Source organism: Taudactylus pleione, unplaced genomic scaffold (assembly GCF_031769625.1).
Source record: "Taudactylus pleione unplaced genomic scaffold, aTauple2 ptg000607l, whole genome shotgun sequence".
Lineage (NCBI taxonomy): Eukaryota > Metazoa > Chordata > Amphibia > Anura > Myobatrachidae > Taudactylus > Taudactylus pleione.
The window spans coordinates 966,477-1,038,565 of NW_028285009.1; the positions used below are offsets into that span (position 1 = coordinate 966,477).

The 72,089-nt window shown below is 46.0% G+C and overlaps 1 protein-coding gene across 4 annotated transcripts; it reads left to right on the forward strand.

Moving 5' to 3' along the window:
- Positions 1 to 8,239: 8,239 nt before the first annotated feature.
- On the forward strand, positions 8,240 to 45,433 carry QRICH1 (glutamine rich 1). 4 transcript variants are annotated; one of them, XM_088453993.1, is made up of 12 exons: positions 8,240 to 8,478; positions 13,460 to 13,781; positions 14,538 to 14,651; positions 17,718 to 18,692; positions 31,511 to 31,609; positions 37,142 to 37,313; positions 37,562 to 37,716; positions 38,681 to 38,810; positions 39,546 to 39,654; positions 41,382 to 41,536; positions 41,622 to 41,721; positions 44,547 to 45,433. In XM_088453993.1, the coding sequence occupies exons 2-12, from the start codon at positions 13,476 to 13,478 to the stop codon at positions 44,737 to 44,739; spliced, it is 2,508 nt and encodes an 835-aa protein (XP_088310119.1). In that variant the 5' UTR covers positions 8,240 to 8,478; positions 13,460 to 13,475; the 3' UTR covers positions 44,740 to 45,433. The 4 variants fall into 4 exon arrangements, with proteins under 4 accessions (XP_088310119.1, XP_088310120.1, XP_088310121.1 ...); XM_088453994.1 differs by having other exon boundaries at positions 13,460 to 13,775; XM_088453995.1 differs by lacking the exon at positions 31,511 to 31,609.
- Positions 45,434 to 72,089: the final 26,656 nt, after the last annotated feature.

The window sequence follows — 72,089 nt, forward strand, 5'->3', positions numbered from 1 at the left end:
GCCTGGAAACAGCCCTTCCCCGCCCTCTTGCCGGGAATTAATTAACAGAATCTGGTACGTTTCCAAAATGGAGCACATAACTAGTCTTCAGAATAACACAGTGGACAGGTTTTATGATGTTTGGACGCTTTGGTACCTCTTTCAAAATATTCCTCGCCCAGGTCTGACAATAGCAGCTAGCCCCATCCACCTGTTTTTTTTCTTTTTCTTTTCATATATACTTTTTGTTGCTCTCACCCGTCTCACCTCCAGACTTTGTCCTTTCCCCCTTCCCCATTTTTCCTGTCTCGAATCTCTTATATATGTGTCCATAAATATATATATACGTATTTGTATTTTTCATGCTTTATATTTGACTGATTTTGGTTGTCTACTTCAGCTTTTTTTTTTTCTACATGAGGCTGTTTTGTAGTTTTTGTTTCGGTCTTTTTGTATAACTTAATTTTCATAAAAAAATTTTGTGATGTAAAAAAAAAAAAAAAAAAAAGGCTGCCATGGAGTACTGGAGACAAAACGGTGCATTATAGATCAGAGTGATAACTCCTTTTCTTGGAAATCTTCCATGGTAGCCCAGGTTCCCGACTCATGCTGCTTAGAGGTTCTGTATTTGCAGAGACTGTTTGGGAGGTGGAAGAGAAGCTGCCATTACATACCATCCATGTGCATGGGTTTTTTTTTATGCACCAGTCTCCACCTAACTTAGGGCCTGATTCAGGTTGGATTGCAACTCCCATTAAGCACGCAATCGTCCGATTGTTGCGTTCTAAGCATGCAGAGCGCGTGCGTGAACTCTCCACTGCGATCGGGACTGTGATCACAGTGACTGCGCAGACCCATCACAGAGTGATTGACAGGAAGTACCTTTGGGGGGGTGGTCGGCAAAACGCAGGCGTGCCAGCGCGTTCGAACGCCATTACAGGGGCATACATAAATTGCCCATTGCGATGGCATACACAGCCTCAGCTCACACTGCGTACCGGAAGGTTAGCAATTTCTGATTAAGGTCAGACCTTGTGCAAGTGTTCGTGAGGCTCCGATTGTGCTCGAAGTTACCGATGTTTTCGCAGTCCTGCTAAGTATTATGGATGTGTTTAAGGTAAGGTGGGCGTAGTTATGTTGTGCTGCGACGGCATAGTGATTGCAGAGGATTAGCATACTATCGCAGTGAGACTGCATGCGTAATCGCTATAGCATTTGCAGTTGCGATCCGTAATGAATCGGGACCTTAGAAGGGAAGTTATGTACTGTAAGGGCTGCCATGGGCTATTTCCACTGCTGGTTTTGTAATTAAATGCAATGTTGACCTAATAGTGCCCCATGCACACAGGTTGTCCAAGCTCGGTTTAGTGTATGTTTGCAGGGAATATTATGGTGTGAACCCCTCTTATTGTATTTTAGATTTGCTTTTTTACACATCACATTAGGCAACTGTCACCAGAAGTAAAAATCATCTTCACAAAAAAATTCACAAAAATACATTCCCTATCTGTACAGTTCAAGAACAAGTTATGTCTTCACGCTTGTGGAGTTCTAGAACAGGTTGTCTTCAGGCTTGTGGAGTTCTGGAACAGGTTATGTCTTCACGCTTGTGGAGTTCTAGAACAGGTTATGTCTTCAGGCTGGAGTTCTAGAACAGGTTATGTCTTCACGCTTGTGGAGTTCTAGAACAGGTTATGTCTTCACGCTTGTGGAGTTCTAGAACAGGTTATGTCTTCATGCTTGTGGAGTTCTGGAACAGGTTATGTCTTCATGCTTGTAGAGTTCTGGAACAGGTTATGTCTTTACGCGTGTGGCGTTCTGGAACAGGCTACGTCTTCATGCATGTGGAGTTCTATAACAGGTTATGTCTTCAGGCTCATGCGGTTCTAGAACCGGTTATTCGTCAGGCCCATGCAAGTCTAGAGCAGGTTATGTCTTCAAGACCATGCAGTTCTAGAACAGGTTGTCTACAGGCTCATTCAGCTCCGTGTTATGTTGAGGACTGTGCCATTTTACCATATGGCTGAAGTTCCCAAACTCTGCCATTACACTCCAGGTTTTAAGGATATCCATGCTTGAGTCCAGATGGTTAAATCAAATGGACTGAGATACTAATTAAGTCACCTGTGCTCAAGCATGTATATACTTAAAACCTGGACTGTAATGGCGGAATTGGTTACCGAATGGCATTGTACTTGTTGGAGAATTGACACAAATGTCACTAGCTCTAGCCTGAGGGGGAGAGTACACTGGCCAGTGACACTTCTTAGCTGTACTCAGAACATGCATTACATTTCTGGGTGGCAGAGAGGGAAGATGAGGTGACACGAACACTGTAGGGATCAATGATCCCTAAGGAAACGGACAGCCATGGTCAGGAGTATATATAAATCAGGACCAAATGGGACGTTCTATATAACAAGTCAGTCCTCTGACTATATGTCAAGACTTCTGGCTGCTTGTCGCAGCTATAGAATATAGTCAACCAGGAAATGTCTTAGACATAAGTCCCCGGGGCAGCTGAGCGATGCTCAGTCTCCAGTGGCACTGGCCAGCTGCGCTAAGAGTAGTCTTAGGGCCTGATTCAGACCCACTCGCGAGCGGCTGTCCGCTCGCAAGTGGGTCGATGGTGTGCACTGCGCATGCGCATGACGGAGGGAGCTCCGCAGTGCGCATGCGCGAGACGCGACGAGCGAAGGACTTTCCTTCGCTCGTTGTGTCTGATCAAAGGGGGCGTGCTGTCGATGTTGACAGGGGAATGCCTACCGTCAGAAGCCGGCCCCACTGACATCACTAGTGATGTCAGTGGGAGTGATCTTGGCTCTGATAGAGCCAAAATCACTCCGGGCCTTGCGGTTGAGAAAGTCAACCGCAGGCTTCGGCTCGCAGTGGCGATGGTCAAGACCATCGCGACCATCAACCTGCATGCTCGTATATGCTGTGGGTGGTGACCCACAGCTATACGAGCGTCCAGGAGGATGCTCCATAATTATGGAGGTGGGCCCTGATTCAGAGCGAGCGCTCTGGTCAGAGCGTCCGGCTCTGAATCAGGGCCTTAGTTCGGCAGGTTAGGCAGTTATCAATCAGCGCATTTGTGTGAGTCTGCATTCTGGATCCTGCAAGCGCACTGGAACTGGAAGAACGGATTTGGGCCCTAATCCCCCTTCCCCGCTGCCTAAACCTAAGTCCCCTGGGGGCGTGCCTAACCCTAAATCTCCCCCGGGAGCCCTAAACCTAACTCTCCCACCCCGCGGCTGTCCGCTGCGGCGCCCGGCATCCGCTCGATCGGGATGCCGGGCTCCAGACGGCGGGCAAGTGACAGGCGTCTAGATTTAGACGCCTGTCTGTCGTTCGTCCCTAGTCGGGATAAAGCAGTCAGGAAGCCGGCAGTCGGCATTTAGACCGTCGGGTTCCAGATTACATCCCACTGTTTGGACCTGTCAATTTTCCTGTTTATTATCATCCTCACTTGTAGCTTTCTCTTTTATCCCCAGCATCTCCTGGCCTCCCCTATCTCTTCCCTGACCCTTCCCCATGAGCCCATGCCCCTTTTTCAGGTGCACTATCTTATGTTCCTATTTAAAAAATGGAGGGGGGGGTGCCAATGCTCCCTCTGGCACAGGGCACCAAAAAGTCTAGTTACGGCTCTGCCCATAACAACCAATCAGGTTCTGCTTAACATTTATCTAGCACCAGTGGGCAGGATGGGGAGATGTAATGGGGAATTTGCGGGTCCGCAATAAGAGGGCGGGGCTAAATGACGCAATTGCTTCACCAGCCCAGCCCCGCTCACGAACCAGCCTGCACGGGGAACTGTCCAGGCTGCTCCTGGAAAGCTTATCTACGAAGTAGGTAAGTATGATCTGCAGATAAATTGGCGCATCTGGCTGATCGCCCGTACACTTGCTGCAGGGACCGCCGGTGACTGACAGCTCAACTGGGCAGGCATCTGAATTCAAATGCCCGCCCAGTTGTGATGTCAGGGAACACACATTGAGCAGTCAATCGTTAAGTCTGTATAGCTAACCTAATCAGCCGATGTGTCGGATCCGTCGGCACAGTGTGTTACCCAGCTTTAGTCTGTACTTATGTTTCTTGTTGTCTGGATTATCCCCTTGTACGGTACTAGGAAAACCATGTGACTCCTTATAAAGAAAAGATAATAATAATAATAACATTTATGCTAGTTTAGCAGTGGCAAACGCAGGATTTCTAGAGGGGGGTTTCCAAATGCTTGATTTTAGAGTGTGTGTGGCCAGTCCATAAGTAGGGTAGAATTAGCACTTAACCAGCTTTAATATGCATCTTACAAAATATATTGTGTGTCATAATTCCAGCATAAAGAGGACCAGGAATCACAGTAAGCCATTAGATGTGCCAGTAGGCCATCCTGCCTGAGCTGAATGTTTTTATTTTAATGTGGGCACCATTCCAGAGTATTAGAGCAAGTCCGGGAGTCTGGGAGCAGCAGAATAACCTAGCACTGCCCTGGACATATATAGCAGCACATCCCTAACAGTGAATGTTTTCCAGATCTCCTAGTTGGTGCACAGGTTATTTATTACTGGCTGATACATGTTAAAAGATCCACAGGTGGTGCTAATTATTTCATATGTGATACTGAGAAGAACATGCAGCACTAGTAAAATTATATTATATTATTATTTCTATTGTTGTCATGGTGTGGGCTGGGGAGGGGGGTTTCCAGGCAGACGGAAACCCCCCATGCGTTTGCCTATGTTTAGTATAATTGTACTATCCGCAATTCTGCCATCGGTGAGTCAGCAAACCCCAGGTAACTTTCTGACGATGAATTACTATACAGGGGACCCAAAACGAGGTATAACCCCCTTCCATACAATTTCTAGGCTTCCTTCTCATGTAAATGCTGACGGGAATGTCACAAGCAAATACATCTTTATATAACCCAACGTCTGCAAAATACACTGCAAGCAAAACAATAGTTGCACTGCTTGGCATCCAGGACCATGCAATAAGCTTTACTGCACACACCAGTAAATAGAAATGCATGATAAGTAGATAGAAATAAATGATGGCAGTCGGCAGATGATTAAAAGGAGCGGAAGGATGACCCCAGACCCCTCTGGGGGTCCTCAGGCTGCGGGACAGGGTGACACTAATGAAATGCACAAACTCTAGGAAGTTCCCTATCAGTGAACCCTTTCATGTCCGTGTGAGTGTCAGTCCTCCCCCTCCCTGTGTGGCGGCCACCTGTGAAATGCTGGACGCTGTAGCTTTAAAGTTCAGCACATTTCCCCTTGTATACAAACACAGTAACTAATCACTGGCTCAGCAGCTACCCAATTCCTTGTTTAAGGTGGAGCGGATGGGATGCTGTACCTGCTACATGGAGCCTGCTGCATTGGTCTCTGCCAGGGGACATGCCAATCCCCAGGTGGCACACACCCCTTAGTTATGCAGTGATTTTCATGCCCAGATCCTGATTAAGGCAGGGAGCCTTCTGGCTCTGTGCAAACTGCTGGCAGAAGCGTCGTGCCACCTTAAGCTGGAGTGTTGCTGTGTAGAGTGGGAGGTTATATCGTAGCACATGGACATGTTAAAGCTGTCCTGTCCCTACAGGGATCCCTATGCCCAGGCATACTTCAGTGATCAGGGCAGCTCCTGTGAATGCCATACATATACTTAATGCTGCTGAGTGTGATTGTGCTTAAAGCTTTGGTTAATACAAACTCACACAACACACCCTAGGCCTAGATTCTGTCTGTGTCTATGGAGCTGTGATAACTATAAGAAAATGACATTCTGCAGCGTCTCTTTATTTTGTGGCATCAAAGGGGTTAACTGTGACCATATTTCTGTTAAAGGGCAATAAGCCTGGATTGGTAGACAATGGCTATCTCTGTGTTGTGAAACTATAATGGAGCATACACACGGTCAGATTTGTCAGATCTGTCAGATGAATGATTTGAACGATTTTTGACTGCATTAAAATGAATGGAATCGTCCAAGTCTGACTGCAAACACATCAGATGTCAGATATCGTTATCTGACCATCGGGAACGCGCATCGTTCAAATCGTTCATCTGACAGATATGTCAGATTTTCCTTCAGATATGAACAATTGAACGATATTTTAAATCTGACCGTGTATATGCACCATTAGTCAGAGGCTAGTGTGGCATGATGGGAGTTGTAGTTCCACAGCAGCAAATAATGATTCTTTGCGAAATTAAGCAGTGGCACAAAGTAATATGAGCTAATACAATTTAGATATTGATATGTAAATAGGTCTTATATAGAGCTCATTTTGAAAGACATTATATACATATATATATATATATATATATATATATATATATATATTACACTCATTACTCACAGTACCATATATCAGTTATTTTTCTATTCTATATCTGAAAAGCAATTTATAATGTAAATCATCTTTCAGAGAATAAGCTGTTTTATGCAATGAATAGCAAATGTCCAATTTGTAGTCAGTAAATCTATAGATGAGGTGTATTATATGCAAAGATCTGTGGCCTGGAATTTCTGTTCTGTGAAAGTCACTCCTTTTTGTCTGGCTTGTGAGTTCCTCATATGTGTTTGGTAAACTCTACATTTGTACATATAATTTATTGTTCCACAAATAAACATCTATTTTTTTTAACAAAACTAAGTTTTTATTACATTTGTACAGTATATGCAATGTGATTGTCTTTTGCACCATCACCAACTGTCCATTATTTAAGGGATGGTTCCGCCTTTTCAGATTCTTCCCCAAAAACTTTTACAGTAAAATATCTTTTTTTAATAATGACCTGTAAACTTTATTTTGGTGGCTGTAGCCAGCGCTTGCTCAATACCTGCGTGTTGTGTATCCAAAACATTTTTAAGAAAATGCTTAAAATTAAATCTAAGTGATAGCCCTGTATATAGATCTTGTCATGTTGGATAGGCGGTGAGATAAGACCAGCCTGGGAGTCCATTGCCAAGCAACTGAATCACATGGGGACTGTTATATAGCAAAACACAGGCAGAGCCGGATTTATGGCTATCCCAATGTGATTGAATTTTGGGGCTTATTGATCCAAAGCTACTCTCACAAAATATGGGACCTATAATGTGCCTATAACACTGCACGTGTGGTTAGCTTAATGACAGTTTGTACTCTCACTAATGGTGCATACACACGAAGCGATCAGCCAGCGATACGATATCGCTGGCTGATCGTCATGCACCCTCCCTGGTGTGCTGGATGATTGGTATCGATCACCCAGCACACCACATACTTACCGGCGACTATAGCGACCCGCGACCGTTACCTATATTAACTTGCTCGACATCGAGCAAGTTGACCGGCATGCGCATCCGATGGATGATATATAGCTATCGTCCATACGTGGCCGCGCATCGCTGGTCGATGGTAAGTTGGTAGGGTTCTTTTTAATTAGCGATTTGAACAATAACGATATCATTATCGTTCATTAAAATCGCTACGTGTGTAAGCACCATAAGGGGTCTATTTACTAAGCCTTGGATGGAGATAAAGTGAACGGTGATAAGGTACCAGCCAATCAGCTCCTAACTGCCATGTCCCAGGCTGCATTTGAAAAATTACAGCTAGGAGCTCGTTGGCTGGCACTTTATCTCCGTCCACTTTACCTCCATCCAAGGCTTAGTAAATAGGCCCCTAAGGAAAGTAGTAGATTATGACAGACGAACAGAGCACATACTTTACAACAAGTAAAACATTCACCCAATATTGCGTCTAGTCAATATTATTGCAACCAAAATTCACCAACTGGGGCAGTTATTAAAGGGACACGTGTAGTTCACAGGCGTCATGGATGCGTCATTTGTGGTGACCCTAAACCTGGAGCCCAACAGTGTGATCCTGATACTGACGGGGAGATGCCAAGCAGCTGGGGGTACCTGTGCACAGAGATGGGAGTGTGTATGCTGGCGGGTGATCCCATGCTTTTTATTAATTTTAGATATATTATATATACTCATCTGTGTGTGTGATACATATATATATATATATATATATATATATATAAAAAGGCATATATGTATGATTGATAAATTATGCATATACATATGGTATAAGTGACAGCATACCCTATATGTATGGCTATACTGTGACCACCCTATGTGTGTCAGGGGGGAGCTCCCTCACAGGAGCTGCTGCTGCTGCTGCGTGTCCCCTTTAAGTGGACCCAGGGGCCGCCCCCAGACCTCGCGAGAGTTGGCCCGCGAGATCTCGCGAGGCCGGGCGGCGGGGCCGCGATTGGCTCTCGCAGGCTCTGAATGTAAGATGGCGCCCAGGGAGCTGTGAGGCGAAAATAATCTATCCGAGAGGAATAAAGCATCGAGGCGGACGGAGGGCTCCAGCAGCAGCGGGGCCGAGGCCGCCGGGCGTGAGGTGGAGGACGGAGGTGGTGGCAGCGGCGGCTGCGGGGCAGGAGCCGGAGAGGGCTGCGTGCTGGGGACGGGCTGCCTCCAGACAGCGGGGCGGTGAGTGATACGGGCGGGACCAGGGGTGGGGGGGCCTCCTCAGCTGCACCGTCCGCGCCCCCATCACCCGGGCGGTATGGAGGAAACGGAGTACCCCCCCCCCCCATATCTCCAAATGGCATACAGTGCGCGCTCCCGACGCTCGCCTGTCACACTGTGGGCGCGCTCCCCCTTCTCTCTCTGTCGGCCTCCGCGCGCGCATCTGCCGGCGCGGGGGGCGCGCTTCTGTGTGAGCCAGCAGGGCGCGTTCCCGTGGGTGGTGCTGTCACGCTTTATTAGCCGGGATTCGTGGTGGTGGGGGGAGGGGACCTCACGTGACTGTTGGCCGCGGTCCCGGGGAGCAGCTCGGCGGCGCCCACCACGGCCGTCTCCTGTTCTGTGCGCGCCGCCGCGACCGAGGGCGGGGTCAGAGAGAAAGGAGTCGGTGCGCGGGAGCGCGCCCCGGAGGGAAGGTGATGACAGCTCTGTATGACACGGTCCCCTACACAGCGCTGTCACCCCGGGACACCTCACTGCCGCCTCCTCGGGTCACTGACACGTTCTGTATGCAGTCACGTCATGTATGTGACATGTGGCTGGGCCATCCCTGGGGACAACCTTAGCTAGTGCAGTTCTGGTGATATGCTGGGCCATCTGTTGAGGAACTACAAATCTCAGCACAACCCTCTAGCCAAAAATCTGTCCTACAGACTGCTAGTAAGGCTGTTACGGAACTACAACTCTCAGCCCAACCCTACAGCCAAAAGGCTGTCTAATACCCCTTTCACACACAAGGCGGTATTCAATTGTATTAGCGTGTATTATCTCGCGTCTAAAGTGTCGTGTTCGCGTTGATCGCAGCCAAAGAGGTCAGGTTTAGCCGCGTAAAACAGCTACTCCCGACCAAAGTGCCATTTGGGCGCCCAAACCGATCAATTTTCGCGTATTCCAGCTTGCACGAAATGCCGGCAAGGGCTGCTGATTGCGCCCGACAGGAGCAACAATTGATTAGTTCAGTCAGGCGCGAGGGGGGCTGGTTGAAAAAATTGCGTTCTGCCCATAGTGCAAAATCCCAGGTTTTTGCATATGAATGCACATTGTCCCCGGTTTTTGCTATGTGTGAAACGCAAATGACACAGATGGAAGTCCCAGGCCTGCGACCGGGCAAATTCACAGGTTGATAGACCCATGTATCTTTTGGGTCGTCGGTCTGAAAGGGTTATTATAGACTGCTACTAAGCTATTATGGAACTACAAATTGCAGAATGTCCTGACAGTCTGAGGTATTGGCAGAAGCTGCAGAGCACTATATGGGCAGAATTTCCGAAGCAGCGGCTTCAGTAAGCCGCTGCGTCCCGGTGGGCTGCTGGTGAATATTTTAAACGGCACTCAGTCAGTGTAAAGCACGTCGGGTTTTACACTGACTCCGGGTGCCGTTTTAAATATATATCTGCAACCCGTCAGGACGCAGCGGCTTCGTAAATTCTGCCCTCTGTCTCAAAGGCATGCTGAGTCTTGTGGTTCCACAGCAGCTTGCGAGCAAAGCGGTCATTAACTTTTGCACTCTGTCTATGGGTGTGTGTTGATCCTGCTGATTAACATGATTGGTTTTTTATTTAGTCTGTGCGAAGCTGCTTTTGGGTTGATGCTTAGCCAGGTATTGTACGATAAATAAAATGGCAACAGTACAGTATGTATTATAATGGTCTTCAGGTGCGTGCTAACACTAAAAACATATAATGGTACATGAACCCGGCATCTCTCAGTTCACCTTAGACCTCCCACCCTACCCAGTCCCATTGTTCTTGGACCTCTTACCTGGATGGTTGTCTGTCCTATCATCATGGCTGGGCCCTGCATGACGCGTACAGTGGGAGTGGAATGGGTATGAAATACCGCCGGCCGTGCGGCCGGTGTTTCGATTCCCGTCAGCAGCAGCTTGACAGGAGCAGAGTGCGACGCAGCGGAAGCCCGACAGCGCTGGAAATCCCGATAGTGGATATGTAAGTATCCACTAACCTAACCTCCCTAACCCTCCTTAGGGGTGCCTAACCCTAACTTCCCCCCCCCCAAGTGCCTAACCCTAATCCCCCCTCTAAGTGCCTAACCCTAACCAACCCCTTCCCCGCTACCCAAACCTGTCCCCCGGGGGGGTGCCTAACCCTAAGTCCCCCCCCCAGGGGTGCCTAACCCTCCCTCCCCCTAGCCTAACCCTCCCGGGGGGGTGCCTAACCCTAAGTCCCCCCCCCGCAGCTGTCCGCTCGCAGCGCCCGGCGTCTGGGAAATGCGGGCGTCTACATCTAGACACCCGGCATTTCACCCATGCCGGTATAAGACAGTCGGGAAGCCGGCTGCCGGTATATAGGCAGTCGGCTTCCCGATTGCTTCCCGTGGGAGTCGGGGGTGTGCCGTGTGCTTTGTGTGACATACATGTGCTGCATGTCATTATCATTAGCAAAGACTTTTATTATATTGATAAAAAAATAAAAGCAAACACCTAAAACTGAGGCAAAAGCACAAAATAGTAGTCACTGCTTATAGTGTCTCTGGGGATGGCAATGTGCATTGTTATATTATATAATGTGGCTGTATTAGACATTTGTTACACCGGAATGTCAAATGTGCCCTTAAATAAGGATGTGCTGTGCTGCGTCTTGTCCCATGTGCCTGTTACCCCTTGATTCCTCCCCTTTCCGATATAATAGTGCCTGTGTGCACGAGCCTCCATTGTAGTAGCGGAGTCCTGTATTACACGCAGGCTCGCTCCCTGCAGCACAGAGGAATTCCCTGACAGACAAGAAGGGCGGGAGAGCAGAACCCTGGGTTCAGCAGGAGGCCACTGTCTCCAGGTCACTCCTGGCTGTGACATTAACCCCCTGCTGCCTGCATAAGGGACCCCTGTGGAGACCTTAATTGTTGATGTTGCAATCAACTTGAATTTTTTTTCATATAGAATGAGGTCATTGATCGTTAGCTGATAACCTCTTAATATATAGAAGAGTTACACGTAGAAAACTGTTATAAAGCACGGTTGTAATTAGGATGCTATGGACATTTATATTAGGAGTTCCTAATATTAGTGTTTTGTATGCTGGCTTAGTCACATTAAAGGTGCATACACACGTAACGATTTTTTTGAACGATTTAACTATAATGATGTCGTTCAATCGTTCGAAATATCGTTCAGTTTCGGAGTTACAACAATGAACGATATTTCATGCGCGTTCCCATTTGTAGTTCATCATCCATTTCTGACTGACCAACTTAACGATTTTCATTAAAGGAAGGAACATTTTTCGTTCTTCGTTGAAAAAATTGTTCAAAAAATCGTTCACTTTTTCAAAGGAAAAAAGTGAACGGAAATCGTTCACTAACAAAATTGTTACGTGTGTATGCAGCTTAAGACATAAAATTTGGAATATTTACATTTTTATGTCAACTAAGGCTGGGTACACACCTAAACGACCAGCAATCGTGCCGATGTTCCGGGCGATTCGCCGTCACCCTGGACATTGCATGATTGCCCCTACACACTTAAAAGATTTAATGAATGACGGAACAATCATGGTTCCGTCCTTCATTAATATGTACAGCCTCACATGCGATATCGCGTTATTGACTGTGCAGCACGGCCAATCACACGATATTGCATGCGACCGCGGGAGCACAATAATTGGGCATACACACTGCACGATATGCCCGATTTGTCGTTCCGATTTAGCCAAATCGGGCCGATATCGTTCGAGGTGTGTACCCAGCCTAAGCGGGTAATTCAATTCAAAGAGAGATGCCGCAATGCCCGACTGCGCTCATATCGACCATTTACAGTAATGGAACGGCACATTGAATTCCGCCCTTAGTCATTTACTGTTCTTCTGTATCTTCCTTAATATGTTACAGCAGTTGAACGCTCTAGATCGGAACTAGGGTAACTGGCAAACCAAAAAGTTTAAGCGTGGGTTGTTTAATTTTTCTATTAATAGCTTAATGTGAAGGTTGAGAAATGAGAAGCCACATATATCTGGGATACGTTCAGCATCCTGTCAAAGGGGATTCTGGCGTTCAGAATCCCGGCGCCGGAATCCCGATGGTAAGTAGCGAGGTTAGGTACTAGGGGAAGGGTAAAGCCGCCCATACCCTGTGCGATATGCACCTTGCGACGCGACGGAGGATCCGATGGACGACATATCGGGCGGGCCCCACACACGGCGCGATCGGGTGACCGACTGCCCGATATGCCGGCACACCCCCCACCCCCACATAGCGCTGCATGGGATCGCACATCGCATCCCCAGATCAAATGAACCTGCAGAGAGATATGGGGGTGCGATGTAATACCCGACGGCAGCGCGCTCTGCTCGATATTATGCACATACACTGTACGATATAGCTGCTTTATCGCACTGTATATGGGCACCTTTACAGTTAAGCACTAAGAGGGGAGGGTTAGGGTGCGGGGAGGGGGTGGTTAGGTTTAGGCACTGGGGAGGAGGTTAGATTTAGGCACAGGGCAGGGTTTGGATACTGACTGACAGGTGTCTGTAGCCTAACCCTGTCAGGATGCCGGAGTCGGGATCCCGATCTCCAGAATCCCGTAATCAGCCCCATTTATTTATGTGGAAGCAGTATGTATTTCAGTATTAAATGAAAACCTGTTACAGCACATGGGGGATATTCTATTGTTCTTTATCGCTCCCCTAAGTAATGGGCGCCCGACAGGGCACTTTAATTGTTGCACCAATAGGACCCAAATGTACTGGGTTTAGCCGTGTCATGCGGCTAAACCTGTCTAAAGTCCTGGTTAGAGCGCCCAAACGACTGAGTTTTGATTCATGCTCGCCGCCTCTAGAGGGTGCGATCAGAAATCCGGGCACTCACTCCCAGCGCAGAAACAATTGAATTGCTCAGTCAGGCGCCAATTACAAACAAGAGTTTGAACTCCCCTCAATGACTTCATCTCCTCCTTTGGATGTTTATTAATTTTCTCTTTTTTTAATGTCAGGACTTCGGCGTGAGCTATGAATAATTCTTTGGAGAACACCATTTCATTCGAAGAGTATATCCGCATGAAGGCCCGGACGGTTCCGCAACACAGGATGAAAGAATTCCTGGATTCCTTGGCTGCAAAAGGGCCTGATGCCTTGCAAGAATTCCATCAGCCCCCTAGCAGCACCATGGTGTATCAGCAGGGAGCGAACTGTATTTACACAGATAGCACGGAAGTGGCCGGATCTCTCCTCGAGCTGGCTTGTCCTGTAACTACGAGCGTGCAGCAGCAGAGCCAACAAGAATCGCAAATCCAAGTTCAATCCCAGCAGGTGCAGGTGACTGACTGTCCTTTTTTTACATGTTCCCTCGTCTTAAAAAGTCTCTTTAACGCGGCTTATTTAAATGTGGCATTCTAGAAATATTGGGCCGAGAATCCAAATACCTTTCAAACAGAAATCTGTATATGTATGGCATTCCCGTTCATAAAACAATAGTGAGTTCTGTAGAAAATAAGTTTAAAAGTTTCCTGTTTTTACCCGTCTTTATTGTGGTTCATTTAATAACCTGGTGCGATGTGCTTAGGCTGCATATTGTACCATGTTATTACATTTTGAAATCATTTAGGGAAAATAACAGACATTGTTTTGCCACATTTAAATGATCTTGCACAGCATGACCTGTGCTTATGGTTCTTGGTTCAGTAGTTTATTATGAAGGTTTACTTTGTGCTTATTACACTACATGCCTTTGTCTTACATTAAGTGCATTGTAACAAATCTATAAAAGTGAACAGGACCTACTGGACTATAGATCTTACAGCATAGTGTTTTTGTTTTTATTCTAAAATACAGACCCACCCTACCCTCAACTTTTAATGATAACGCATAGTTTGATTTTGACAGAGTGTTTAGTTTGAGCCCCCATTTGTTTCCTTAGATCTTGCAAATCAGACACCTGTTTTATAATGGGGGAAGCCTGGCCTGTAAATGCTAGCAAGCAGATAAATATATGCCCAAAGATTTGCAGATGTCTGACGCTTTTAGCTCGCCTCCGAGAGATGTTAGTGGCTGAGTTTCCGTTGTTGATTTCAGATTCTTCCCGAAGCGCTCATCAGGCCTTGGATTCTCCATCCTGCCCCTCAGCTGAATCGAATCAACCTCTCCCCCGAGGGGTCGCAGGACTCCGGTATTTCAGAAGATTTGTTGGTCAGTTTCCCTAAGACAGTCTAGTAGTACATGCATTTCTGCAACCAAAAGTGGCTTCTGCCTCCAAAGTGAAATCTCCCAGAGCTGTTGCCATAAGGTGTCCTGGTCTGTAACTAATTCTCCAGATCAGTGCTGTCAGGATTGCTGCGGAACATGTGGCTTTGTGCCCATACCTATATGTATATGCTGCAGAATACTGGTGGGCTTTTTGGATTGATAGGAACAGCAAACTGAGTAATAAAGTTCACCCCTCTCCAATACAGAGTGGAGGCAGCTGTTTGTGGGCAGAGGCTATTTCCATGAGAATGCAACCTATCTATGCACGCGGTAACAGTGACGTGACCCACGCAACAAGTTCCTTTTGATAAATTGAACTCTCACAAATTTTGGCTGCATTTTTAAAGGCTTAACACATTTTTTTTATCTCTCCAGACTATAACCATATGTAGAGAATTGTGAGGTGGGTTGAGTTTGTCTCATTGGAAGATACCCAATTGATTAATGTCTTGGCTCTGTTAGTGGGGCTCTCCCACCTTGTATGTGTGTGAAAGCATCCAGGGAGGACAGCTACACAGCTAACACATTGGGCCCTATTTAATTAGCGGCGAAAACTGCCATTTTTTTCTCCAAAAAAGGCAAAATTTTTGCAAAAAAATCTGGAGAAAAGTTTTCTCCACCCCAGACTAGGAGAAAAAAAATGCTAAATCTCTATTTTTGGCTAAAAATATGGGGATTTCTTTCAGAACCCTTTGGACACCCCCCCCCTAATGATAAATCACCAGGAAAAAAAATCGTAAGTTGCGTACTTTGGTGAAAAACTGCGCAAATTTTGGGTGAAATAAAAAATTGTTAAAAAAAAGTTAGAAAGCTATTTTTTTTTTCCAGAAAATTACTGATCCATGTAAATTGGGGGTACGTTAAAATGGGTGCAAGTATATTTTTGTGTCATAAAAACGCAATTTTAAAAAAACGCCTGCTGCGACCGAGTGCAATGTTGAAAACACTTGGCACATCCATACCGCCCCCTGAAAAATCAGACCCAATACTTTAAAACCATTTTCAAATTTTTTATTTTTTATCCACCCAAAATTTGCGCGGTAGTTTTTTATCAAAGTACACAACTTACACTTTTTTTTCTCCCGGTAATTTATCATTCGGGAGTGTCCAAAAGATTCTGAAATCCCCACTTTTTTAGCCAGAAATAGGGATTTTGATTTTTTTTTTTTCTACTTGGTCTGGGATGGAGAAAATTTTCCTCCAGTTCTTATTTTTTTTTTTGCCTGGTTTTTTTTGTGAAGATAATTTTTTTTTTTTTTTACTACACAAAAAAGTCTGCTTTCACCACTAATTGAATACGGCCCATTGCAGCATTGTGCACGCTAGAAGTGGGGTTGTTAGTGACTGTTCTCTCCACAAATTGAGGTTTCTGAGGTAAGGCTTTTACTCTGACGGAGTTCACGAAGGTTACACTGCTGCAGGGAAAGCCTTTTTTATCTGGTTTTCGACGAGGGGGGATGTTTCCCTTTCCATTGTGTCTAGGTGTGCGGATAATTACACCAGCTTAAATTTCCATCAGTGTACCTAGTGATTTCTAAATAAGACTTTTAGGTCACTTTTCGATTCCAATGAATAGAGGGGGAGGGGTTTATGAGCATATTTGCAATGGCAGAGGACTTCAAATATCTTCCAGACTGGTTGAATGTAGCCCCATACTATAGTGTACAGTACTGGGACCCAGATGTACAGCGTAACATTCAGACTTTGTATGAAGGTTGTTTTGTTATCCCTAAATCTGGGAAAACTGAAATGTAAAATTTTATCAATTATTCCTGGTGAACCTTCAATCCACAACACAGAATAATTGGTTGGTAAGCGATGAAGAATACACTCTGGTTTTATTGCTATTAATACAATCTCAATGAGAAATTCGCGACCCTAATGAGTGTAATGAAGCCTTTGTCCTGGTTTTCTGGCTCGTTGCTTATTCTCTCTGTTCTCTCAGTCCTCAACACTTATCCAGTTCTTCATTTCTGTCTATGGTAATTGCAGCTGTGGCCACTGAAAATCAATATATTTTGACCACATAATTTCACACTAGTAATATGGATGGTTTATGGTGAATATTCGTCTTCATTAATTTCAGCTTTCCCAGGTATTTACAACATGAACCAATTACCAACTAAACCTTGTATTTGGGATGAGAGGGGCTTTTTTTGCATTGGGTTTCCATAGAATTGCATAATATTGAGTTGAATATACAAGCTAAACACCCCGGTATAACATATGTCACGCCAGTACATATAAATGCTAATTTCGTCATTGTGAGGAGTCTTAGGGGGCTGAGACCTTTAATGAATCTCCAGGTAATTTATTTCGGTGTGAATTTTTTTTAATTTTTTTTTTGATATTTATTAAATGCTGCTGACAATATAGAAGAGCTAAGATCCTAATATCTCCCTCAATGTGTTCCCGCTGCACAGTATTGTATAGAGATCACTACATCTTTATTAACTACTAAGGTCCGGTTATTGATTTTATGCCAGTTGCTTTATACAAATCCACTCTGTACTGCGCAGTGAGCAGTTCATCTTTCATATGTCGCTCATACTACAGTGCTGTGCCTAATATATTAGATTCCTTTCTGTAATTCTTCTGCAAAGTGGTCAGAATATTAATGTAATCGGCTGCAGAGCGGAGAAAAGCAACGTTTAATACTAAAGCAGAGCGTGGGTAACATTGTACTTATAATGGCGGCAGGCGCTTGTGGCCTAGGAGCCGAGACGTCAATATTGTGCAATTGTATCATCGCTCTTTTGTGTGATGGAATAATATCAACGCAACAATGTAATTTGATCCTTTTGCTGAAGTATTCATCACTTTGTGACATGGAATTATACTGACTTTATTAAGTTACTTTGTGTTTTCTGCTTTATAGAATATTCTTTTAATGTTTTGGCTGAGAAAGATCTTCCTAAATCTTTTGAGCTAAACGTTACGCTTTAACATGCGTTGTCAGTACACAGATTTGTATATATTACTATTAAGTGCTGTTCATTTGTTATACAGGTGCAGCAATCGCCCCAGCAGGTCACAGCCCAGCAACTTTCCCCGCAACTCAGTGTCCATCAGTCTAATGAACAGTCAATCCAAGTGCAAGTACAGATCCAGGGCTCGTCTCAAACACAGAGTGCACAGACGATACAGAGACAGTCCCTTCAAAGCCCCAGCCCTTCACAGCAACTTTCTAACTCCCAGTTACAGGTGTCCCAGATTCAGGTTCAGCACGTCCAGGCTGGCCAGCAGATGCAGCCTTCTGACATGCAGGATGATCACATACAGCACCAGCAGATGCAGCTGGTAGCAGGACAGTCGGTTGGCGGTATTCAGATACAGACAGTGGGAGCTCTCTCACCCCCATCCCAGCAGCAAGGTTCTCCCAGGGAGGGAGAGCGGCGATCTAGCACTTCAAGCGTCCTTCAACCTGTAAAGAAACGTAAGGTGGACATGCCCATCACATTGTCCTATGCCATTTCAGGGCAGCCGCTGGCAGCTGTTCTTGCAATCCCACAAGGCCAGCAGCAAAGTTACGTATCTCTGAGGCCAGACTTGCTGACAGTGGACAGTGCCCATCTGTATGGGGCCACGGGCACCATTACAAGCCCAACCGGAGAGACTTGGACCATCCCAGTTTACTCTGCCAACACTCGCAGTGACTTACAACAGCAGAACATAACCCACATTGCCATCCCTCAAGAGGCCTACAATACCGTCCATGTAACAGGCTCTCCAACCACTGTGACTGCAGTAAAGTTAGAGGATGACAAGGACAAAATGGGGAAAAATGCACACGAGGAAGTGGTTCAGACTCTGGCAAACTCCCTGTTCCCAGCTCAGTTTATGAATGGGAATATCCACATTCCAGTGGCCGTACAGGCAGTGACTGGGGCGTATCAGAACACAGCACAGACTGTCCACATATGGGACCCTCAGCAGCAGACCACGCTACATGAGCACGTTCAGCAGCAGCAGCATCCGCTACAGGTAACTTGTCCAGTTCGGAGAAGCTATATACTGTACTAAGACATTGCTTCCATAGTGTTTGGCAAGTTAGATGTGTTTTTAATTTTGAGATTTCTCTTTAAAACCCTGTTGACTACCTATGTCCACTATATAGTAATGCAGCTCTTTATTGCAATACTCCCTGTGATACATTGTAGTGACTCACCGCAAAACAGACAAAGAATCGGAATGGGATTGAAATACTGGCGGCTGTTTAGCCTACCCAGGGGGGTGCCTAGCCCTAATCTCTTTTTGGGGGTGCCTATTCCTAACCCTCCCCACTAGGGGTGCCTATCCCGAATCCTCCCCCACCCCCCACCCTCCCCAAAACCTAATCGCGCTAGACTCCCTAATCCGATGCCTGTCATAATCCAGACGTGGGCCCGAACGAGGTGAGTACGGGGCACCCATCCTGTTAGCTGCGGGAGGGGGGGGTTAGGGGAAGGGGTGTGTGGTTAGGGTTAGGCACCCCCCAGGAGGTTTAGGGTGCGGGGAGGGGGGGTTAGGTTTAGGCAGAAAATTTAGGGTTAGGCACTGGGGGGGAGGATAGGGTTAGGCACCCCTAAAGAGGGCTTGGGGAGGGGGGGGAGTGGGTTAGGGTACTTATCTTACGCTGGCGGGATTTTCTTCTGTCGGGCTCACAGTGTCGGGATTTGAACCGACTGCTTGACAGCCGCCAGCATTACAATCCATTCTCCTGCAAGAAACACTGCATTGGTGTAGCCATCACTGCATTGGTGTAGCCATCACTTGCATTGGTGTAGCCATCACTTGCATTGGTGTAGCCATCACTTGCATTGGTGTAGCCATCACTTGCATTGGTGTAGCCATCACTTGCATTGGTGTAGCCATCACTTGCATTGGTGTAGCCATCACTTGCATTGGTGTAGCCATCACTTGCATTGGTGTAGCCATCACTTGCATTGGTGTAGCCATCACTGCATGAGAGTCATTTATCAGAATAATTGAGGGGAAATAATTTTCCTTCTCCGGCTCATTCTGACCTGTTGGTTTTGAAAACTTATTACATTTCCATAGGGAATCACTGTACGGTATAATCTATCATGTCCTTACATCTGTGTAGTCTACAACTTGATGAGTCATAAGTGTTTTCCTAGTCACGAATTCATGAATGTTCATTGTCCATACGATATTAAGGTCTGGAGAGTTGCCATGCATTTCTTAGTGTCAGGGAGCAATAAAATTTTTTTCCGCTCCGGGTCTCTTATTTATAGTGACAGGAGATCGGGGTGCGATATACAATTGTTTTGGGTGCACATGGCTTTTCACGCATGTCGCTCCCAAGCAGACCTAGTCCTGGTTAGTGTGGAGTAATTCAGGACTATTCGAAGATTTCTACTCGCCGCCTCAGGAGGGTGCAAGCAGAAATCTGTGCGTCCGCAGCGTTCATGCCTGAACAAAGCAACAATTGAATTGCCCCGATGGGCGCCCATTAGTAGCAGCACTGTCTAAGGTTACAGTATCATCCTGCATCTAGGGGTTTTACGTCCTTCTATCCAATACCTGGTTTCGCTTTCTTATTGTGTTTTTATACAGTTCACGTTGACATCCCCTTGTTATATGATCGTCCTGCATGTGTTGGATGTTCGATATCGAACATCCAACACATGCATCAACCCCCCAACTACTATAACGACACTGCGATCAACAATCGCGGGTCCCTATAGTAAACGGACTAACCTGGTCGATATCAACCAGCTTGGCCTGCAGGCACGAGTGATGGTCGATATCGACTATCCGTGCCCACGCATAGATCATCGTTTGGTCGTTAGAGGGGTTGAAAAAAAGAACGATATAAACCAGAAACGTTATCGTTTATATCGTTCTTTTAAATTGGACTGTGTGTATGCGCCATTAGTTTTAAAATAATTTACTCAACCAGTCATTGTCTTGAAATGCGTTTTTTTTTTTTTTTTGTCTAATGTATATCAATCCATTTTATTTTGTTTTATATAATTATTATTATTATTATTATTATTGTTTTTATATTAGGAGGATGGAGTGCTCACGACAGTAGCAAGGAAAATATATATTGTGGAATTGCAGAATTGCACCCAACGGAGCAATTCAATTGTTGCTCCGTTTGGATGCCTAAAGCTGATGGGGGGCACATTTCTTTTTGCAGCCTCCTAAGGTGCGAGAAGAAATGTCTGCAAAGTCCGTTGTTTGGGTGCCCTAACCAATGGGTTTAGCCGCTTTACACAGCTAAACCCTAGTGCTTTTAGGCACGTTAAATACTAATGGATGCACGAACGGAGAAACAATCGATTTGCTCCGTCGGGCACTTATTCGTATAAACGCCCAGCAGGGGGCGAGCAAAAGAATTGAATCACCCCCTTTGTCTATATTCAGTGTCTGCAGGATGGTGAATGTGGTAGCATCTCCCATATCAGTCTATGTGCAGTGCTGCCTTACACTGACTGGTGCAGTGCCGCCAACACTGACTGGTGCAGTGCCTTCTCCTTTTGTGTTGTTAGCTCCTATCACACGTCTTTACACTTACAGGGCTGTGTTGGTCACATTTAGTTATTGTTGGCTATTCAGGGAGAGCATTATGGGAAGAATATAATAAGTGCCTACCTCTACATCCAAAGGGGATATTTTAGGACAAATATATTTACTAGACTGAAAACGCATATGGGCGAATGCAGCGAATAGCGGAACTGGCAAAAAGGTCCGTTTTTTTTTAGAGGGGGGGGTATCGGTCTGTACCCCCAATAAAGCCTAACTCACCCGGGGAATCAATATTGAAGTGTATTATTTATTAGCCATAATAAAAGTAATTAGGGATCTTATTTTAAGTCAAAGGGCTGTTATATGCATAAGTGTGAATAAATTATATTAAGCAATGTCTTTTAAGACAAATAAATGCTGTAGATAAATTGGGGGTACATGTAAATGGATACTAGTATATTTTGGGGTTTGTAAAGTGCAGAATAAAAAAAATGTTAAATACACCTGCTGTAGCCTCCTGCAATCCTAAAAACACCTGTCCCATCCACACAGCACCCCAAAATACCTGTCCCAGTACTTTAGCCCAATTTTCTAACACTTTTTGCACTTCTACCCCAAAAATGACATGGCTTTTTCAGGAGGTATTTAGAAAAATAATATATATTATTTTTTTTTGCCTAACTAGTCATTAGTAGGGAGGAAGTCCCCACTTTTTTTCCCCTCAAAAATAGGGATTTTGCACTTCTATTTTCCTGCCTTTTGATGTAAAAACTTTTTCGCCTGTTTTTGCCTATGGCGTTTTCACCTAGGAGAAAACGTCCTGGAATTGAATAGGGCGATACTTCGGAAACAGGTGAAAACCGTGCATCGGCGAAAACTTTTCGCCTCCTAATTTAATACGGGCCTTAATACTTAACATACTGTTACCTCTATGCTTGGAGATGTAGCAGTGTGTGTCAGATCTTTGTGACCGCTCTAGGTTTATGTCGGATTCTTCGCACCTGACCTAGTGACAGTGAGGGAGTTTGTGATTGGGCAATACATTTCCTATAGTGTTTTTAGATGTTAGACTCCACAATGTGTACAGTTTTCAGTGCAACATATACCTGCCATTGGGTGACTATTAGCATTGACGTCTGTACACTTTTATTATTCAGTATTTTATAATAAATTGCCATTTTCTGTGACCTAAGACATGCTATGGTAATTACATTGTACAACAAATTAATACTTTTAATTTGTTTCCTTTCTAAAAATAAGTCATACATTACTAATTTGAGGTCAAGAAAAACTAAAATGAATTCAGAATGTTTTTACTAGCTCTATTTTTGAGCGATACTACTTGCACTATACTGTATGTACATTACTAATATAGTCATAGTGAAAAGCTATTTTAAAATAATCTGATAGTTTCTTGATTGAATTAAAACTGTTATTTATTTTCTATCAAGCACAAATAAGAACACAAACTGAAACAAACATACAGCATAGGAAAGTACTATGTAATATAGTGGCCTATTCATGGGGGTGCTTTCTCTTTGCTTGTCGCTTGTACTCCTCTCCTGGGGCTTCTCTTGTCACTGTCCAGCAGTAGTGATCACCTACCCTGATATCTTTGTTCCATTGCTGAGATGTCTTGGTGGAATCGCTCCCTATGCTGTCACTCAGTGCACCACAGTTATCTTGTGTGGGTAATCCCATGAGTCACATATATTTTAATAGGGGAGGGGACAAATAACGGATTCATTTAATTTGGTCATTAGGCCCCGCCCCCTTTGCGCGGAACGCAGATTGCTGGTAAGATTCTCTCCATTCTGCCCACTTCACTAGGAATACCCCTACATCGCCATAAATGGGCTATATGTCGGAACTCAGAGCTAACTGAGAGTTTTACATGTCATATTCATTCTTTGCATGCTGAAATCAATTAGAAGTAGCTATTTTCACATCGGAAACATTGTCATTGTTGTGCGTTGTTATCCTTGCCCTAGTGAAAGGTAGTGCTAGCTGACCAAGCCTATGTTGGACGCAGTGCACTCTGGGGCGTGTTTCTCTTTTGTCAAGTGCTGATAAGAAGATAGTCATGTGCTAAATCAAATTGTGTTTAAGGCAAACTGGTTTGGGTCATAAGCTGGCCATACACAGTGCGATATGCACCGTGCGACGAGACTGGGGATCAGACGTATCGGGTGGTCCCCACACACAGTGCGATCGGGTGGCCGACAGCCCAATATGCCGGCTCCCCCCCCCCACCCACATAGCGATGCATGTGATCGCACATCACATCCCCCAGATCGACTGAACCTGCAGTAAGGTCTGGAGGTGCGATGTACGACCCCCACGGGTGCGCGCACTGTCCGATATCATGCCCATACATGGTACGATATAGCGGCCAAATCGTACAAATCCGTCAGATCGGCTGATATATCGCACCCTGTATGGGCACCTTTTAGATATATGAAAGGAGGAATGTAAGTTGTGTTTATATTTTGAGATGGTTTCCTGTACTAGTCTTATGGTGCGTAACCAGTAGCAGATAGAGGAACGACAGTACAATTTGAATTACAACATTGTAATCGTACAGTCGTTCCTCTTCCCCTGTAGTGCCTACACTGAATGATCAGTCGTTCAGTGTAGGCATCCTCCCTCATCCCCGAACATGGCCAATCTGTCATTATCGGCAGATTGACCGGCATGTTCAGGCGATGATTGTTGTCGAAAATGACCAGCGGGAGCGCGCATCGTTGGTCGTTTTCGACATTTTCATACCCAATTTGCGAACGATTAATGAGCGTTTGAACGATGTCGTTATCGTTCAGTCGCTCATTTTAATCGCCTAGTGGCTACACGGCTCAAGACGTTTACAACTACTTCTATTGTGTCCCCTTACTACAGTGATTTCAACTTGAGGCACACTACACAAAACTTTAAAATTGCCTTGGCACACTATCCAGCAATGCAGCGTGCATGACCAATGAAAAAAGGCACACATTGGCTCCCTTATTAAAAAATACACACACATTGACCTCCACAGGAATAAAACACACTACATTGTCCTCTTTAGGAATAAAACGCACTACAGTACAAGTGTGCTAAGATGACCGCCGCGGCACACTAGTGTCCCATGGCACAGTGGTTGAAAAACGCTGCCTTACTATATAAAGTGCTGATGTGGCTCTTGTAGCGTTTTCTCTGACAATCCAGAGAGGATTGTACTTCTGTAACCTATTGTATGCTGTGATTTGTACCAAGCACAATCAGCAATGAGCAGTAAACCTCTTTCCTTAAGACTCCTGCATCTGGTTGTATCCTGTCAGTACCAGAGGAGCACCAAACGCTACTCTGTTCTCCTCCTGTTCTGAGTTGAGCCCAAAGTGTCCGAAGCTGAAACCCTTTGCCAGTTACTCAGTTCAGACTGGTCCATAGTGAGGGACCAGTGAGAATTGGCTGACTCTACCCAGGAAGTGTTGCAGCAGTGTATCCACACATTGCCAGACGTAGGCTGTTCTAGGTGCTGGTTTTAGGAGCTTGGTGGTGGCAGCGAGTTACCCGTACACTACACAGTGGGAGGAGTCAGTAATAGGCGGTTACTGACTGTGGGAGGGTGAATTGAGCCCACGTAGGCTACTCAGGTTAATCGACCCTCTATTCTTGTAAAGTATGCAGATATTGGTATAAATCAATTTTGGCAAACCTTGGATTGTATGGATCTATGTCAGGATGGATGTTAATATAAATCCATTAAAGATACTGCACATATAGGCTTTCAGCTTACGGTGACGGGCGCTGCTATGTTATGATCTTTCTGAAAGTCTGAGGCTGGCAGTTATCTGGGCTCGTTGAAGCGGCAGTTGGTGGGTGTCAGTTCTGCACAGTACAATTGGTGCTGGCCCTGAATGGGATATGGTACTGCGGTGCTAACAATACTCAGCTTCTTCAGGTATTTTGTTTGTTATGATAATATATTATCAAAAGTAGAAATCTGTAACAAAGTGTCAAAGAAAGCACTAGGTCAGTGTGGTACCTTTTTGGCTTCTCTGACAAGCCCTAAAACTCATCTGAAATGCTTGTGTGGTAGTGATTGTCTTATGTTTTTTTCCCCCCTTGTATTATCACTGAAGATAAAGGTTAATATGCCATTGTGTTGGTGTTTTATTGCTTTTAATTTGTTGAATGTTGTAGACAGTCTATTACAAGTATAATCATTACTCTACCTTTTGTCTGTGTCTAGCCCTCACTGCCTGTTTATCGGTCCAGTATCTGTAATATGACCTGTGTAGTGTGAAGGCTATTTGTGCTATCTTTTCTACTGTAATCTGTGGGACAGTATTTAGCAATGTAATATATGCAGATTATTCCCTGATTAGGAGCAAATCCTGGTAGAGTTACTATTTGCACCTGGACAAAATATAGCCCATATTCAATTAGTTTCGCACCTGCGATACTCTTCCGCCTGCCGCACAGTTCGCCTACTTCGCGTGTATTGGCGGTAGAAACTTATCAGGTGCTCCTCCTCTATTCGCCGTATTCAATTCCAAAAACGCGTCCTGGCGATACTCACAGTCAAAATGCTCTGAGTGATGGGGAAGTCAGCCTAACACCCCCCAAACGATGCACTAACAATGGGGATCAGTATAGATGTCCCCGATTAGCCCCCCTGGAGCTATATGGGGTACTTAAGTGCTTTCAATTGACTATATAGTGTCTTTGCACAAGTGGTGAAGAATAGCATTAAGCTGTTTTTTTTTGCTGAAAATAAGTAGTCCTGTCAAATTAGGCGCCACACTCTGCCCTATTTTAAAAAGGCAAGATGCGCCCTGGCCTTTTAGTGGCTCTCCGCTAAAACAGCCTGCCCTGAGCCTTCCCCACCCATGTGCCCGCTGTGTCCCGCAGGTGGATAAAGTTGTGGTGTCCGATCACATCTGGGTGAATAAAAATCATGAGGGGGGAGGTTGGGGGAAGCCCAGCACCTTCATAAGTGCTGGGCACGCCTCCAAGTGTGACGAATTGCGGACGTGCCACAAGGACATGCCCCCTTTTCCAGGAACACACAGAAGATTCCTTGCTCGTGATTCTGCTGCCTGCCTTCTAGCGGGAACATTAAGGGCTAATACTTCTGGGTGACGTTTATAGACTGATTTTGTAACTACTCCAGTGTATGCAGCCTAAGTGGCACTTTTATACAGGTTTTACTGAGCCTTAGAAATGAGCAAAAAAAAAAAAAAACCCTACTGGATACCGGCAGCTGTAATACAGCGAGCACCAGGTCTTTATCGGCCATCAGCGTGTTTTGTACATACAGCAGAAGTACTTCAATCAGTATGCCAGTTTGACGAATGTCCACTTACATTTTTGTTGGCACCTGGATGTTGCCTGGCGTAATATAAAATGTCACCAAATGCCATGAGCTGCAGCCTCAGGGCTATACCTGCTTCAGTGACGGCATAAATAAGTACTGGTATTTGCACGCCAGGCTTTTATCCAGTTTGTCCATCTCCGTTGATGAGACTGTACATCCTGACCACAGCCTGTACCCTCCTTGTTACAGCCCTCGTAGGTCTCTTGGGTCCTCTCTTCCTTAAGCTTTAAAGCGCCAATGAGCATGACATCTTTAGTTACTACACTCTAACTTGTGTGCATTGGTCATTTTTCTCTTACTATTTGTACATCAAAAGGTGTCACTTTCTAAATAACGGATGCTGCGATTGCTAGTAGTAAAGCAGGTTTTGCATGTGCATTAGAGAGCATGGACCACTCCTTTTACCAGTAGCTCCCATACAGTTTGATAAATCTCATGTGGACTTGATCTGATAGGAATAGACAAGTAAGATCTTCTAGTGCTGACAGACTGGACCCTATCACACTGTAGCTGGGTATTCCCAAGTTATGTTGTCAACAAAATGCCTAACAGTGGAGTCATGCTCTTCAGTTAGAGCGCTGTGATCAGTGGAGGGAGATCCGGTCTGAATCCAGGCTTCCCGTGCCAAACCCTGGAAGGGTCTGTGATAGGTGACCAGGAAGCAATCGGGAATTACAAAGTAATGAAAGTATGTGAAACAGAAAATAAGTGTAAAATGACTGGATGTAATCTAGTGCTAGCTGCAGGCTCATGTCCGTGCAGTGCTTTAAGTAAAGTACACATGAGTTTACCATAAACCTGCTTTAGGAACATCCCAGCCATATTTAGAGTTTGGTCTCAACTTAAACGGCACATTCAATCAGGCTTATTACATGCTATGAAGACAGTACACAAGCTTTCAGAGGTAGGATCATAGGCACAGACCAGTAGGACACGCTACATTCATGTCTGTGTACCATTCACGTGTGTGAACGGTTACTTCATTTTTTTCATCTTTCCCTCTCCCATATTAATGAAATCACTGCCTCACATTCTGCTTTATTACAATACACTGGTGTCTGTTCCAAGCAAGATGCTTTTATGGTGCGTGATAGTTCATTACTATAATCTAATGTTTGTGTTTATTTAGTGTTACGTTTTGCTTTTATCTGGTGTTTTCTGTTTTTGGCTCTCAAATTTGTCAAACTCTCAGTAGGCTTTGTATCCAATGCACCTGACAACTTCCATAAACCCATAATACCACTAACCTTTCTGCATATAACATTTACTTACTACTCAGCATTTTACAATTAGGAACACAGTTAAATGTCTGGGTATTAACAAAGAGAGAGCGCTGGCTGCTCAGCCAATTACAAGATGCGCTCAGCGGCCACTTTGGGGGGGGTATGCAATCGGGAAGCCGACTGCCTAAATACCGGCAGCCGGCTTCCCGACTGTCATATCCTGGCAAGGGTGAAATGCCGGGCGTCTAGCATCGTCGTGATGCCGGGTGCCGCGAGCGGACAGCCGCAGGGGGAGGTTTAGGTCTCCCGGGGGGGGGACTTAGGGTTAGGCACCCCCCCGGGAGGGTTAGGGGGAGGGAGGGTTAGGGTTAGGCACCCCGGGGGGGGGGACTTAGGGTTAGGCACCCCCCCGGGGGACTTGGGTTTAGGCAGCGGGGAAGGGGGTGGTTAGGGTTAGGCACTTGGGGGGGAGGTTAGGGTTAGGCACCCCTAAGGAGGGTTAGGGGGGTTAGGTTAGAGAATACTTACCTATCCACGATCGGGATTTCCAGCGCTGTCGGGCTTCCGCTGCTCGGAACTCTGCTGATGTCAGGCTGCCGCTGCCAGGAATCGAACCGCCTGCCATGCGGCCGGCGGTATTTCATACCGATTCCTTGGGGGGAATTCAATTGAACGCAATGTGCCACATATTGGCCACTGTTTAACAATTGTCTGTCCCAGGCGCCTGGTTTGAGGATCAGAAACTGCTGATCTCTCGAGATTTTCAACACTGCAGTTTTTAGGGTTTACAGAGAATAGCGCCGAAAGGAAAAAGGAGTGTCAGTTCTGTGGGTAAAAATGGCTGGTTTATAAGAGTTCAGAGGAGAAAGGTCAGACAGGTTCAAGCTAATAGGAGAAGTGACCGTAACTCAAATAATCCTGTTATCAGTGGCGTGCAGGAGAGCACCTAGAACCTTGCAGTGGGGAGGGTTAGGTACCACTGGGGGGAGGTTAGTGTTGGGCACCACTAAGGGAGGGTTAGGGTCCTTACCTGCGCCTGTCGGGATTCTCACCATTCGACATTCCAGAGTCTGTATTCAGCCGACAGCATATCATAACTATTCCATTAAAAATATATATATATGCTGTTCTTTGTACCATGCTGATGATTTGAATACACTTTTTCTGGTTACATTATTGATTGGTGCTGCCTTGTTCTTTGTTTTGGGGAACTCAGGAGAGTGTATTTGCATTTAGGAAGGCACCCAGCTGATGTACATGTTGTGCGGAGTGCCAGACTATATTGGAATATATAAAATATAGTGTGTTTATATAAAAATATGCCTGGCCTCTTTTAATTGTACTTCTACAGACAAATGGTAGTGTCAGATTGTAGGATAAGCAGCAGAAATCTATGGATCCATCCAGCCTTATGTTATTGAATCAGGCAGGGGTGTAATGGTGTGCGGAATGTGTTCTTGGAATACATTAAGCCCCTTAATACCAACTGAGCAGTGTTTATATGTCACAGCCAATCTAAGGATGGTTAGTGACCGTGTGTTCCTTTGTGGGCAATTCAATTCTCTTTGCGGGGATGTATTTCCTGTGTTACGTGCCCTGAGCTATTCAATTGCCCACACTGTAAACCCGCGACTAGTGGATTTCTGCTCGCACCCTCCTGAGGTGTGGTTACAAATGTGCGCTAACTAGTGCCGCGGATCTAGTCGCCATGCTATCTCGTGCAGGGACATCATCGTGCCCTGCACTGAAGTCAGAAAATTCAGTTTACCGTGACTAAGCTGTGGGCATTAGTCGCTGTAAACTGCAGACAATTGAATAGCTCCGAGCTTTGTATACAGATATACAAGAGGCATTATCAATAGAATTCCCTACTGTACCTTTATTTTACACCGTACCCAAGGTGCACAAAAGCACTGTAAATCCAGTTTGTTGTAGACCGATAATTTCGGCTAGGAATTCATTATTTCATCTTGTTTCTATATATTTACAATCCTTTCTGAATCCTTGTGTGCAGAATATACCATCACATTTAATAGATACGACTGACCATTTGTTGAGACTAGAGGAAACACAAGCTTTGCCTGACCATGCCATGATGTGTACAGCGGACGTCGCCAGCCTCTATACCGGCAATCCCGCATGATGCCGGTATAGAGGCGGTGAAACAAATAGATTTCTGATAACCTAGTGTATAAGGGACCACCGATAGAAATTTTTTGTGAGATTACTAACATTGTTGTTAACTCGTAACTATTTTCTCTGTGATGGCAGGTACTACCTGCAGATCTCGGGTTGTGCCATGGGGTCCCCAGTGTCCCCGGCATATGTCAATATGTATATGTATTATATAGGACAAAAATTGTGTTAATGCTAATGAATAACATATCGGAGATTCATAGACTATTAATTCTGTGGACAGGCACAGAAGAGGAATTGACATCCTTATGGGAAACACCGAATAAATCAGGAGGAGGAGTAACATTTACATACAACATTAGTAGTTCTAACATCCAATATTTGGATGGAAACCTTTCCCTGCATAATCAGAAAATAGATACATCATTGTTTACGAAATCAACGGATAGGAACACTATTGCTGGCCATACACTGTGCGATGCACCGTGTAGTGCGACTGCCGATCCGTCACTGCCTGCATTCCTGCGGTCCCCGCAGTCCGCATGATATGCCGGCTCCCCCCTCCACCGTTTCAATGGGATCGTATGGGATCGTATATCGCATCCCAGGTCAGATGGTTTTGTAAGAAGACCTTTGGATGCGATGTACGACCCCCCGCAGCACGATATCAGGTACGATATCGTGCCCATACACGGCACGATATAGCACCTATATCGTGCCGATCCGTGTATGGCCACCTTATCTTTAAGGTATGATAGTTCTCATCCAACAGCTTTGCGTAAGGGGTTGCCCTACTCGCAATTATTGCGTGTCAAAAGGATCACTTCAGATCCAGAACAGGTAGACCAAGCTCTATCGCAGATGGTAGACAAATTTGTAGAACCGGGATATAACAGACATGAACTAGAAGCTCTTAAGACTAAAGTGATGAAGATACCACAAAAACAATTATTAACCCCCCAAAAAAAATCAACGGAGGGAGTTAGTTCAGAGCATACCATAGGTTAATAGGTGTAACCACACAGTTAAGCAACTACGAAACCGGTTAAACAGTGCTGGCCAATAGTAAACACTGATAGGGATTTACTAGTTTTGAATAACACCAATTTATTACCAAGCTTCCCTAGAGGAAGAAATATTAGAGATCAAGTAGTGAAATTGGACATTACGGGACTTAAGAAGCAACCAACACATAGGAGCGCTATCAGACAGGCATTAGTGATGGGTTCTTAGCGACCAACCAGTAGCGAGGCATTGTGTACTAGCGAGACATGGAATAGCTACTATTAGATCTATTATTGTAGACCACATACCACCTAATATGAGAGGATGTAATAGAATTAAATGCTTATTACAAAAGGAGAGTAGGTGGATACACACATTGGGTACTCTAGCGCCGAGAGGGTTAAATGAGACTCTTGGGCTACAATGCTTTCTATAACGACATGTAATATGCACAGTTATGGGTTGATCTGTCTGATCATTTTTATGTATACTCATAATGAAATATTGAGAGATACACAGTGATGATTATATATGTGTGCTTGTTTGACTAACATTATATATTTGATGATATGTTACTTAGTAACCATGCTTTTCTTTTTAAGTACTTACGGGCTGGGTGGGCGCCGCTGGATGACATCACCGCGGCCGCGACTCATGGTTTCAGAGCGTGGACGGGTGAGCCAGACAGCGGCGTCTCACAGGTGAGTCCTGATTTTTATATGGGGTGTGGTAATAGGGTATATATTGTTTGTACATGTATGTTTGTATCATCCTTGTGTCCTTGAAGATGGAGGGTAGTGTCAAATTGTAGGATAAACAGCAGAAATCTATGGATCCATCCAGCCTTATGTTGTTTAATCAGGCAGGGGTGTAATGGTGTGAGGAATATTTTCTTGGAATACATTAAGCCCCTTAATACCATCTGAGCAGTGTTTAAATGTCACAGCCAATCTAAGGATGATTAGTGACCGTGTGTTCCTCTTTGTGGGCAATTCAATTCTCTTTGCAGGGATATAGTTCCTGGGTTAAGTTCCCTGAGCTATTCAATTGCCCACACTGTAATCAGTCGACTAGTGGATTTCTGCTCGCACTGTCCTGAGGAGTGATCACAAATGTGCGCTAACTAGTACCTCAGGGCTAGTCACCGTGCTATCTCGTGGAGGGACATCATCGTGCCCTGCACTGAAGTCGGAAATTCAGTTTACTGTGACTAAGCTGTGGGCATTAGTCGCTGTAAATGGCATCTCCCCACTTAAGTGCCTTACGCGATGCAGACAATAGAATAGCTTCGAGCTTTTAACCCGGGAACTACACCCCACTTCTAATGGCTACTTCCAGCAGGATAGCACATCAGGTCACAAAGCACACATCCTCTCATCGCTGTGCTTCAATGGCCTCCACCATCTTCAGATCTCCGTACAATAGAGCACCTTTTGAATGTTATGGAATAGTAGATTCACAGCATAAATATGCAGCTGACAATTCTTCAGCAACCGCACGATGTTATCATGTCACCTTGGGCCAGAATGTTTCCAGCACCTAGTTGTAACCCGTGGTGCCAGTAATTCAGGGGGCGGAATTCAATTGTTTTCGCGGCCCGGATCTCCCGTCTAAAGTGACGGGAGATCCCGGGCCGCTATTCAATTGTTCCAGCTTTTCGCACTAATCGCGACCAAAGTGGTGGAGTTTAGCCGCGTAAATCGGCTAACCCCGACCAAAGTGCTGGGCGCGATCTCGAAAAGTGCCGTTTGGGCGCCCAAACAGGCCACTTTTCGTCGATTTCAGCTCGCACCCCTCTGGGGCTGCGAGCTGAAATGGAGCGCTGGCAGCTGATCGCGCCCGACAGGAGCAACAATTGAATAGCTCCGTCAGGCGCGATGGGAGCTGGAGCGTGGTTCTACCCAGTACTAGAGAGGTATATGTAATGGTGTGACATGGTTTCCTTTTTGTGTCTGTAACAAACCTAGATGAATCGCTGTGACCGCACTTTGCTCATAATTATGCTTGGTAGGGACCTTGAAGATGGCACATAGTAATTGTTGCTTTACTATCAACACACTTTTTCTGATGGTGTCTGTATTAACATATTTTCTTTTAAAAAAATGTTAATGTATTCTGAGAGAGTCAGTTTCTCTATAAGAGAACAGTACATTCTACAGCCTAAGACTTGGAAATACAGATTTCTCTTGTACATGCTGTAATAGAGAAAAAAAAATTCAATTAAATAAGCATTTTTCTGCCCTGCGCTTTGAGTTGCCTGCAGAGAGTGTTCATTGTTCCTTAGTGCTGTTAGTGAATGTGGTAATTCATACCATATGCTTCCACATAGATTAAGCTGAATTTTACACTCTGAGAACAGTTTTCACATTACACTTCCTCTTGCGTGCGCCAATTGTTCTTTTAAAGAGACACTGCCTGAATGTTCCTCTGCAGGGCGTGTGCACAAAACCTTCAGGTCCGGCCTGTCATTCGTCCCTGTCAAACCATATTTTTGCAGATTTCTTCACCGGTTGTTTATATCTGGGAAATCTATAAACTTAAAACCACAATTATGTAACCTGAATGGCCACAAACTGTTCAGTCATGTGATCACCACAGCGATCTGTGATTAGGGTTTTAAAGCCTGTATGGGGAAAACCCTGGCAATCGTGGCATACACAGAAACCTATCAAACTATGGGCCTGATTCAGAGCCGGACGCTATTTGCGCTCGCTCGTCCAGAAAAAGGGGCTGGCTATTTAAATTAACCGTTCGCTCTTTGCGTTCTATTCACGCCTCTATGTCTGAACGAGCGAACAAAACATGTGAACGTAATTTTGAAAAAAACGCCCCCTGGCCGCTCTCATCATACGTCATGTCCGCTATTTATTAGATTAATCGAGTACATCGGACGGCGTATGAACTGCTCGCTATTCTTCTGGTTGGTTTTTCCTACCACAATCATGCGAGCAGTTCTAACTATAAAACAACCAAGTGACGTGGTCGATGACGCTGCTTTAGTAATTATGCACACCCTTAAAATGCCCGTTTTGACCTTTTGGCACGCCTGCGTTCTGATCTCCACTCCCCGTTTTCAAGCACCTTCCCCTGTTACCACCTACAAACGCCTCATTCTGTCACTCAAAATAGCAGGCATTCGCTATTTAGCGAGCAGACGATTTTCGGCCGCACTGACTGGTTCGCGCATGCATATTAAAATCCGTACGCATGCGCAGTTGTGCGAACATCGGTCGGAATGAACGAGCGGCCGCTTACGAGCGGCTCTGAATCAGGCCCTATGTTCTTAGAGAAAAAAAAGATAGGAGGAAAAAAAATCATCCCTGAAGGATCGGAATTAAGTGCATGTAATTATCATCTGAATAATTTTGTTACTGTTTAATTGTAGGCTTACACACCCACACTGATGCCATGAGGTGTCTAACTGGCAGCATTCATGCCAGGTGTGCATGTAGACACTGAAGAATCAGCACACACAACAGGGCAAGGCAAAAAAGATAAACTTGATTAAGCTTACTCAGACATGCAGTTTTACAGCCTTTTTCCAGTTTTAAGTTGATTGTGTTGTGGTTGCAATGCTGATGAGAGGGAAGCACACACATGTTTTGTAGGTTCATGAATAGTTGATCTCTTGTCTATCTTTTGGCAGATCTACTCAGTGCCTCCCTGTGGCACGGTGTGCTATGCAGGCAATTTAATTCAGCGCTAAATCCTTTTCTCTGAGTCCACATTGGGCTACTGTGAGGCTGAGCTGGAGTTTGGGCACTTAGGGGGCAATTAAATTGTTTTAATGCCCCCTATCTCCCACCTAAAGTGACTGGGGGGGGGCGATATTCAATTGTGGAATACTGGGGTGCGAAATACCGTTGCCGAAATCCCGAACTTAGAATCTTGACCGCTGGCATCCCGAAGGTAGGTATCGGGTGTTAGGGGAGGGTTAGGTTTAGGCACTGGAGGGGGAGGTTTACGTTTAGGCAACTGGGATTGACGGGTAAGGGTTAGTCTTACCTATTTTCCTTATGGGTATCGGGATGCCGCTGTCTGTGTTCTGATTAGTGGCATCCCGACCGCCGGGATCTCATAACCAACCCGTCGCGTCCAAATAGACAAGGCATGTCATCTCTGTGACATGCCACCCAGGAAGCACTTACTGTTCTGATTAAATGTCCCCTAACATTTTTGGAACAGGCTGCCCTGCTTTAATGGAAGCCGATGAATTGCCAAAGTGATCCACCTAGCGGTGATCTGTTCGGTCAACCTCTCTGTGGGCATCATGGATGTTCATATGGTCACTGGTCCTGTGCACTTCATAGGTCTCATGAACATAGGTCTTCTTCAAAACTCTGACAACATCCAAAGAGGGAACTGAATCCACGTCTTCCGGAGACCTACCACAGTCTATGGCTGTAATTACAATAACCTGATTTAGATGGAATATTGCTACTACATTTTGACGGAGAAGAGGATGCAGCCAAAGAACAGTCCAGTCTTAATGAAAGAAGACTACAACATTTGAGGGGGCGATTACAATGGTTTGTGCAACGGCTGCGTCCTCGTGCCCAATTGCACGGGATTAGCAGCGTTAAGCGTGCCATGCATGCTGCAGTTAAGGCTCACACGCGCCCAGCCCCAAAGCCCTACTTTTTGCACATTTTTGGTCACCCTTCAGTAGGATGCAGCCTTGGGACTGGTTGTCTAAAACCATTGATTTAGCTCCTGACCACTTTAGAGTGGAGCTACGGGAGCACAAACAATTCAATCTCCCCCAAGGTGACCTAAAAGCTAAAACTCAGAAACTCTCCTTTCTGCTGAAATAGCTGAAGAAAAACTGCCGACCAAGAAGGGATATTTCATTCCACTAAATCTGATGGCTCGAATGGAAGATACGTTCAAATGGAGATCCCCAGGAGTTAGGATGGTGGCGCAGCTGAAGCCTGAGACTTCTATGCATTCTCAAACTGCCCTCTTTTCACATAAGGAAAAGTAGGTTTTCCATACACTCAGATTATTATTAGTGACCAAACCCATCTCATCCACATGGTCAAAGAATCTCTTCGTCTTAAGGAACCTTGTGGTTCAACCGATAGGCCATCATGTCCACATTTGGCTGAGCTCTTTTATTTTCAAAAATTTGCAAAACGTCCTGGTAAAGGGACCGTTCTCCAGAGAGTAGGGTACACCTCATTAGAGACCGTTTCCCGTTATATTTGCTGACTAGAGTCTACAGGACAACGATATATTGTGTGAGGGATCGTATAGTGTGTTCTCAACTTAACACTTAGATACCATTCCTCTTAAGTAGTGTAGACCCATGTGCACCACATTTTTTTTTTTTTTCTTTACTTTGAACTGTAGCTGACATACTGTAGACTTTTCCTGTATCTGCCTAAATCATTTTGGTTTGGTCTGATCCAGCCCCTCACCCACATACCCCATTCACCAACCATAGTAATGTCACCAATAAAGATATTCGATTATTGGGGTACTCTACTGGGGTCCTGTCCCGCTTCTGAATTATTATTTTTTTTCCTGTGCTCTATCCTTCCAATATCTTGTCCACTCAATCGCCGAGCATTCATTCATGTAACACTTGTGAATGCTGCAGGCCACGTTGTAATGGACATTTGTCAGTCAGCCTGTGTGTACATGGTCTTCAGAATGCATTGCAAGTTATTTAATCTACGATAATTGTGTACAGTGTAAATGATTTGCTTTTTTTAAAGTGAGCACGACCTACAGCGTTTTCTCTATGCTTTAACTAGTATTGATCGCGCCCATCTGTATGAGCTCTTAGACATCCTGAGGGACTAATTGCTTGCAGCGCGATTGGCCTGAGCTGTGTTTTTAATATCCGAATGGGTATGGTAGTTGCCCAAACCCAGGGTGAGCAATCAGATCCGCACACCCCAGGTTGGACAAGCTGTAATTGTGTTCAAACAGCTAATAACACAGGCTAACCCAGGAATAGCTGATCATACTGGTAAAAAGAGAACCCCCTTCCCATGAGATGTATAGACCTGCTTTCAATGCACTGTGCTGGCCAAGCGGTGTCATGTCCTCAATTGTAAAGCTTTACAGAGTATGCTGGCTTATATATACATAAAAGCTTGGTGAAGGGAGAGATTAGAGGCAAAAGGGCGGCTTGCTATATCACAATTACCCTGCACCTGCTTGCTATCCACAACATTGTATCCAAATGTAAACCATGTGTTTTTGTATGGATTTTGTTTCTTCAGACTCAATCCGTTCAAGTTGCAGAGGTTGAACCACCACCTCATCCCTCTCCCGAACTTATGTTACCAAACTCCCTGAAACCACACGAGGGGCTGGAAGTATGGAAGAGCTGGGCGCAGACAAAGAACGCGGAGCTGGAGAAGGAGTCTCAGAACAGACTGGCACCGATAGGAAGTACGTACAGCTCTCACGGGTAGACTGGTTCCATGTACTGGTACGCTAGATATAGATCACTATAAGGCATGCGCCTGTCAGCCAGACACCACAACAGCTGGAGAGACGCGTGATCCATTATCCTGCTTGTAGAGCTTTGAAACGTTTCCATTAATAGTTGCTGTAGACATAATAGTATGACCAGATAGGGTTTCTCTATTGTTTAAGTAAATTATCCTCTTCAATAAGTGTCCATAATGTTTTCCTAGGGCGCCAGCTGTTGCGGTTTCAGGAAGATCTCATATCCTCGGCAGTCGCGGAATTGAATTACGGGCTGTGTCTTATGACAAAAGAAGCGCGCAACGCAGAAGGGGAGCCCTACGATCCAGATATACTGTATTATATTTTCCTTTGCATTCAGAAGGTGAGTACGCCTTGTATAAAACTAGCGACCCGCCCCGGCTTCGCACGGGAGAAATTTAGAATTTATGGTGATAGTTTTTTTTTATTTTAACCAAGGTCTTATAAGATTGCCTTGTAAATTACATTAGTCATTTTCCCTCGTGACGTCAACACAAAAAGATTTAGTTTTGACATGACACGCCAAAGGGCCACGTAAAGTTGTCCATGAGAAAAAGTCTCCACTTACGTCACCTCCAGCCACGATAAGTGTCCCTGTGTTTTATTGTCATACCAAAGCAGACTCTTACCGGGGATTGGACTCGTTAGACATTAAAGAATCGTTTTTCACATAAATTAAATAGGACGGGTAAAAGCTGAAATGTTGTATCAGTAAACAGGGCTTACACCAATTTTTCTGGAGAAACCGGATAATACGCATCAATCTCTACATGGTATAAAATAAAGTCCATCGCGTGAGCCAAGAAAGAGCTCGGACGTTCGTTATTTTTCATTGATTTGCTTCACTATAATCAGCACTGCTCTGCTCCCTTGTGTCATACACCTAAACCTTCCCCGACAAATGCTCTATAGAATAGTGAAAACCGTATCAATAGCCATCCAGTGGATTAGCCCGAACAAACACAGACCGCCTGCCAGTGACTTTATTTTATACTATGTATAGATGTAAACTGTTTTAACCAGATGTGTTTCCTGTCCTTATGGACTTCCTACGGCACTTTGCACTTTACAGCCATTCGGCTGTCACTAGTTATAGTCTTACCTTTCGGTAAACATAGGCGCCCCCACCCCTGAGAAACTCCTATGTCATATGTCGTCAATGTTTCGGAATTATGGCATCAGACCCATTTGGGAGGGTTTTCCCACCATAAAAAGGGGGAGGGTCCCTTTTAAAACCCAATAGTCCGTTATAAGGCATTTCCAATGTGTGGTATTCTATCCTTACATAAGTAATATCTCTCTTCCAGTACCTGTGTGAGAATGGCCGAGTAGATGACATATTTTCAGATCTGTACTACATCAAATTCACAGAGTGGCTCCATGAGAGTCTGAGAACATTTCAGCCAAGAATCCATACAAACTCCATACAAACCCTTGGTAAGAGCATCTTGTTGTTTCTCATGCAGACGTATGCTGAACACCTAAGATTACTAGGTCTGGTAGAGACATCCGAAGCCCTTTCATTAGCCAAAGGGACTAAAATGCAAGTCTCATAGATGTATAGATAGAATTGTTGGTCTCTATTGTACTGGTAGGAGCAGCAGGCTAATAGCTACTTTAGTCTTGAGGGGTAGCTATATAGATGACCAAGTGCGTGTGTCTAGTAACGCCACATAACTGTTCTATATACCTCCCAAAGTCTGGTACCATATCACTGAACAGATAACTAGGTGTAAGTATCAGGAGACGGGAAGGTAGTTTATGCAGGCGGTACAGGGCGATACTTGGATTAGCCACTGAGTAACGGTGCAGAGATTACCGTAGTACACAGTAGGGTGTGAGACTGTTGCACACTGATACTCAGACATTTACCAGGATTATATGTTGATGGACACACAGGATATTTACACGTTGGACTTCCTTTTCCCTCCTTATACAGCAGTTGGGCATCTATAGTGCAGTCTGTGCTGTGGAGCGCAGAGCATACAATTTGTAATGGGATTTTAGGGAGGACACCTGCTGCACATAGGAAAATAAACCACGATAGCTGTGTTATACAAATATATTCCTTCATGATGAGCTCCTGATATGTTCAGATATATTAAGTGATTTTAGTATGTTTTTTTATTTTTTTTATTTTGTACCACTAACACTGTTGTCTTTTTGTTACAGGATTTGTAATCCCCAGCCACGTGACGGAAGAGATGCTCTGGGAGTGCAAGCAGCTGGGGGCCCATTCCCCGGCCACACTACTCACCACACTTATGTTCTTTAATACAAAGTAAGGAATTTACCAGCCGCATTACGGAATGTAGTCATCTGGGCCTCTCGCACTGAACTGCATCAGATCTTTGCTAACTGCTCCTCAAAGCGTAGTGTAATGGGCTGTATGCACAGGGTGTAAAGAGGCTTCCGGACTATAGATAGTTTAAAAAGTCGACGGGAACAAAAGGTCAATATACTAAGGGTCGACATAGTCAAAAGGTTGACACACAAATGGTCAACACACCTTAATTTTTTAAACGACTTTAAGTTAGGATTAGGCATCATGGGGAGGGTTAGGGTGAAGATTAGGGTTAGAAGGGGGGTATCCTATGAACATTGATAGTTTGTGATGAGCAACTGCAACATTTTGTTAGGCCATTGGGTTGTTCAGAGATATAGTGAAGGGAAAGCTAGTGCCGTATACCCTTCTGTACATTTTATCAGGAAAAGTCTGGGTATTGGTCGGTCTTACAGGTTTTAACTGATCCTTCGACTGATAAATTATAACAAACACATATTATGCCCTCGCCTTGTGTCAGAAGTGGCCTATCTGTAATAGATAAGTCTGTACACGGACTTTCAGAGGTTTTGTAAGTCTCTGTTACGGATATTGGAACTGTTAGTAAAAATTCCTGACAGGGCTGGTAGGACAATTATAGGTGCTGACTTCTCCTTCATCCAGTGTGGTGGTGGTGGGGGCGGGGGACACTGGGGTATCGCCGTGGCGAATGACCCCCAATAGTGTGTTGTCCATCCCTCCCCTTACTTTCTTATCCATACGGGACTTTACCGGGCAGAGCTGCTCCCTTCCTCCTCCTGTCATAGGTGCAGCCAGCCCAATGGGGGGTTCTGGCACTTGATTTTAGTTTTCCCAGTCTTTGGCCCTGATTCAGAGCCGGACGCTCTGACCAGAGCGCTCGCTCTGAATCAGGGCCCTCCTCCATTAAAATGGAGCGTCCTCCTGGACGCTCGTATAGCTGTGGGTCACCACCCACAGCATATACGAGCGTTCAAGGAGATGGTAGCGATGGTCTTGACCATCGCGACCATAGGACTTGTGACTGAAACCCTGCGGTAGGGTTTCCTAGCCACAAGCCCTGGAGTGATTTTGGCTCTATCAGAGCCAAAATCACTCCCACTGACCTCACTAGTGATGTCAGTGGGGCCGGCTTCAGACGGTAGGCGTTCCCATGGGAACGCCTCCGTCTGGCAGGCACGCCCATCAAAGGGGGTGTGCTGTCAGTCACCATCGACAGCACGCCCCCTTTGGTGCGAGACCCGGAGCGACAGCTTGGCTGTTGCAGTCCGGGTCTCGCGCATGCGCACGACGGAGCTCCCTCCGTCGTGCGAATGCGCAGTGGGGACCATCGACCCACTTGCGAGCGTACTGCCGCTTGCGAGTGGGTCTGAATGACCCCCTTTGTCAGGTTTTCATTTAATTTGAGGTTTCCTATTGATTCAAAGCCATCTCTGTTTGCATCGTTATCAGATATTCCTATGGGAAGACCGCAGCTTTTAGAGGAATAGCTCAGTCCTCTCCGGCATTCTCTCAGTGGGAGTAACGAGACCGTCTGCTGCTTGTTGTGTTGCACTGTTGTTCTCGGGATCTATAACCTTCCAAACAAAACCAATTAATAACTTTTCCTGGCCCTCTGCCCATTCCAGGTTTATTTTATTTCTTCGGTGACCAGGTTTTCTGTCCCTTTTCATTCTGATCCTTTTTTTTTTTTTTCCGCCTACCAGGTATTTTTTGTTGAAGAGCGTGGACCAGCACATGCGACTGGCTTTCTCCAAGGTTTTGAGACAAACTAAAAAGAATCCTTCCAACCCAAAGGATAAGAGCACGAGCATCCGGTACCTGAAGGCGCATGGAATCCACCAGGCAGGGCAGCAGAAAGGTAACGTCTTCTGAGTAAGGTTTCCGGTAACAGCCCTGCACCCCCCCTGCCACATACTTATCCTCCCCCATCTCTGCCGCTGCAGGGTTCCCAGTTACAGACGACATGTACGCAGAGCAGACGGAGAATCCGGAAAATCCACTGCGATGTCCCATTAAACTCTATGATTTCTACCTCTTCAAATGGTACGTAGAACGTTTCCGTGTGTATGCAGAATCCGAGTTGGCGTATGACCTGTTTTAGAACAGTATGTTTAGACTAATATAAACATTTCTCATACTTATTGCACATTGCTTATTATACTTGTATGAAGGCAAGAAATTATCTTTGCAGTCTACAGTGTTTTTTGTTTTTAAATAAGGGCTCTTTATAACCTCTGATCGCTCATCCTGCTACACCATTATGCATGTACTATAGACCTAGATTCCAGCTTTAACCACTTAAGGGCCGTATTCAATTAGCAGCGAAATCTGTTTTTTTTTTTTTTGTTTGTTTTTTTTTTGCCATTGCTGAAAACGCCAAATTTCGCCAAAAAAGCAGGCGAAAAAAAACTGGAGAAAAGTTTTCTCCATCTCAGACCAGGAGAAAAACAATGCAAAATCCCTATTTTTGGCTAAAAATGTGGGGATTTCTTTCAGAACCCTTTGAACACCCTCCCCCCTAATGATAAATTTCCCAAAAAAATAATGACCGTGCAAATTTTGGGCAAAAAAAATATTGTTGAAAATATAGAAAGCAATTTTCTTTCCAGGCAATTACTGTTCCACGTAAATTGGGGGTACGTTAAAATGGGTGCAAGTATATTTTCGTGTCGTAAAAAACGCAATTTAAAAAAAGCCTGCTGCGACCTCGTGCAATGTTTAAAACACTTGACACATCCATCCCGCTACCCGAAAAATCAGACCTAATACATTAAAACCATTTTTCGACTTTTTTATTTATTTTTTGCCCAAAATTTGCGAAGTAATTTTTCGGAAAATTACGCAACTTACAAATAGGTTTTTTTCCGAAAATTTCTTATTAGGGGGGTGTTCAAAGGGTTCTGAAAGAAATCCCCACATTTTTAGCCTAAAATAGGGATATTGCATTCTTTTTTTTTTTCTCTGTCGAGAAACGGCCCTAACTGGCAAAAAAAATTTTCAAAAAATAACCCTCCGAAATTGGTGGGGATTTTTATTAATGAATTAGAACATCTATTTAATACTTATCCAGCACTATTTTATATCTTACATTTATTTTTATTTTTACAAAAATAACTAAAACCGTGTTTTGTTTTGTTTTTTGTTCTAATATGTCTATCAATGTTCAGAACATCGCAACGTTGATTTCCCCAGCAGCTGCCCCTTTGAGCAGCTGCCAGGTACACCCTGGGGGGTTGTTAATTTAGATTTTCACAGTCGCTGCTCCTCTCTGCAGCCCCCGGGTGGGGAGCCCTGACGTGCAGCCTGATTAGCAGTGATTGTCACTGGGGAAGGGTGCAGGGATGCAGAGGGGCCGGTGCGTTACAGACAGGTCACACCGTTTGCATCCATGTCAGTTAATGCACTGCCTCGCGTGCTCGCAACGGATTATGGGCCTAACACTGGAAAGACCTTTTCAGTCTACAATGTAGAAGTGTCTCAGACTTGTTATACTCTAATTACATGCACATAATACGCTTCCACCAGCTTCAGTCTCGTGGTTTTCAACAGAAAAGTTTAATATTGTAACTGTTTGGTAATTTATCATTCAAATATATGATTGCAACGTGTGCGGCAGATTTACTCTTCCTGCGGATGGATCAGTCGGGGTAATTAATAGAACAGCTCTTTGTATGTTGGATACTGTCTTAAGGGGCCTATCCATTAGGCAACCTGAAAAACTGAACGTCTAGAGTTCAGTCCTTCAGGTCGCCGGGTGCAGTGCCCGCACTGAACGGCATTCACTGATCGTCATTCAGTGCAGGATACCGATCTCCTATCTGTGAACATGTGGGAGCTGACGATCGTCGTCAGGTTGACTAGCATGTTCCACAGATAGTCGGGGTCGGCAAGGACCCAGCGTGCACCCGCATCGCTGGTCCTTGCCGGCTATCCATTAGACGACTTTCTGAACGTTCCGACCAAAACCTCCCGGTTTTGGTCAGATCGTTCAAAAAGTCATCTAATAGATAGGACGCTTAACGCTGTGCCCCAGTGATGCCCAGAAGACACCTTTTTTTTTTTTTTTTTTGTTATCAAATCCTTGAAAAACAAAAACACACATGTGCTGCTTTCTTTGTACAAAACCCCTTACGCATTTTGGGTTTTCTAAACTTTGGTTCACTGCTACCAACTGTACCCCTACAGTCTGCCCCCCCCCCCTCCCCCCTTCGCCAGAAGCTTCAAATGATTGACATGACTATCCATGTAAGCATGCTGATTCAGATAGCGCCCTGTCAGTGGGACCTCTTCTCACAGTGGCCAAGCAGAGATATATATAAATATTCAGAGGTTGTCCAGAGTCACTTTCTAAATGTCAGCATGTACTTCATTGAGAATAAATCATTTGAAGATTGATTTAAAAGTCAAATAATCACCATATTTATACATGTAAGCAAAGCTTTCTAAATATGCGAGGGCCTTTTTATATCACTGCAAAAAGTGTATCAATGCCTCCAGTTTCCTTTTGTTTGTGCAGTGTGGTTAGTATGCTGGGGATCCCTCCTTTCCGCTATGTTGGGTGTCCTATGGAGAATTTTCTGCTGTGAAACTGCTATTTATACAGTTAATGACTTGGCGCCCCCTACTGGTTATGCAGCACTGCTGCTTTTGGTTTGTAAAATAGTACCAGTGATAGAAAAACACACAAAATGTTTAGTGTTTTAGAAGGATGGTTGGGACATGCCACTAACCCTAGAGGGTAACTGTAGCTGGGCTTTTAGTCTTTTGCCCTTTGCGAATTGGGCTTCTAAATGTGCCTCTTGGAGCAGTTTTCCTAACTTATCGGAAAGGGTACGTAATATATTAAGTAAACTGTATTTCATTTCCAGCCCACAGAGCGTGAAAGGTCGAAATGACACTTTTTATCTGACACCAGAGCCCGTGGTGGCCCCTAACAGTCCAATCTGGTACTCCACCCAGCCAATCAGCCGAGAGCAGATGGAACAGATGCTGACCCGAATTCTGATCATCCGTGAAATCCAGGAAGCCATTGTGGTCGCCAACGCCACCAACATGCACTAAAACAAACGCGGGCGAAATGCGACGTAATGAGAAGACATGTACAGACTTTTACACTAAAAGAAGATGCCTAACTTTTTTTTTTTTTCTTTCAATTTTTTTCTTTTTTCTTTTTTTTTTTTTTTTTTAATTGGTGTAGTGATGAAGCCCTTTTAGGCTTCTGTTTAAAATAAAGTATAAGACAAAAACATTCAGATGTGCATCTTACACTATTAAAATTTATTGTCAAGTATTCAGAGCTCCAAGTTGTAGAAGAATCTGGACAGAGCGTCTATATGATCACAATGCGGCCGGGGGTCTGCAAGCCGCTCGTAGACAAAATTACATTTTGTCTTCCTGTATTTTATGGGGGGGTAACAAGATGGACGTTTATGAAAGGAGTTGACTATTTTCTTGCTACTCTATATAAAGACTTGTATTCTGTTTTCGCTAGCAGGGAAAACTGTTATATTTTATATTATGAAGTGTATACAAATATTTCTGAAGGGGGAGAAGAAAAACATACACGCAAGCCTAAATATATCAACTTTATTCCCCCGGCCCAAATATCAAGGCCTTAAAACTGCAGGCGTATGAGCCTTTGTAAATTTATTGTAAAATAATCTTGTGTATCTGCAGATATAATGCATATATCTCCATTTGTTCTTAATGCTCTTTGTTTTATTAAGAATGACAAGCATGTCTTTTTAACATGCCACAGCGCAGTGTGTGTTTATTCCTGGTGTGAGTGTACCTGAGATATGGCGTCTTCCGTCTGTGACAAATAATCTGTTTAAAAAAAAAAAGCTTTAATTTTCCAGACCTCTCTGGAAATATAACATTTAGGGTTATAGCGCCTGATTTTATTTGTGTCCACTATTCATTCATTATATTTTGTCTTTATTGCTAGCCCTGTCCTGAACATACTGGACTGGAAACCGTTAACCGCTGTAATTACTGTAGGCTAATTGGTTGGCTGGGGCTATTCATTTAAAGCCTTTGCAGCCCGAGATAAGCTGCACGTGGATTTCTGTTCAAGCCCTTATCGCGAGTGGCGGAAACGCATTAACCCATAACGCCAGGTACTTATCCCAGACGCTATGGGTTAGCTTTCTAGCACCACTGTATAAACTGGATAGCCAGTCTCTTCCAAGGTACCATTTATCCGGCGCCATTAGTGGCTGAGGGCCTGATTTAGAGTCTGATTTGCAGCTGGATCTGGTGACTTTTAGCGGCTACGCAGAGCGCAGACATCGTCGTTCCATTCGGAGTCACATGCATGTCACTTGCTGATTGGGCGGAATTAGGTGACATCGTGGCTTTCGCATGTAGCCTAAATTCATTGAGGGTACGCTGTGGGCATGTTGTCGGAAATCGCCAGCTATGCAGAGTTTGTGTACACAGATCATCTGAATTTAGACTGATATGTTACACCGAGTATAAGCTGCTGCAAGCACGCACTTATAGCGACGGAGGTCACTTCCACAGAGGCACTTATGCCACATACCATTCTGTATATGGGCGAATAGTGGTAATTATTTCTGTGCACGCAATAATACATCAGGCCCGGAGTGTTCTGGATTCGTCCACAGCCTCACATGGGAACCAGCGTTATTTGTGTACTGTGCAGTGTACACTGAATGGTAGAAAGAAGTAGTGGAACATTTAACTTTTATATAGCTCCAGCCTATGCTGAAGAGCCTTATGGGGGGCATCCACTACAAGATCTGAAAATGACTGCACGATTACGACATTGTAATCGTGCAGTCGTTTGTCAGTCGTGTGATGAGCCTGCACTGACCGAGCAGACGTTCAGTGCAGGGTCATCCATCATCTGGAAACATGCTGAGCCTGACGATATCGTCATGTTGACCAGCATGTTTGCACGATGGTAGATGTCTAGAAGACCAAATTTTCAAACGATGTTCAAATGATTTTTGAACGATTTTATCATTATCGTTCAATCGTTCAACTTTATCGTCTAGTGGATACCCCCCTTAACAATAAAGCTGAGACAAGAATGTCATGGAGGTCTCCAGCTGCTTTCTAACATTAGAAGGAAAGCAGTAATTGTGGTATGAGCTAATATTTGGCCTAGGACAAGCAAGACCAGACTTCTGGGTAAAGTGGTGCCATACTGCCTTTAACTGTGTGTGCATGACGTAGGTGTTCTGTCTCCCAAATGTTTTCTAATGGAGCAATATAAATGTAAGTCTCAATCTTCCACTGGAAGCTGCCCATTCATCTTTTATTAGAAAAGTCTTAAACTGGCCACACATTTTAAGATTATCTGTCTAACCAGCCAACTAGTTGATTGGTTGGAATGAAAATCTGGTAAGGTATGAAAGCAAATGACAATCAGCAATTTGCTCCCAAATGCTGGAAAATGGACAAAAACTGTTGTTTGTTAAATGTTTGCTCTAAACAATTTGTTCAAACTTGTCTGACGCCATTTTCATCTGTTTTCTGGCATTTAGGAGCAAATTGCTGATCATCAGTTACTCCCATATGTTACCAGATTTTCATTCCAACCAATCACCTAGTTGGATGGTTGGACAGAAAATCTCTACGTCTGTGGCCAGCTTTAGTTGCATAAGGTTCTGTAATGGTCAAAGTTGTTCCTGTTGCCCTCCCAGAAGTTTGGATCACATTTAACAAATGATACAAGTTTATGGAAAGAATGTTACTAAATTATCATACAGAAGAGAAATAGTTTTGCGCTAATGAAAAATTGGTATGTATATTGGATATGGTAGAAAAATTAAAAGGATCAAGATTCCAATTTAATTAGCATAGATCTTTATATATTAAATACAGCAATGCTACATTACCAATAAAACAACATTTCATAAAATTCGATTATACCCTGATGATTGTATAATACTAGCAGCAAGCCACTCGAATGAAAAGTCTAATGCACTGTACTGAGTGACCTAGAAGTCCACGTCTGAACCATCGATGGTAAATATTGTTACATAGGTATGTGTGCACAGTCTGTCCAAGATCTGAATCTCAACACATCCAGGTAAGTGACAAATGGCAGAGTCCGCTCTTACAGTCACAGGTCTCCAGACCTGCAGTAGTGTGCGCTGCCCTCGGCTACCCGGGCAGAAGTAAAGTCAGCTTGTGACAGCCCCGCAGAATGATCTATAGGTGAGCAATCTCTACTTGGCAGACCTCTGCTTTGTCCTTAAATGGACTTCACAGAAGGAAATATGGCCACAGCTTAACGGTCACTCCACAATATGGAACATCCAGTGGTAATCCTTAACTTCTGACGCGTTTCGCTTCTCTGTTGGAGGCTTTTTCAAAGAGCATACCTACATACATATACATAACACCCCCCCCCCCCAATTACTAATGAAGACATAAATGTCCCCTCCAGACCCCACTTTATATACTGAAAAAAAAAAGACCTGACTAGCAATCAGATTGTCTATATATAGGATGGTTGAGTCCTGCATTTGATGTGGAGCGAATTCCCAGGGCTATAATTAATAGACAGGGTCCACACTGTTACTCTGTTGATTTAAGAAACTGCAGAACGTGGCATGCTTAGACTTGCAGTTCCACACCATTTGGATGCACATCTAACTGTTGAGAGTCACGCAGCTGTTTAGCCCACTGCAAGTAAATCACAGATCCCCTAAAACAGAAGTGCTGAGTGTCAATCATTCAGTAGAAGTGAATGGAGATCACTGATAATATCACACTGAAGTGATTCCATTGTTCAAAAAAAAAAAAAAAAAGAATGAGACACCTAATAAGGGAATGGAGTTATGGTGTGATGGGAACAGTCTGATTCCATGTTGCTGCTGTATCTCTCCAGCGCTGCAGGTTCCTGGTCAGACAACTGCAGCATTGTAGAAGGTCGGTGTGACCCCACTGCCTGAAGGAGGGGTGCGATGTGCAGGGGTCCGATGGTATCATGCACCAGATAGGACAGTTATAAACACGGTAAACAACAATTTCTCTGTTGCCAGTTTTCCAAAATGTATATTTGCTTTGTGATAGCGAATACCTCAGTCACAGGATCTGCTTTTCATGTAACAGTCTATTAAATACTAATTACTGAAACAAACGATCAAGCATAAATGAGGATAGCTATATAAAATAATGTATAAAGTCCGTATACGTATAAACAGTGGCATGGTATTCATCAGGATATATACATAACATAAAGGAAAGAGAAAATAAATTAAAGAAAAGACTAGGGCAGTCTTGCCAGGAATTATCAAAATTGAACATCTTATGGAGCGAAAACCCATTTCTTCTTCAGGGTCCATAGGGGGTCCACAGGGTTGACCTTGGGGTATAGGTTGGGAACCAAATCCGGGCACCGTGCAGTTAAAGCTTTCAGTTCCCAGGATGCACTGGGTCCACTCTCCCTATAACCCCACCCCCAAGCCAGAGACACCTCAGTTTAAGTTGGTGCCGTTAACGCAGGGGGGAGGCTGATTAACAACCCCTAAGATTATTTTTATTTTATGAGTTTTTAGTTTTATTTTACTTTTAAAACTCGTCAGAACGGCAGCGTCGGACTGTTCATGGGACGTCCAAGCTGCCGCTCCTCCACCCTGCCGACGCCGCGGTGACAGTACATATCTGGGGATCTCGGCGGGATCCCAGAATCTGTACTAGTTGGGCTCTGTGGGCTCCCAGGACTGCTGCCGGATCGATGGGGACAGGTAAGGTCGCTGGTCACCGCCTGCGGTGATCCGCGTATTTATGCAGTCTGTTGCCTCTGGTTGTTGGGGACACCAGAGGTGCTGGCAGTAACGCCCCCCCCCCCCCCCCATACCGTGCGTGTCCACTAGACCACCAGAGACTTAAAGTTCGACAGTGGGAGCTGGCGTCCCGTGGGTTAATAGCCGGCCAGGGGAGGCAGCCTTCCTTGTTACAGCGGCTCCTCCCCTCAGCTCAGCATGCCTTTTCAGTCTAAGGTCTGGCTTTGCTGCGCTGCTTCCTCCTTGGGCCACACTTCCTCTGAGGTCTCCGGCGGCCATTTTACTACTGTGGTGCATCGCAGATCTAGGATGGCAGTTGGTCCAGTCCCCCTGCCTACCTTGCCTATTGCATACCTCCCAACATGACCCTCTCCAGGAGGGACACAATGCTTCGGTCCTGGACTTCCCTGGTAAGAGGCGGGGCTGCAGCGCAGTTCAAAATTCAAATAGGGGAGTCACACCAACTGTCATTTCACTCACTGCCCAACATCACTGGCTGGGACTCACTGGCAGTTGGTCTGACTCCCCTATTTGAATTTTGGACTGTGCTGCAGCCCCAAGAACATTCTGCTGATATCTATATAAACTCTTCTAGTTACTGGTTCTTAGGCCCTTAAGACAAAGAATGGTCTAACTCATAAGCCTGGGGGTCTGTCCAACTGTGAGACATATAATAACTTATTAGATTGTGCCTCAAGTGGGTTGCCCCCTATTGTGTAACTACAAGTCTCAGCATACCCTCTTTATTAAAGGGAAATGCCATAAGTTACTGTCCATATAATATGTGCATGAGAAATATCCCTACTGAACCGAGAGCCCTGGATTGGGCAGATAGGGTGTGATGGAAGTTGTTATCCGGCCTCTCTGCAGTATAAACACAGACACATCTTCTCCTCACACTAACTTCATAGGATATAGCAAAAGCAGCATGACCACGCAGACCAATAGGAAGCCACAATGAAAGAGATCACCACTTCCTGGTCTGTGGTGTCACATCCCTATATGACAAACATATTCAACTGGTTAGTAAGAGGGAGGAGCAGTAGGGATGGCCATCGGTATGGTTACCATCGATGGCAAATCATAAAGTGGCCATCGATGGTAATCAACTATGCAATGGATGACCATTGATGGCTTCACCAAACGATGGTCATCCCTATTCCATGGCTGACTGAACCATTAGCCAATCAGAACCGGGGGGCATGGCTTTGTAGGTGTCAGGGGGCAGAGCTATGCTCAGTGTCCCGTCACCTTAAAAAAATAAAATAATAATGAGTATTCGGTTATGTTCTTCCAACGATGGAGGGTGACCATCTGGTTTTCCCCCTTCGATGGGAAAAACATTCAACATCGGCCATAAACCATCGATGAATATGAATCATGAATGGTCGATGGCCATCCCTAAGGAGCAGCTTAGGAGCCCTGCAATGGTGTTTTGCAGCACGCCCAGCATTTTGCAAAGTCCATGATTTCCCCATGGCAGCAAAGAAGTAATTTTTTTTCATTTTTTAATGAATGGACACATTTTTTCTGCCCTCCCCCTCTCATTATAGGCACAACGGAATCTTTCCAGACAGTAAATGTGGATTAAGTACTTGTTGTGTTTGTATTGCAGACACCGTTCTGGATCTGCTAAGACCGTCCTCTGGATGTTTGAACCTTAGAGAGGATCCCTATGGCAACACCAGGCTAGAAGGGATTGCAGAGTTCTTCCCCAGCAGTCCTGAGGAGGTGACTATCATTAGTCTGTGCTACCCTTATGCAAAATCCATGCTCCACCACTAGTTACCCCTGTCTATATTATTATTATCATCTTTTATTTATAAGGCACCACAAGCAGTGGCATCACAAGGTGGGTGCGGGCCGCACTCTGGGGGTGACACCAAGGTGCAGACTCTCCCTCAGTGACAGGACTGTAGCATTAAGTGCAGCACTTGACTCCTGACACTGTGAGGGAGCCAGACTACTCGCACCTCCGGCACCCCCCACCACTCCATTGATAACCACGGGCCGGGGAGGTTCGGGCAGCGAGGCCAAGCCCCCTTCCCAGAGACCACGCCACCTACCCAATGTCACGCCCCCTTTTCATCAGCGCGCGGCCCATGGCATCCCTCCCCACACCGGTTGTCACCGCGGGGAGGGATGCCACTGACCACAAGGGATTCCTCAACACGGAACAAGGGGGATACAAATGATAATAAGTTACTGTATATAAGTACAGACTAATACAATCAGGATTGCTGTCTGCAAAAAAAACATTAATGTGTGAATGAATAAGCAGAGCCCATGAGTATGTGATCGCTGGTGTAGTTACCCTGCTGTAGCTATAACACATGGGGGTAAGAGTAACTTTATGAGTTGTTTTGTGTAACCACAAGAGTGTTGGTGCATCTATATTACTTTCTTTTTCAGGTCATCGCATTACTGACTGAAGGGAATAAGCGCCGCTCTAAGGCAGCCACAGCTGCCAATAAGAACTCATCCCGCTCCCATGCTGTTGTACAAGTCACCGTAAAGCAGGCGAGCAATGATGGAGTGTGCACGGGCCGGCTGTACATGGTAGACCTGACGGGATCAGAGCGAGCATGCCAGGTATCACTTATATTTTACATATCATTATCATTTCTTTGTAATTCCCCCTGCAATGCCAAAGAGGTAATTATCGTTAGTTTGCTATCCTTCTGCAGTGTTCATTCTTCACCACTAGTTGTCACTGTCCTGATTCAGCAAGGATCACAACTATGATTACGCATGCAATCGGCCGATTGTTGCATCACAGTGCACGGGCGCAAACACTCCACTGCGATCGGGACTGCGATCACAGTGACTACGTAGGCAATCACAGAGTGATTGACAGGAAGTACCGTTTAAGGGTGGTGATGGGGGGTTGGCCCGGCGAAACGTAGGCGTGCCAGTACATTTGAACGCCATTGCATGACGTGCATAAATTATCCACTGTGATGCCATATGCAGCTTGTGTACTCACTGCATGCCATGAAATGAGCAATTCCTGAGTAAGGTCAGAGCTTGTGCAAGTGTGCGTGAGGCTGCGATGGTTCTCGATGTTACCGATGGTTTTGCAGTCTTGCTAAGTATTACGGATGTGTGTAAGGTAAGGTGGGCGTCCTTATGTTGTGCTGCGATGGCATAGCGATCGCAGAGGATTAGCATATCTTCGCAGTCAGACTGAGTGCGTAATCGCTATTACATTCACAGTTGTGACCCTTGCTGAATCAGGCCCGTTATCTACTCTACGGAGAGAATATTTGTCAATCACATCTGTCCTATTGTAGCTTAGGGGTAAATTTACTAAAGTGAGACTTTTTAGAAGTGGAGATGTTGCCCATAGCAACCAATCAGATTCTAGCTCTAATCTTCTAGAAGGGGCTAGTTAAATGTTAAGTAGAATCTGATTGGTTGCTATGGGCAACATCTCCACTTCTAAAAATTCTCACTTTAGTAAATTTTCCCATTACAGTCTAAACCACATATACACATACACACACTCACATACACACACTCACATATACACTCACATACACACACACTCGCATATACACTCACATACACACATACACTCACATACACACACACATACATACACACACTAGCACACTCACCTGCCACTATGATTTTGCAGCAAACCAGAGCACCTAGAAAGAACCCATGCAACCACAATGTATTTTCAAGAATATACAGATGTGTCCACTCCACATACATCTATCCTCCGTGCGCTACAAGTCGCACTACACATAACACGGGAGCTCCATGTGACTCGGTAGCGCTAAGCGTCTTTTCATGCAACTTTTTACCTTCAGTGATGTGAATAGGAGGCACAAGCAGCTTCCGCCCATTAAAATGCTATGCAGCATGCCTATATTCTGTGTGTTCCCGCGGGTCGTTGGTCATTATCGTTCATCGAGTAAACATGCAGGCCAACCTGATGATGTCATCAGGTTGCTGCATGTTGGGGAATGGTGGAGAGAGCCCGGTGCTGAACGATATCGTTAATGATATCGTTCAGCGGGTGTGCTCAATGTCATGAACGACATTGAGCACAGCCTGCCGGGGACACACTAGACGATATCGCTCAGGGAGCATATCGTCTAGTGTGTACGCTCCTTTAATCATAGTTTATGTGTTTGTACCATATCCACACTGTGACTGAAGTCAGTTGTGTCTTCATTATCTTTTCTGTTTCTATATCAGACTAAGAATACTGGCCAAACCCTGAAAGAAAGTGGCTATATAAACCGCTCCCTTCTGGCCCTAAGGAACTGCATTATGGCGCTACGCAAGAGACCAGGCGGCCATATTAATTATCGGGACAGCAAATTGACCTGGCTGCTAAAGGTATGTCATTACTATGAGATTTCCTACACACATATGATAATACAATGATGTCAGGGACAGTGATAAGAGAGAAGGGTCCTGTGTGCAATCTCCATGCAGGCCTCCCCCTTCTCTTACAGGCACATGCACTAATTATGTTCTGGCACTGAGCTTTCTCTACTGGGCATGTGCAGGTCTTTGGAAATATGGCACCCATGTCATTTTCCCGGTGACTACATTGGTTATTACAGCAGCATTGGCAGAGTGTTCAGTATAAGTTATGGGTGCAGGGTGTGCGGTGTGAGACCACTGGACATGTAACCCATATACCCTGCACCCATTATAGATACACCCTGGGGCTTATTTATAATGGGTGCAGAGTGTGCGGGTTAGGGGGGCCCCCGCACCGCACACCCTGCACCCATTTTTTTTTTCTTTACTTACCACTCCTAAGTCCTACGGAGTAGCGCTATTTTCCCGGCGTTTTGCACATGTGCAGTAGGAAGTCACCAGGAAAATGGCTGACGCACCATTTTCCTGGTGATTTGCGCATGCGCAGTAGACTTCAGGCACACTCTAGTGCCCAGAGCTTACTGCTGCTGTCAGGGCCTGATTCAGAGCCGCTCGTAAGCGGCCGCTCGTTTGCTCCGAGCGATGTTCGCACAACTGCGCATGCCTATGGGTTGTAATACGCATGCGCGAACCAGTCATTGCGGTCAGAAATCGTGTGCTCGCAAAATAGTGAATGCCTGCTAATTTGAGTGACAGAATGAGGCGTTTGTGGGTGAGAACAGGGGAAGGTGCTTGAAAACGGGGAGTGGAGATCCGAACGCAGGCGTGCCAAGCGGTCAAAATGGGCGTTTTAAGGGTGTGCATACTTAACAAAGCAGCGTCATCGACCACGTCACTTGGTTGTCTTTTAGCCTGAACTGCTCGCATGATTGCGGTAGGAAAATCCTACCACAAGGACTGCGAGCAGTTCATACTTTGGATGTACTCGATTAATCTAATAAATAGCGGAGATGACGTAGGATGCGAGCGGCCAGGGGGCATTTTTTTTAAAATAGCGAGTGCATGTTTCGTTCGCTCGTTTAGACATAGAGGCGTCAACAGACCGCAAAGAGCGAGCGCTCAATTTAAATATCCGGCCCCTTTTTCTGAACGAGCGAGCGCAAATAGCATCCGGCTCTGAATCAGGCCCTCAGTTCGCTGACGGCATCTGGGGAAAGAGGAGAGGGCCGGGGAGAGAGGAGGGGGCCCGTGTTCACTCCCCCTCCTCTTTCCCCGAGTGCCGTCAGCGAACTGACACCTCTTAATAAGCCCCTGGATACACCCCATGGCTGATGTATAAGTAGAATTAGTCACTTCTTTTTGGGATATAAGCATTTAGGAATATGAATGTGAGTTATCAAACAGGGCCATTAAGAGACTATTATGCCCTGGTACTAAAGGGGTGGGTGGTCTAGTGTATGGGGGTGTGGCCAACCCCCATTGTAAATGCTCAGGTCCTGTGTACAGAGGGTGTAGCCACATCATCTATGCCTAAACCCCAGTCATCAGGAATATTGTTCCTAACACAGTGTTCTGTTATTTTATCTCAGATAATAGCTGCAATGAACCATGATATTAGTAATTAGTGCAATCATTTGTTTCTCACAAACATAGTATAAAACAATAGTAGTAGATCTTTAAACTGCTCATTGCACTATATAAGGATTCCTCAGTGATCTCCCGTATAACCAGAGCTTTATCTATCACAGGGCGCACTGAGTGGCAGGAGCAGAATGGTGATGATCACACACATCAGCCCTGCGGATGCTGCCTATGAAGACTCTCGCAGCACACTCACCTATGGGAGCAAGGCCAAGTACATCAAAACACTGGTGACAGCCCCCAAGGGGTAACGGCATATGTATCTATGTTACTGGGTATAACTGTGGTGGAACAAGGGATTTATTATGAAATAAAACAAACATTATGAACATTCAAAATCAGTTTTATTAGAAGATTGGTTGGAATGTGTCCTTTTACTTTTTATTTAAAAGTCAGCTGCCAATTAAAATATGTTAAAAATATCTACTACAGGCTCAATCAGTGATAAAAGCTACACCTGTGGTATTACATGTCTGTGTGAGGACACGTAGGTTACCCATCCATAATCTCCTGTCTCCCTGTTTTCTTTGAGTGTGCCGGTGCCCAGTAACTAAAGGTGGGTACACACCTGAAAGATATATCTGCAGATCGAGTGATCTGCAAATATATATCTAGATGATGGTTGTTCATACACACTAAACGGCCATCATCTATCTGGCAGCCATGGGTCCCGCTGGCAGGGAGGCGGATTGGGGTCACCCCCCTCCCCACGGCTGCCGCTGTGTGTACGGGCGGTCTGTACACACTTGCCGATGGACAGAAATGTCTGCAGACGTATCTGTCCATCGGCTGGGCAGCACAGCCAATGCAATATGTCTGTGAACGACACGGTTCGCAGACATATCGTCTGTACATACTGGCCAACGGCCAGCAGATATATAGGCCGATCAATTGATCGGCCAGTGTGTACCCAGCATAACTCTCTGCTGTTTACCCTCGTCCTCCAGGTATTTTTGTATCTTATATTGAAAAGATTGAGCATTTGGTTTATCATAGTTGTGCACTAACAATCTGCATCACCACTTATCACAGCAATACAGATTATAGTTACACCACAAGTTACCATGCTGGGTGGTTGGGAGGTATGTACATATGCTGGTCTTTACAGTTACAGATTAGGCAAAGGAAGCAACTGACCCAGGAACAATAGGAACGAATAGGGGTTTACACTTCCAAACTATAATCCATTGACTAAACGACGCAAAACATATACCAGACATAGTAGTAACTGTACTATTTCTATATTCTTTTCCACAGAGCCAGCCCATAAGGACAAAGCGCCCAGTTCCAGTAACACTGGTCCTATGAGATGCTCTGAGTAAGTACTTTGTGCAGATATCACATGAACAATAAGTAACAATATGATTTATGGATAGAAATGTAAAATGATAAAAATTTGTATAATTTATAGATATGAATGGATTGTGATATTATGTAGCTATGGGTACATTATTATATTGTACTAATCTAAGATATTGTTACATAATCATGGAGTCCTTTAGGTGCAAATGTGTCTGTTTTCTCTTTTAAGGGCTTCGCTGCATAAACTGCCCCCTGTGGTCCCTATGCCAATAAAACACCTGGCAGTACCTGAGGCCGTGGTCCCTATGCCAAAAACACACCTGGAAATAACTGAGGCCGTGGTCCCTATGCCAAAAACACACCTGGAAATAACTGAGGCCGTGGTCCCTATGCCAATAAAACACCTGGCAGTACCTGAGGCCGTGGTCCCTATGCCAAAAACACACCTGGAAATAACTGAGGCCGTGGTCCCTATGCCAAAAACACACCTGGAAATAACTGAGGCCGTGGTCCCTATGCCAATAAAACACCTGGCAGTACCTGAGGATGTGGTCCCTATGCCAATAAAACACCTGGCAGTACCTGAGGCCGTGGTCCCAATGTCAAAACAACACCTTGCAGTACTTGAGGCCGTGGTCTCTATGCCAAGAAAACACCTGGCAGTACTTGAGGCCGTGGTCCCTATGCCAAAAACACACCTGGTAATAACTGAGGCCGTGGTCCCTATGCCAATAAAACACCTGGCAGTACCTGAGGCCGTGGTCCCAATGTCAAAACAACACCTTGCAGTACTTGAGGCCGTGGTCTCTATGCCAAGAAAACACCTGGCAGTACTTGAGGCCGTGGTCCCTATGCCAAAAACACACCTGGTAATAACTGAGGCCGTGGTCCCTATGCCAATAAAACACCTGGCAGTACCTGAGGCCGTGGTCCCAATGTCAAAACAACACCTGGCAGTACTTAAGGCCGTGGTCTCTATGACAAGAAAACACCTGGCAGTACCTGAGGCCGTGGTCCCTATGCCAAAAACACACCTGGTAATAACTGAGGCCGTGGTCCCTATGCCAATAAAACACCTGGCAGTACCTGAGGCCGTGGTCCCAATGTCAAAACAACACCTGGCAGTACTTGAGGAAGTGGTCTCTATGCCAAGAAAACACCAGGCAGTACCTGAGGCCATGGACCCCATGCCAAGAAAACACCTGGCAGTACCTGAACCTGTGGTCCCTATGCCAAGAAAACACCTGGCAATACCTGAGGTAAGGGCATTCAGTGTCATTGTGGTTAACTTTTCCTTTATGTCCTAGTATTTATATATCTTTGTCATACAATGTAATGCTTATTACACTGACATTTACATCTTATATTACTCCACAAGTGTCACAATTTATATACAATATGAGAAAGGAAAATTAGGTTTCTTGTAATACAAATGATGTATGACATAATTGTAAATTAATTAAAATAATTGGTAGTGGACAATTCCATGGCCGCGATTCAATTCAAAGCGATGATGAATAGCCCCGGGAGAGAGCTCCCAGAGCTTTTCAATTCAGCCTGATGTTTTGGTCCGACTAAAGGATTTCTTCTCCCACCCTCCTTGGGGTGCAAGGAGAAATCCGACAAAAGTGCGCTAACAGCCTTGCGGCCGGCACTTTAGTCGGAGAATGCCGGTTCTTGCAACTAAACACCCATGTTAAGTTGCGAGAACCGCCATTCTCCGACTTAACAGCACACTGAATTGAATCGCTACTGAAATTCGATTAGAAATTCAGCTGCCAATTAAAATATGTTAAAATATCTACTACAGGCTCAATCAGTGATAAAAGCTACACCTGTGTTATTACATGTCTGTGCGAGGGACACGTGGGTTACCCATCCATAATCTCCTGTCTCCCTGTGTACTCTGAGTGTGCCGGTGCCCAGTAACTAACTCTCTGCTGTCACCCTTCCTCCTGCAGGTGAAGGCGCACCATCTGAGTCTGGCCCACAAGATCCCTGAAGGCGCCAGAGCAACCAATGTTCAGCTGAGACTCGTCCTCCAGGTATTCTTGTACCATGTAATTAAAAGTTTAAGAGGTCGGTTTATCATAGTTGTGGACTAACAATCTACATCACAGTTTATCACAGCAATACAAATTGTAGTTACCCGCATGCTGGGACAATTGGGACGTATGTACATATGCTGGTCTTTACAGCTGTGCAATATTAAAAAAAAAAAAAAGTCTGCTTGGGGTATGCTATAATGGAGGGGTGTATATTACATAGGACTGTAATACAGATTAGGCAAAGGAAGCGTCTGACCTGCGAACAATAGGAACAAATAGAGGTTTATACTTACAGGCTATAATCCATTGAATAACTGATGCACAACATATACCACATACCTCCCAACTGTCCTGCATTCAGCGGGACAGTCCTGTTTTTTGGGTCTGTCCCGCTGTCCCGCCCGCGGGCCGCAGTGTGAATAGAGCTGTGAATAGAGGCTGTGTGCATGCGCACAGCATCTATTCACAGCACAAAGGAGAAGCCCGGGGGCAGCCCAGCATCCCGGAGATGCTGGTCACGCCCTTAGTGATGTAAACAGGGCGTGCCGATAGGCCATGCCCATTTTACGGGTAGGCCACGCCCCTTTTCGGGAGCGCACGCCTTCAGCGTGCAGGTGTCCCTGTTTCCAGCCTGCAAATGTTGGGAGGTATGATACCAGACACAATAGTAACTGCACTACTTCTGTATTATTTTCCATAGGGCCGGACTGGAAGGACAACAGGTTCAGTTCCAGGGACATTGTTCTTATGAGATGCACGTACGTACTTTGTGCTGATATCGCATGAATAATATGTTACAATGGGAATTATGGATAAAAATTTAACATAATGAATAATAGTGTTAGTTATAGATAAGAATAGATTATTATGAAATATTTTTATCTAGTTCTATTTAAAAGTTCATCATATACCATAACAGGGCCGTAACTAGGGTGTAACATGCCCTGAGGGCGGAACCGGCTGCCTGACACAATCTCTATATGCCACTGGGCACCCACTGCTATGTATTATTAGTAGCACTGCACCCGGGTACATTACTGTAGCTGCAGCCCTGCCTGTCACTCTCTGGTTGCTCCGCCTCCTGTCCCGTCTGCAAGGACGGGAGAGATGTCATGATGTCTCTCCTCAGCTCCCACAGTTCCAAGAGAAGCTGTTTGTTGGTACATGGGCGTGCAGGACACGGTGGCAGCGGCAGGCAGCGTGACAGGTCCGGCGCCAGTATCCTATATAGAAGGGCCCAGTGTGAGTGTCACTGTGACACACAGGACTCCAGTGCACAGTCACAGCAGGTAAATAGGTTACAAGTATCAAAGTGTCCTCATACTGACAGTTACACCATATTACCTATAGTACAGCTAATATAAAAATTTATAGTATGTATGCAGCAGTTTCAGGGACTCACTGGAACTACATATATTATACTATATTACTTTACACCATGGGGATATTTTTCATCTATACAACAGATTTCATGTCAGTAATGTAATGTAAAGACACTACTGCCAGGCTGTACTATTAGGGAATGGCGTCCTACAGAGAATAATATATTATGTTCTTCCATCTATGGGCCTGATTCACTACGGATTGCAATACTGAGTATACACGCAGTTCAACTGCGATAACAAGCTAATCCACTGCGATCACAATGCAAGCTCAGCACTACATAAGGACGCCCACTTTACCATACGCACATCCATAATGCTCAGCACTACATAAGGACGCCCACTTTACCATACGTACATCCATAATACTCAGCACTACATAAGGACGCCCACTTTACCATACGCACATCCATAATACTCAGCACTACATAAGGACGCCCACTTTACCATACGCACATCCGTAATACTCAGCACTACATAAGGATGCCCACTTTACCATACGCACATCCATAATGCTCAGCACTACATAAGGACGCCCACTTTACCATACGCACATCCATAATACTCAGCACTACATAAGGATGCCCACTTTACCATACGCACATCCGTAATACTCAGCACTACATAAGGACGCCCACTTTACCATACGCACATCCATAATGCTCAGCACTACATAAGGACGCCCACTTTACCATACGCACATCTGTAATACTCAGCACTACATAAGGATGCCCACTTTACCATACGCACATCCGTAATACTCAGCACTACATAAGGACGCCCACTTTACCATACGCACATCCATAATACTCAGAACTACATAAGGACGCCCACTTTACCATACGCACATCCAAAATACTCAGAACTACATAAGGACGCCCACTTTACCATACGCACATCCGTAATACTCAGCACTACATAAGGACGCCCACTTTACCATACGCACATCCATAATGCTCAGCACTACATAAGGACGCCCACTTTACCATACGCACATCCATAATACTCAGCACTACATAAGGACGCCCACTTTACCATACGCACATCCGTAATACTCAGCACTACATAAGGACGCCCACTTTACCATACGCACATCCGTAATACTCAGCACTACATAAGGACGCCCACTTTACCATACGCACATCCATAATACTCAGCACTACATAAGGACGCCCACTTTACCATACGCACATCCATAATACTCAGCACTACATAAGGACGCCCACTTTACCATACGCACATCCATAATACTCAGAACTACATAAGGACGCCCACTTTACCATACGCACATCCGTAATACTCAGAACTACATAAGGACGCCCACTTTACCATACGCACATCTGTAATACTCAGCACTACATAAAGACGCCCACTTTACCATACGCACATCCATAATACTCAGCACTCCATAAGGACGCCCACTTTACCATACACACATCCATAATACTCAGCACTACATAAGGACGCCCACTTTACCATACTCACATCCGTAATACTCAGCACTACATAAGGACGCCCACTTTACCATACGCACATCCATAATACTAAGAACTACATAAGGTGCCCACTTTACCGTACACACATCCATAATACTCAGCATTACATAAGGACGCCCACTTTACCATACGCACATCCATAATACTCAGCACTACATAAGGACGCCCACTTTACCATACGCACATCCATAATAATCAGCACTACATAAGGACGCCCACTTTACCATACGCACATCCATAATACTCAGCACTACATAAGGACGCCCACTTTCTACTTCAGGGTCCATAGGGGGTCCACAGGGTTGACCTTGGGGTATAGCTGGATCTGGATCCACGGGCACCACGCAGTTAAAGCTTTGCTGCTCCCAGGATGCACTTGGGTCCGTCCTCCTCTATACCCCGCCCTGGCCACAGGCACCTCAGTTTTAGTTGGTGCCCGGCCGGAGTCGGGTCACCCTGTCGCAGTGAGGCTGCAGGAGCAGCCCCTAAGCTTTATTTTAAAAGAGAATTTTTTTTATTTTTTTCTACTTTTTTTACACTTTTAGAGCGGCAGCATCAGACTGTCCTTTAGGACGTCCACGCTGCCGCTCCTTCTCCCCAGAGCCTGTACTAGCCGGGCTCTGGGGACTCCCTTGACTGCTGTCGGACGCAACGGGGATCAGGTAAGCCGCGGGTCGCCGCGTGCGGCGGCCCGCGGATACTTCAATGCAGTCAGGAGCCTCCGGTCTCTGGGGACAGACTGGAGGCGCTAGCAGCGGCGGCGGGCTCCCCCTCAATTGAGGAATACCCCGCGTGTCCGCTAGACCACCAGGGTATCAGGCTGGTAGCGGGACTGGCAACCCGGGGGTTAATTGCTAGCCAGGGGAGGCAGCCTTCCCTGTCTAGCGGCTCCTCCCCTCAGCTCAGCGCGCCTTTCAACTAGGAGTCTGGCGTCGCTGAGCTGCTCTTATCTCTCGGCCACTCCTCCTCTGAGGTCTCCGGTGGCCATCTTTACTGGCACATCGCAGACTCCCAGGCGGTATCAAGTGGACCGGTCCCCCTGTGTACCTCTCCCCTGCTAAAGGACAGTGTACACAGCGCTATAGCCCTCCCAGACACTGAATCTGGGCAGTTGATTGTAGCGGAAGGTGCAGTGAGTACTAACTTTTCTGCATTGTATGTGACTATTGCTAGTGCTGCCTGTCTGTGACTTATTCTCCTTGCTGTCAGCTTATAACTATCCCTTTCCTTCTCCTACGGCCCGCAGGTGTGTGGGGGAAGGGCGTTTTTCTGAGACCCTCACTTATATAAAACACGTATTTGTGGGGTCAGTCACATACTGTTGTGTGCTACACAGTACCATATCTGGGCTGTTGTGTCGCATACTGGTGAGTGCGCGGATGTTAAAACCGTAATTCCTCTGGTGATACCTATTTCTTGTGATTTACGGTATCATGTCTGATGAGGAGACTGAGCGCTCTGTGGCTCCTGTGTTATTTTCCTGCAGACGCTGTGCTGCTGGAGTTGATGGGGAGGACTTATCTCAGGATGGTCTGTGCGGGCAGTGCCAGCTGGTACCGGGCCCCTCCAACCCCCCTGTATCACAGGACCCTCCTTGGGCGATGTTTTCACAGGTGCTGGTGTCTATTGCGGACCGGTTATCGGTCCCATCAGCGGTCCCTTCTAGGGCGTTGCCGCAGCCCACCATCCCCCATTCCCCGGGGGTTCCACAAATGTTGCGGTCTCCCCCCGGGGCCCAGACTGTGGGTCCTTACTCGGGACTGCCTGTGTATGTGCAGTCTTCCCCAGGGACGCGTCAGTCTGTAGTGCCTTTGCAGAGTTTTGCTCCGACGGCTCCTCCGCCTTGGGTGGATGTTCTATCCAGCTCCGTACAGAGTCTGGCGGCTTCATCCTCGGCGTTTCAGTCCATGTTGCAAGGTGATGTGCCACCAAGGGTGTCTAAACGTCCGGTTGTGAGTTCACTAGCTGCGCAGTTGTCGGACTCGGAAGTGTCCTCAGATGATGGAGAAATCCATGAGGACTCTGACTCTGATGTCATGGGGCAGGAGGTGGAAGCTAAGTCCTCCATTAATGTTCCAGCCTTAGTTAGGGCGGTGCGGGCTATCCTACATGTTGAGGATGATGCGCCGGCTCCTAGGTCGAAGTTTCCTAATTTTAAAAAGGCCAAGGTGACTTCAACTGTGTTCCCCCTGTCTGATCAATTATCGGATCATATGGCGGCGGCCTGGCAATTACCTAGTAAGAGGTTCCATCCACAGAAGAGGTTGGCGGCGAACTATCCTTTTCCTGAAGCTCATTGCAGGAAATGGGAAACTCCGCCAGCGGTGGATTCCCACGTTACCCGCTTGATCAAAAGCGCGACGCTGCCGTTGCCGTCTATCTCCTCTTTGAAGGATCCCACGGACAGGAAGTTGGAGACTTGTTTAAAGTCCATTTATTCTCTTTCCGGGGCGGTGGCTTGCCCGTCCATGGCTATCTCCTGGGTGGCTAAAGCCATTGAGGCATGGGCCAATGCCTTGGAGGATACCTTTCCGGATGAGGCTCCGGATATCCAGAGAGCGTTAGTGGGACAAATGCGGGATGCAGCTTCCTATATTGGGGAAGCGTCTTTGGATGCCAGCCTGCTCACTTCTAGGGTGTCGGCTGCAGCGGTGTCTGTTCGGCGCTCCCTGTGGCTGAGGTCCTGGAGGGCTGATGCAGATTCAAAAAAGGGTCTGGAGGCCTTGCCTTTTAATGGTGATTTACTATTTGGTCCAGATTTGGACAAAATAGTTTATACTTTGGCTAAGTCCAAGTCGGCTTTTCTCCCTTCGGCCTCTGCGCCGGCTAAAGTGAGGAGCTCTGCCTTTCGGTCCTTTCGGGTTCAGGGTAAGGCCAAGGGACAGTCCTTCCCGAGACATTCGGCAACCAAGGCCGCACCCAAGCCCAAGAAGCAGGCATGGAGTGCTCGGCGCCCTTCTTCCAAGCAGGAGGATAAGCCTGCTGCCTGATGGGACGGGCCTCTCTCTGGGGGACCCCAGAGTGGGAGGCCGACTTCTCCAATTCGCCCAGTGTTGGCACAATACCACCACGGATGCCTGGGTTCGAGAAGTAGTCTCTCAGGGGTACGCCCTGTCTTTTCGGTTCAGGCCGCCCCACCAGTTTTTCTGTACGAGTCATTCTCTGGACAAGACCAAAGCTGGTCAGATTCAGGTAGCTATAGAATCCTTGCTACAAGCAGGGGTCATTGTTCCCGTTCTGCAGTCTCAGCGCGGGACGGGGTACTATTCTACTCTGTTTCTGGTACAGAAACCCAATGGTTCTCATCGCCCTATCCTGAATTTGAAGTCTCTGAACAGATACCTCAGAGTTCCCAGGTTCAGGATGGAAACGTTACGTTCCATCATTCTGGCGATGGAACCCGGGGATTATATGGTCTCCCTCGATATCCAGGACGCCTATCTCCATGTGCCCATAGCACCGGCACATCAGCGGTATCTGAGGTTTGCTATCCTGAACCATCACTACCAATTTCGGGCGTTGCCTTTTGGCCTTTCCACGGCTCCGAGGGTGTTCACCAAGGTGATGGCGGTTATGGCTGCCCACCTTCGGGGTCAGGGTCTACGTCTGTTGCCGTACCTGGACGATCTTCTGCTGCTGGCGAGCTCCCCGGAGGTGCTTCTTCGACATCTCCACCTGACCATTGCTTGTCTTCAAGCACACGGGTGGTTGATAAACTGGAAGAAGTCCTCTCTGATTCCATCACAGTGGATGGTTCATTTGGGAGCCCTGCTGGATTCTCGTCAGCAACGGATTTTCCTGACTCCAGAGAAGGTCTCCTCCCTGCAGCTGCGGATACACAGTTGCCTGAGCAGTTGCCGCCTGTCGGTCCATTCAGCTATGAGAGTTCTGGGGTCCATGGTGTCGACATTCAACATGGTGGAATTTGCCCAGTTCCATTCCCGGCCCCTGCAGGGGCTGATTCTATCGGAGTGGAACGGGTTACCTCACCGGATCCGCTCTCAGATGCTGGTGTTGTCCCCGGAGGTTCGGCAGTCTTTGGCTTGGTGGCTTCAGACGGCGCATCTGGTCGAGGGGCGCCCCTTTTGGATCCCGGACTGGGTCCTGCTCACGACGGATGCCAGTCTTCGGGGTTGGGGGGCAGTGACTGGCTCATTATCGCTTCAGGGTCGTTGGTCCGCGGAAGAAGCACTTCTCCCCATCAATGTCCTGGAACTGCGGGCTGTGTACAGGGCCCTGCAGTCGTCCGGCCCCGCTCTTCACGGAAGGGCGGTTCAGGTGCAGTCCAACAACGCCACCACGGTGGCGTACATCAACCACCAAGGGGGAACTCGCAGTCGGGCAGCAATGTCGGAGGTGTCGCGCATTCTTGCTTGGGCGGAGTGTCACGTTCCAGCGATCTCGGCAGTCTTCATTCCCGGAGTCCTCAATTGGGAGGCGGACTTCCTCAGCCGTCACGACGTGCATCCCGGGGAATGGTCGCTTCACCCAGAGGTGTTTCAGCTACTCGTGGACAGGTGGGGGCTGCCGGAGCTGGACTTGATGGCCTCCCGTCACAATCACAAGTTGCCCGTTTACGGGTCAAGGACAAGAGACGCAGGCGCCTGTCTGGTAGACGCTCTGTCGGTGAAATGGACGTTTCACCTGGCGTATCTGTTTCCTCCGATATCCTTACTTCCTCGGGTTCTGCGGAAATTCAAGCAGGACGGCGGCACGCTCATGCTGGTGGCTCCGGCGTGGCCCAGACGTCCTTGGTACTCCGATCTGAGGTGCCTCTCCATCGACGCTCCGTACCTTCTTCCTCAGCGTCGGGACCTGTTGTCTCAAGGGCCCTGCCTTTACCCGGATCTGGGTCGGCTGTCTTTGACAGCGTGGCTCTTGAGACAGCCGTCCTGAGGTCTAGGGGTTTCTCCAGTTCGGTGATTGGTACCATGCTTAGGGCACGCAAGCCTGCTTCCGCGCGGATTTACCACAGGGTGTGGCGCACTTATTTTCAGTGGTGTGAATCCAGAAACTATGATCCGCAGGTGTTTCGGGTTTCCAGAATCTTGGAATTTCTTCAATCTGGTTTGGACCTCGGCTTACGCCTGGCCTCTCTGAAGGTTCATGTGTCTGCTTTGTCCGTGTGGTTTCAGCGATGGATTGCTACACTGCCAGACGTTCACACCTTTTTCCAAGGTGTTCTCAGGATCCAGCATCCCTTCGTGCCTCCGGTGGCTCCGTGGGACTTGGCAGTGGTGCTGCGGGTCTTGCAGGGTCCTCCTTTTGAGCCGCTTGAGTCGGTGGAGCTGAAGTGGCTGACATTTAAGACCATTTTTCTCCTGGCAATTGCTTCTGCCAGGAGGGTTTCAGAATTGGGGGCGCTTTCCTGTCGCTCCCCTTTTCTGATTTTTCACCAGGACAGGGCGGTGCTCCGCACTCGTCCTGAGTTTTTGCCCAAAGTGGTCTCAAAGTTCCACATTAATCAGGAACTTGTTGTGCCAGCTTTTCAGTCACCTGATCTTTCCGCTGGTGAGGCTTCCTTAGATGTGGTCCGGGCACTTAGAATCTACGTGGACCGGACTGCTTCGGTTAGGAAGTCGGATTCTTTGTTTGTTCTCTTTGGGTTTCACAAGAGGGGTTGGCCTGCCAACAAGCAAACGTTAGCCCGTTGGCTTCGTTCAGTTATTTGTGAGGCTTATGCACAGGAGTGTTTACCTGTGCCAGCCTCTGTTAAGGCTCATTCCACTCGTTCTGTGGGTCCCTCTTGGGCTGCTAGACGTGGCGCCTCCGCTGTTCAGCTGTGTAAGGCGGCTACTTGGTCTTCAATTCAGACGTTTTTGAGGTTTTATGCGTTTGACACCTTCGCCTCTCAGGATGCATCCTTTGGGCGCCGGGTACTCCTTTCAGCACAGGAGCGTCCCCGCCCTTAGTTGAACTGCTTTGGGACATCCCCAAGGTCAACCCTGTGTACCCCCTATGGACCCTGAAGTAGAAAACAAGAGATATGGTAAGAACTTACCTTTGTTATCTCTGTTTCTACGAAGTCCATAGGGTCCACAGGGCGCCCGCCCTGACGCACCTGGCTTCAAAGGGGCCGTGTGGCTGGTCACCGGTTTTCCGTCTCCCATTTCTGTGAGTATGGTTTCTTGTGTGTTCCAGTCTTCCTTCTCTCTGTTTAGTCTCCTCCTCCGGCCTTAGCTGCTTACCAACTGAGGTGCCTGTGGCCGGGGCGTGGTATAGAGGAGGACGGACCCAAGTGCATCCTGGGAGCAGCAAAGCTTTAACTGCATGGTGCCTGTGGATCCAGATCCAGCTATACCCCAAGGTCAACCCTGTGGACCCTATGGACTTCGTAGAAACAGAGATAACAAAGGTAAGTTCTTACCATATCTCTTGTTTTACCATACGCACATCCATAATACTCAGCATTACATAAGGACGCCCACTTTACCATACGCACATCCATAATACTCAGCACTACATAAGGACGCCCACTTTACCATACGCACATCCATAATACTCAGCATTACATAAGGACGCCCACTTTACCATACGCACATCCATAATACTCAGCATTACATAAGGACGCACACTTTACCATACACACATCCATAATACTCAGCACTACATAAGGACGCCCACTTTACCATACGCACATCCATAATACTCAGCACTACATAAGGACGCCCACTTTACCATACGCACATCCATAATACTCAGCATTACATAAGGACGCCCACTTTACCATACGCACATCCATAATACTCAGCATTACATAAGGACGCCCACTTTACCATACGCACATCCATAATACTCAGCACTACATAAGGACGCCCACTTTACCATACGCACATCCGTAATACTCAGCACTACATAAGGACGCCCACTTTACCATACGCACATCCGTAATACTCAGCACTACATAAGGACGCCCACTTTACCATACGCACATCCCTAATACTCAGCACTACATAAGGACGCCCACTTTACCATACGCACATCCATAATACTCAGCACTACATAAGGACGCCCACTTTACCATACGCACATCCGTAATACTCAGCACTACATAAGGACGCCCACTTTACCATACGCACATCCGTAATACTCAGCACTACATAAGGACGCCCACTTTACCATACATACATCCATAATACTCAGCACTACATAAGGACGCCCACTTTACCATACGCACATCCATAATACTCAGCACTACATAAGGACGCCCACTTTACCATACGCACATCCATAATACTCAGCACTACATAAGGACGCCCACTTTACCATACACACATCCATAATACTCAGCACTACATAAGGACGCCCACTTTACCATACGCACATCCGTAATACTCAGCACTACATAAGGACGCCCACTTTACCATACATACATCCATAATACTCAGCACTACATAAGGACGCCCACTTTACCATACGCACATCCATAATACTCAGCAGAATAGCAAAACCATCGGTACAAACGAGTACCATCGGACCCATACACACACTTGCACAAGCCCTGACCTTACTCAGAAATAGCTGGCAGCCACGCACGCTATGAGCCTCAGGCTGCGTATGGCTTCACAGTGACTAATTTATGCACGCCCCTGAAACAGCGTGCAAACGCACTGGCACGCCTGCATTTCCCCGACCACCCCCCGTCACCACCCACAAACAGCACTTCCTGTCAATCACTCTGCGTAGCCTCTGCGATCGCAGTCCTGATCACAGTGGATGCATTCACAGAACGCAACAATCGGCCGATCCAAGCTGGATCAGGCCCTATGTACATACCTTCCAGCATTTAAACACATAAAATGGGGACAAACAATATTAACAGCCAAGAGCCCCAGGACCAGACTGGTACAGTATAATTTGCCATGGCCCCTCCAGTGTTGCAAACTAACAGTAATATCAAAATATGACATGTTGGGGGGGCACTGGTGTTCCTTCTCGCACAGGGCACCACAATGTCTAGTTACAGCTCTGCCATAATATCTAGTTATGGATTCCATTCATATACTAATCTTTGCATCTAAGTAACTATCATAGAGCACATTACATTTTACTTAAATCAGTGGTCGAAGAGGGGCGGTATACGGCGGTATGACATACCGCCACTTCCCGGCCCCACTTCATTTTAGATGTAGAAAAGATTGCATCAGCGCTGGGATCCAGTATGGGATCCCAGCGCTGGAACAGCGGCGGCAATGTGTTAAGATGTGTCCCGCAGGGGCAGTGGAGGCGCTGACATGTAGCCGAGACAAAGTACCTGGTCCCGGCTGCACTGTAAGCACCACGTACTTGGCGGCTGCCAGCCAATCTCGAGGCTCGCAGCCGCCAGCCAATCACGGGACTCGCGGCCGCCAGCCATGAGAAGCTGCCAAATGGCAGCTTCTCATTGGCTCGCAGCGGAGCCAGATAAACTGGAGGGAAGACCCGAGGATCCCGGTGGCTCCACTCCAGCAGCGCAGGTAAGAGAGAATTAGAGAGAGGGGAGGGAGTGAGAGAGGGAATAGAGAGAGGGGCAGACAGAGGCAGGCTAGCTATTGTAGGGGGTGAAAGAGAGAGGGAATCAGTAAGGGCAGGATGTGAGAGAGGGGAGCAGGCAGGGAGAAGTGTGTGTGGGGGGGGGGGTAGAAGTATAATGGAGTGACATGGAAGCAGGGGCCCATAGGGGGTGGGGGGAAGATTCAATCTCCATACCCCCACCTCTAAATTACCACTTCGAGCACTGACTTAAATGTCATAGTAATATATTTATTTTTCTGTATAATAATATAGAATAACTGATGAGTATAAAATGAGGAGGACAGCGTCAGTGTCCCAATGAAGTGATTCAGCCTCATTAAGTTGTATAATGATCTCATGGAGTCATTTAGGTACTTTGGTGTATGTTTTCTCTTTTAGGGGTTTGCGGCATAGTTTGCCCCCCGTGATCTCTATGCCAAGGAAACATCTGGCAATACCGTAAGTGCTCTCAGTGTTATTGTGTCTGCTTTCACTTACCTTATGACTTTGCATTTATACAACCAGGCACTGTAATCCTAGACCTCCCCCCTAGTGGCTAACCCTAACCCCCCCCCCTAGTGCCTAACCCTAACCCCTAATCCTCACCCTAACCCCACTACTTACCAATGTCATTCTTATTACACTGACATTTGCATCTCATATTACTCCTCGTGTATCATAATTTATACACAATTTGGAGAAAGGAAAAATAAGTTTCTTGTAATGGAAATGACCTGGCAGAAACATAGGGCCTGATTCAGACCCGCTCGCAAGCGGGTCGATGGTGGCCCAGTGCTCACGCGTGGCGCGTGCGAAAGCCCCGTAGTGAGAACTTCACTCACTTCGGGGCTCGCAACAAAACGGGGCGGCTGTCGATGTTGATCGACAGCTCTCCCCTTTTTGTAGGCTTGTAGGGGGGTGGCTGCACAAACGGAGGCGTTCGCGAAGGAACGTCTGCCGTTTGTGGGTGGCCCTACTGACATCACTATAGGTATATATGTAGATGAATACACACCATATCCACACTTAGCCGCTCCATAGGGTTTAGAAGACAGTTTTATAGAGCAAGATCTATTAGGGATAGTGGACCTCATTCAGAGTCGGTCGTTGCGGCAGCACGGTCGTACAGGAAAAAGGGACGGATATGCAAATGATGCACTCGCATGTTGCGTCCCTAAGATTGGATCGGCAGCTGGCCGACCAAGGGGAGGAAGTGGCCGGAACAGAAAAATACGCCCCCTTCTCGTACGCATTTCACGTCATCTCCGGGCATATAAGGATTAATCGAGACCATCGGGAACCATCAGAACTGGTCGTACAGCTTAAGGTTGACCATACCCTCTCTTAAGCTCTACTATCATGTCAGTGTACAAACCTCCCATGTCACGTGTGTCATGACACTACTTTGTTAATTATGCACTCCCATAAAACGCTGTTCGCATAATTAGGCACGCCTGCGTTCGGATCTCCACTCCCCCGTTTTCAAGCACCTTCCCCTGTTACCACCCACAAACACCTCATTATGTCCCTCAAACTACCGACCTGGCTGTGTTCAAGGAGAGAGAAATTTCTGATCGTAGCGGCTAGTTTGCGCACGCGCATTGTGAACTTTACGCATGCGCAGTTTAGCGAACATCGGTGGTGTACGACCGTGCGGCCGCTCCGACCGACTCTGAATGAGGTCCAGTGTCCCAAATACTCAGGAGAACCCCCAGATGTAGTGATGAGCTCACTTATTCTCAATTAAGGTAAAAAAAAATCCTGTGTCCAAATAAAATATCACAAGGTGGAGATGATCTGCATGTATAAGGAATCCAATCTGGTGGCCAGTACACTAAACAGACCCCAATCTGGTGACCAGAATACTAAGAAGACCCCAATCTGGTGGCCAGTACACTAAACAGTTCCCATGCTGGTGGCCAGTATACTAAGAAGACCCCA

What these genes read in the sequence shown, in the direction of transcription:
- QRICH1 (XM_088453993.1), top strand. Translation starts at nt 13,476, where the DNA reads ATGAATAATTCTTTGGAGAACACCATTTCATTCGAAGAGTATATCCGC. An exon ending in CCAGGCAGGGCAGCAGAAAG is followed by an intron (nt 41,537 to 41,621) that starts GTAACGTCTTCT and finishes CTGCCGCTGCAG; the next exon opens with GGTTCCCAGTTACAGACGAC. An exon ending in GATTTCTACCTCTTCAAATG is followed by an intron (nt 41,722 to 44,546) that starts GTACGTAGAACG and finishes TTTCATTTCCAG; the next exon opens with CCCACAGAGCGTGAAAGGTC.